Below are 63878 nucleotides of genomic sequence, written 5' to 3' on the forward strand. Positions count from 1 at the left end.
CCCACAGCACAGGAGCCAGCTGGCTCTACCAGGTTGAAATGGATCCCACTCGCTCCACACAGGGGTGACTTATTGCCAGGCACGGAGCACATCTGTCAGCAATAAAAATGCACGAGGGATCAACAGTAAATGGCCCTGCCTGCCCATTTCCCTATCGTTTTCCTACATATATAAAATAATCAAACAGGTGCCTAAGTGTTATACAGGTGATTGCCATTTAGCGTCAGGGAAGGAAAAATTCATCAACACACCCCTTCCCCACAGAGGGTTATAAAAAACACCCAGGAGGAAATGTGCTCCTCAGATGTAAAATATTTGTTAGATTTGCTATTGTAATTATTTATTTGTAAGTAATTTTAATTTATTTTGATCTAGTCAATATATATTTTTTTAAGATTTAATTTTTTTATTTATTCATGAGAGGCAACAGAGAGAGAGAGAGAGAGGCAGAGGGAGAAGCAGCTTCCCTGCAGGGAGCCCAATACAGGACTCAATCCCAGGGCCCCGAGATCACGCCCTGAATCAAAGGCAGACACTCAACCACTGGGTCACCCAGGTGCCCCTCTATTTGTAATTTTCAAAGACACAAATGGGTTTAATAAGATTAGGAACATGAGTAACAAACTTCAATCACAAAGCATCTGTGCTTTCTCTAGCTGTGTACCAAATTAGCATCAACTTAGCTGCTTAAAACAGCACATATTTATTTTCTCCCAGTTTCCATGGGTCAGAAATCCAGCCACAGCTGAGCTGGTCCTCTGCTCACGGTCTCACAGAGCTGCAAACAAGGCATCTGTGGACCTACGTTCTCATTTGGAGGCCTCACTGGGAAGAATGTGCTTTGTGCTCATTTGGGTTGTGGTTAGAATGCAACACCTTGCAGCTGCCTGACTGCCCAGGTCTCTGCGGGCTGGTGGCTGGAGGCTGTCTCGAGGTCTTAGGGGCTGCCTACTGGTCCTAGAAACCTCCTGTAGTTCCTCATCTCAGGGGCTTCTCACACACATGGCTACTTACTTCATCAGGTTCACGAGGGGAGGCTCTAGCTCCAGTCGGCTCTAACAGAGTCTTCTATAAGCTAATGTAATCTCAGGAATGACATCCCACTGTGTCTTCTCAGAAGCCCAGCACAGGCCCTGCCTACAATCGAGGAGGGGGCCCTGCACAAAGGCAGAAACATCAGGGACTGGGGATCACTTTAGGGTCTGTCTGCTGCATTAAGTTAAATGGACAACCTATTAAAACACATTTATATCCATTATCTCAGCACCTGAAATTAAAGGGTTCAAAGAAATGACTTATAAGCTAGACTTCATTAAAATTAAAAACTTCTGCTCTGAGACAATGCCCAAACAACAAGACGAGCCACAAACTGGAATACTGACCAAAGACACAGCTGACAAAGGACTGTCTGCTAAAACATGCATAGAACTCCTAAAATTCAGTGTGATTAAAAAATGCGCCAAAGACCTTAAGAGACACCTCACCAAAGAAGATATACAGATGTAAAGTAAGTATCTGGAAAACACTCCCTTGATTTTTCATCAGGGAAATGCAAATTAAAATTACAAGCTATAACCACACAGCTGTTAGAATGGCAACAATCCAGAACACGGACAACAGGAAATGCTGGCAAGGTCGTAGAGCAACAGGAGGGGGCAGCCATCACTAGGATGGGAGTGCAGGAGGGAGAGTAAGGCAGCCACTTGGGAAAACAAAACTAAACCTACTCTGAGAATATGATCCAGCAATTCCGCTCCTTGGAATTTCCCCCCAAAGAAGTGGAAAATGTATGTCCATATGAAAACATGGATGTGGGGGATCCCTGGGTGGCGCAATGGTTTAGCACCTGCCTTTGGCCCAGGGCGCGATCCTGGAGACCCGGGATTGAATCCCATGTCGGGCTCCCGGTGCATGGAGCCTGCTTCTCCCTCTGCCTGTGTCTCTGCCTCTCTCTCTCTCTCCGTGACTATCATAAATAAATAAAAATTGAAAAAAAAAAAAAGAAAACATGGATGTGGTGGTGGCTTTATCCCTAACTGCCTAATCTTGTAAGTAACCACGATGTCCCTCAGCAGGTGCAGATAAACAAACTATGGTCCATCCAGACCATGGCATATTACTCAGCACCAAAAAGACATGAGCTACCAAGCCACGTAGAGACACAGAGGAACATCAGGGGTTGTATTAATGAGTATTTCTAAGTAAAATAAACCCATCTGAAAAGGCTACATACTCTAGGACTCTAAGTATAAGGCATTCTGGAGAAGTTGAAACTATGCAGACAATCAGATCAGTGGTTGCCAAGAGTGAGGTGGGATGACTAAGTGGAGCATAGAGGATTCTCAGGGGAGATAAATACTCTGTATGATATCATGATGAAGGATATAGGTCATTATACCTTTGTCCAAATCCACAGGATGGCCAACATCAGGAATGAACCCTCATGTCATCTTCCTACTTTGAATAATTATAATGTGCAGAATCGGTCCATCAGTTATAACACACGTACCATTCTAGGAGGATGTCAACAAGGGGGAAGCCATGCGTGTGTGGGGTAGGGAGTATATGGGAAATATCTATATCTTCCCCTCAATTTTACTATGAAACTTCACATTCTCTAAAATAATTTCTTTGAAGGGACACCTGGGTGGTTCAGCAGTTGAGCATCTGCCTTTGGCTCAGGGCATGATCTGGGTCCCAGGATCAAGTTCCACATCGGGCTCCCTGCGAGGAGCCTGCTTCCTCTGTGTCTCTACTTCTCTCTGTGTGTCTCTCATGAATAAATAAAAATCTTTTAAAAAATAAAAATACTAAAGAAAACTAAAGAAATACCGTTTCTTTTAAAACACTAAAGGACTAAAAAAAATAAAAATAAAAAAAAATAAATAAATAAAAAAATAAATAAAACACTAAAGGACTGATCGAGGTATGTGTAGGATAATATTTCCTGTCCCCATTTCCCAGTGATCCTATACAATGTCAAGTTCTTAAATCAGGGATCCTCATAAGGGGCTTTAAATACAATGAAAAACAGAGAATTTTTTAATTAAGGTTCCTGATTATGTTGCTATGTTTATCTAGGAGCTTTGCATTTAAGAATTAACACTCTCGTAAACCAACTTTTTTTCTTAATTTGCTTCTAGAGAGTAAAATAAAAATCATATGTGATAAAAATAGAATCCTAGCCTTTTATATTGGGATGGAGCAGCTGCTTAAAATTCAGTCTAGCCTACAGCCAACAGTGATATTTGAATGTCAGTGGATAACCTGGGGGGCAAACAAGTAAATACTGCATTCAATGATTGCAAATTATTATTTTTAAAAATCTTCAGATTGATTGAAGCCTCTGATTTCTATACAGAGGCTTATATATTTAGGTCTAAAATTTTTGTAAATAGTCTGTAGTATAAAAAGTTAGTGAACACTCCATTCATTCATTTAAGTATTTTAAACCTTTACTGAGAATCATCTAAATATATCAGGCATTATTCTAGGTGTTGGAAATTTCATAAGTTAGGTATTGGTACTTAACAAAATAACCCCCAAACTCAGGAGGTGAAAAAGAAAACACTAACAGTTTCTGAAGATCAGGAATCCAAGAGCAGTGTCCCTGGGCATTCTGACTCAGGGTCTCCCATGGGATGGGCATCAAGATGGCAGCCAGGACGCTGGTCATCAGAAGGTTCCCCTGGGCTTTTAGGATCTCCTACTAAGGCCATTCATGTGACTATTGGCTGGAGGCCTCAATTCCTCACTATGTATGCTCCTCCCTAGAGCTATTCATAACGTGGCAGCTGACTTTTCCCTTGAGTGAGCAATCCAAGAGAGCAAGTACACAACCAAGCAGCAGTTATTTATAACTTCATCTCAGAAGGGACACACCATCCTCTCATCTGTATTAGACTGGTCCTAGAACCAACCCTGGCCCAAGTGGGAGTGACCTGCAAAAAGGTGTGAGTCACTGGGAACCTGGTACTCGCAGTAAGACACAAACGAGCCATATCAGAACAAGTGTCATTATCTTACTAGGTCGGCTTTATATCTGATGATAACCAGGAGTCCTTGGTGCCAATAGGATGAATAAAGAGCATGCACGGGCTGGGTAATACCTGCTTGTGTCGAAACACTCAGTCTGTAGCCATCATTCCATTCTCCCCAAGATTAGAGCATCGTGCCTCTCCTCTGCTCACCATATTCCACCCCTGGACCTCCTTCCCAGCCTGCGAGATAATGCCCATTCTTCAAGTATTGGTTCAAATGCCGCTGCCTCCATAAAGGTGTTCAACATCCCCTCTTAACCCAATGTTACTCTCTTCTGAATAAGGTTTCAAAGGTCTCTTACACCAACTATAACCTTCCCCCTACATAGTAATTATTAATCTAAGCGTTTCTTCCCACTAATCCAGTTTCAACATTGTGTGAGGAAGGACAGGGTCTTCTTTCCTCTATGTCCAGCATGGCAGGTGTTCCACCTTCTTCTTTTATTCAATATAAGTTAATGCAGAAAATGGTGCATTACTGTGTGAAGGGAGATATATTGACACAGCAAGCTGTCGGAAGGACTCACACACAGGGAAGGGCCCAGGCGACAGGAAGACATGAAGGCAAAGGGAAAAATACATTTTGAGGCTGAAGGTAAGACAAATAATTACAGAAATATCCTTTTGAGGACAGCTCTATCTACCACATTGACCATATTGCCTGCATGCCTTTCTCCCAAACTCTCTAGTGAAGCAAATACTCTACTAACTGGAGACTTTCTTAACATCTACATGGGTCAAAGCACATGCACTTCACAAGATTTTAAGTTTCTACTCGTTTCCATCTTCTTTTGAAAATGTAGACATCCAGGGATCCCTGGGTGGCACAGTGGTTTCGCGCCTGCCTTTGGCCCAGGGCGCGATCCTGGAGACCCAGAATCGAATCCCACATCGGGCTCCTGGTGCATGGAGCCTGCTTCTCCCTCTGCCTATGCCTCTGCCCCTCTCTCTCTCTCTCTCTCTCTCTCTCTCTCTCTCTGTGACTATCATAAATAAATAAAAATTAAAAAAAAAGAAAACGTAGACATCCAGACTGAAAAACCATTGCATCTCCATCACATGGTCTATTCCTGAATCCTGCTTGACATACCATCTTCTCATATAGAATATTGGGCCATATTATATCCTAATATATCAACAAACCCAGGATTTATTTTCCAATCCATTGAAACTCAACAGAATCATGTTAAATATTAAACATGAACTGAGATCTGAATCTGCTTCTACCACTTCATCTTAGTCTGTGTCACTTCAAAGTTACTGTCATTCCCTTCAGCATGTTGACCCTGTCATAATGTCTGTTCTTTTCCATTGGGTGGTCTGGGGTGGTTTGTGTTCATCATTAAAGTAGGTGCCTATTAATGTTTAGAGGATAATAGTATTTTAATCAGTAACTTATATTGAATAAAAGAAGTAATATCAGTTAGTAAAGAAGGAATGGCATTACATCCTGACCCCTTTTGGCCTCTATTTGATTTACAAAGTGCTAAATAATCTAAACCACATCTCCCCTAACTTCAATTCTGCCTCCCTCTCAGCACCCTGGCTCCCTTTCCATTTCTCAAATATTCAAAACTTTGACCATTGACAGTCTTCTCATATTACTTCCTTTCATTTTTCACATGGAAGACTGGTCATCACTGAGTCTTGGTTTATTTTTAAGAGACGAGAGAGAGAGAGAGAGAGAGAGAGAGAGGCAGAGACACAGGCATAGGGAGAAGCAGGCTCCTTGCAGGGAGCCCGACATGGGGCTCGATCCTGGGCCTCCAGGATCAGGCCCTGGGCTGAAGGCGGCACTAAACTGCTGAGCCAACCAGGCTGCCCTGAGTCTTGGTTTAAATATGAATTCCTTGAGGGACTTTCCATAACTACATTTCTGAATAGAAGCCCAACTAAGTTATTCTCTATCATAGCACTCAAATGTAATTGTATTATAATATAAAATTTAAATTTTTCCTTGTTCACTAACTTATTGACTCCCTCAATAAGGAGGGAGATTTGAGTTCCCAGGGCAGTGGTCTCCCCCCCGCCCCCCCCGCCCCTTATAACCAAGCATAATGTGGTGTGCTTAGAGCACGGAGGGAATTCAGGAATACTTTTGAAAAAAAATGAACAAATAGCTCATCAATCAAACACCATCTTTTGCTACTAATCCTTTATAAAATTTCACCCTGCATTCCTGAGCAAACATTTTAATTCAGTTTTACAGAGTTTTTGTGTTATCATTCACCCAAATGATCCGCCTATCTAAAGTACATTTTAGGAAATGAAGTGAAAGCCATCCCCAGGATGGGACACACCACAGAGACCTTGGGTGGACATGCAGGGCAATAACGTGCCATCATCGAGTCTAGGATGGAAGAGAGCCACCAGTCTGAAACAAAGCAATTTCCAGAAACTGAAATGGAAAGAGCACTTAGAGAATGTCTCTTTGAAAGAAATGAGAGCGTGAAGATGCCAGCTAAACATCCGTCCCAACTGTGCTGCAGAGAATGGAGAGGTTTCAAATTTTTATTAAACCACATAGAAAAGACAATAAATAACCGCAAAGTCACAGAGCTATACAGCAAGAGTGACTGGACCAGCCTAGTAGCCTCATTTTTCTGTCCTCTCATTGTCCTTTTGCCTTCCTATCTCCTTCATTCTATACTCAGCATGAAACTCTTCTTATCCTTGTCTTCCCTGCCCTGTTTGTGACGACCCTTCACCTGGACATGCACACAGCCATTATTGTGCACTAAAACACATGCATATATAAACTTTATAATCTTTAAAAAAAAAGTAAGAAATAATGGGTGCCTAAGTGGCTCAGTCGGTTAAGAGTCCCCCTTCAGCTCTGTTCATGACCTCAGGGTCGAGGGGATCAAGCCCTGTGTTGGGCTCCCTGCTCAGTAGGGAGCTTGCTTCTTCCTCTCGCTCTGTCCCTCCGACCTTGTGTGCTCTCTCTCCTTCAAATAAAGTAAAATACAAGAAGCTATCATTTTGGAAATTAACATTTTTTTCTGTTTGCCTTACTTTACAGAAATCTTTTTCCCGGGTTTTTTTATTTTTTATTTTTTTAAGATTTTATTCATGAGAAACACAGAGAGAGAGGAGAGACAGAGAGAGAGAGAGAGAGAGAGAGAGAGAGAGAGAGGCAGAGACACAGGCAGAGGGAGAAGTGGGCTCCAAGCAGGGAGCCTGACTTGGGACTCCATCCTGGGTCTCCAGGATCAGTCCCTGGGCCAAAGGTGGCGCTAAACCTCTGAGCCACTCGGACTGCCCAGTTTGTTTCTATCGTGGACATCCTGATGTCTTGCTGGTATTTTGTATGGGATGTAATAAACTCTGAATCATCCTAAAGTAGAATATTATGATTTAGGATTGAACTTGGATATCTAGAATGTATGTATGTTTTACTACCTCTGTGGAGGATGGATGAGAATACTTCACTATCCCTAAAAAAGCTTTTGAATGTGGACTTAAAGCCACCAAGATATTTGACGAATTGAGAAACTTGCTGATACTTATTTCTTTACAATACTTCTAACAAAAATAAATTATCATCTACTTCAATGATCCCCAGCAATGCTTACACAAGCCCTACAGATTTGAAGATAGGCTTAAGTCTTTAAAAATCAAGTGCTCTAAAATTACAAACCAATTTACAAGTGAGAACAATGAAACCAAGCTACCAACTTTTATAATTAGTAGTTCACTCAGAGCTACACTTTTTGATAGATCAATATTATTCATTTTACAGATGAATAAGTCTAGACATAGCATTTTGCAAGTTTGATTAAGGTCATATTTCCAATTAGGCAACAGGCCAGATATCAAACTATAAACCTTACTGTGCCTTGGTCGGCTCTTTTTCTAAGATAATTAATTTAGAGAGTCCATCTGTAGTGGGTTCAGTAGTGTTGCTCCAAATTCAGGTCTACTCAGAATATCTCAGTGTGATTTTATTTAGATATAGGATCTTGGCAAAATTAGTTAAGAATTAAAATAAGAACATACTGGATTAGGATGGGTTCTAAATCCAGTGGGAGTGTCCTCAGAAGAGGCATAAAAGTGTGCCCAGGAGCACAGGAAGGAAGGCCATGTGAAAGTGGAGACAGAGATGGGAGGCTTTGTCCACAAACCAACACACATCAAGGATTCGCTACAACCACCAGAAGCAAGGAGGGAAGGGTGGGGCAGGTTCTCCCTCAGAGCCCCCAGAAGACCTGACCCTGCCAATGCCTTGATTTCAGACTTCTTGCCCCCAAAACTGTGAACGAATCCATTTCTGATGCTCTAAGCCACCCTGTTTGGGGTATTTTGTTACAGCACCCTGGGAAGCTAGAGCACCCTCACTTATAGAAAAGGATGTTTAGTTACTAACGAAAACCATTTTCTTCATGAAGCCAAATGGGCGTTGGTTCTAGTGTCTCTTGATCTATGTAATAATGTGAATTGTTCTGTGCTGAATCTGGAATCTTTGAGATATCAGAATCATTGACAGTGTTTAGATTAGCTCCCTCTTAACATTCGCAACTGCAAACAGAATAGCTAATGTTATGTATTGCTGGTTCTCTTTCTAAATTTCTCTCCTGACCTTGATTTTTCTTAATGGTTGTATTTAAATGCTCTTCCTTTTTCAAAATAATTGAGTTGCAAACTCATAGAGGGCAAAAATCAGGTTTATGCACGTCTCGCAGATTACCTGTTGGACCGAACCACTGGAATACCACGCACCGCCTTTTTATCGAACCAAACCCCTGGAGAAAGTTCCAGTGTTCCACCTGTCTCTAACCTTCTGAACCCGACAGACCACCTCCAGGAACAGAAACTCTCCCCGAGGCTGAGAAAGAGAAGCTAACAGTACCTTCTCTGAAGATTTCCAGGATCTCAAGGCAGAACAACTGCCCCCCAGACCTCACAAGCCCGAGTCCTCCATCTGTCCTTCTTAGACTGAGTCTGTCCTTCGTCGTGTCGGTCATGGAGCCGATGTACTACATCGGGTGGATTATCCTGGCGACCCGCCCCTCTTTTCACCCGCCTTCTCCAACCATGCCCATCCCTTCCCTTTCATTTACAATCCTATCAAGATGACCTTTTCCTAAACCCACGTTAGCAAATATCTAGGACCTAATTCTTCAGGGAAAAACAGTTAAGAATAAGTTACAGCCCCAAATTTAACATCTAGAATCGGTCCTTTCATCCAGCACTTAAACACAACACCACTTCTTTCTTGGCTACTTTATGGTCCTTGGGGCCCAGAGACCCCAGCCAGCGCACGGGAGAACAGGTCCACCTGCCCCAGGGGCCACCTGCAGGAAGCCAACCGGCCACCCCCGGGCCTCGGCAGCCAGGCCAGGAAGCCGAACAGCAGCACCTCTGGCAACTGTCCCCAAGCTCCTGGGACTTGATTAATAACTGACAGTCTTCCTCATGTTGGCCCTCACTTCCACCTTTGGACCCACACGACAGAGCCGTAGCCAACGCACCAGCAGAAAGCAGCCCTCCCCAGCCACACAGGGGGCTCCTCGGGGCAGCCCCCACCACAGCTTCCCCGAGCCCACAGCCTCCAGCCAGGGCCGCTGGCATCGTGGGCTGTTTGCACCATGAAGCTTTTCTTCTCTGTCTGCCTTGGAGAATCTGCCAAATGTGCGAGGCGGTAGCGGACTCCCTGGAGGAGTAACTCTGAGTAAGTAGCTCCGGCCTGTGCTCGTCCAGGTGGCGGCACTGACTTCCACAGGGGAGCCAGAGGCAATGCTCCCGCCTGATTGGCACTTGCAGAGATTGCGATGGGACTGTTCCCTACGCAGGACCACAAATCCTGCTCTTCCTCGTTTCGGGGGCTGATTCTTTTCAGTAACGTGGGCCTATATAATAATTCGTCCCCTGTCTCAGCATATATGCTGTGCTCCTTGTCCAACTCTACAAATACTGGCATAGGGCAACTTGACTCCTAGCTTGTGCTATGTAATACATGGGATTCATTTTATTAGATTATCTCTTAATTCTTGCCTGCATTTTTATTTCTATTAATTTCATTTACTTTGCTACTTAATTTTATTTCTACTAATTTAATTCTATTAATCTATGTGGATTCCAACCTATCAGAAATGCCAATATGCTACGAATTGAAATATAATCATGTAAGGATTAGATTCTTATTTTCCATGTGTGTCATGTTCACGTGGAAAACTCACAAGTGATTTCCCAACAAAATTAGTCAATTACTCAGGAGGCTGCTGCATTGCAAAGAGAAACAGCTGGTCACTCAGCCACACAGGACATCGCTGGACGGCGTACAGCGACTCCCTACCTCAGACCAAGGCATCAGAGGACAAAGGCTGAGCGAGTGTCTCCAGCTCCTTCCATGTCCCATCTTTCACTGGTCAAAATTTTCCCTACTGGGAGTTAACGTTTCCAGCTGTTGTCATCTGAGCATTTCAGACGTTTACTGGTAAAGCCATAAGGCACCCTCTGCTGTACCATATGGCACCACTTCCTTCTTGCCCAGACGTAGTGGGAGCAAACAGAGCCTTCGTGGATCCATCAAGTCAGAACTGCTTGCTGTAGCTTCTGGGTCTCTCATCCAGTGGTGACATAGGAGTCCTTCCAGATGCCAGCACTCACCTTGGGGGCCGGGCAGGGAGATAAGAGAGCCCATGCTACTAGTGGGTGATGTCTCAGAGGTCACAGTTTGGAGGTGGCAGCCAAAGCAGAGACTCACTCCATAAACAAGTAGTCAAAGCTCAAGACACAATGAGGCCAAGAAACATTTGATCCTTACACTTTTAACATGAGGAGATACTGACAATCGAAGTGTCAGCACAGTAAAACATCCTGAAAAAATCATTCTATACAACTAGAAATAGAAAGCTGTAGTACCCCAGAATTTATGTTACTGGAATATATAGCCACCTGTCCTCCCAACAGAGTGAGCAGAATAAAATCAAAATATTTAATAATGGCAACGTCCAAACAATTTGTCTTCAGCTGGTGTCGGTACAGAGAAGTAACAGTGAAAATTGAGTCAATCTACCCACTCAGATTAAGGACTGAGGTTAGGCTGGCCAGGCCTAAGATAAAACATAGAACATAAGACATTTCCAAAGCTTGAAAGTAGTTATTTTGGGGGAAAAGTTCGCTATCACCTTTGACATATAAACATATTCCTACACACACAACAATGAAAGAGCATCCATTCAAGGAAAAGTCATGCTAAATGAGCTGCCACAGTTTTTACCTGTTTAACTGAATAATACTATTGATATTTTAATTAATATGCATGTGTTACAAGAACTTAGAGAACCTCAATTGGAAAAGGATTACCAAGTGAGTCTGCAGGTCTCTGAGTTATGAATGAATTAGGTCGTGGAGCCCATGTTCTCTTGTAAGATTCTGATCATCAAAAATGATCCTGAAGCATATTAATAGGAGGACATTAACGCTGATACCTGTGGGATATGCAAATATTTGGCGATCAGATTACTTTCCCTCTGTAGGTCTCCAATTCCCGTGGCTTGTAGCACAGCAATGAGCTCCTTTGTGTTCAACGTGGTTTCAGATACAGGAAGGCCTTGCTGTCACCTCTGTTCCCTCTGTCCCAGTCCCGTCCTCCTCCCCGACCCCCAGGGAGGCTCTTCCCACGCTTCGTGGTTTACCTTCCCCAGACTACATCGTGCACTTCGCCCTTAACCCGCCAGAGGAGACCGCTCACCAGGCCGAGCAGTCTGGCACCTCCACATGCCTGAGCTGAGCTGGACGCCTGCGCTGATTAAGGACAGTGACTGGAGCTGCCACAGGATGTAACAAATCACAAAGCGCTTGGAGGCAGGTGTGGTTTAAAGTGCTAAGCCCCATGATGCCGGGAAGGTAAGGGACCTCTCTGAGGAGTGAGGCTTCCTGGCTCAAACCGGGAGTTCCCCGCCTGCATCAGAATACAAAGGCAAGAGTCCTAACAAGACCCCAAACAGGGGGAGCCTGAGCAAGGCTGCAGCCGATTTCCCCTCTGCCTCTGCAAGGATCCTAAGGTGGCACCTGGTGTGGCAGCTCTAAGGGCCAAGGACTCAGGCTCCTCCTTTCTTACTGTTCTCCCCTGGTCTGCAGGAGGGAGGTGGCCCCAAGTCAGTTGACCAGAGGGACTCCTAGCAGGGAACACACCCCTCTGTGTGGAGGGCGCAGGCAGGGCTGTGCTAGGGGGCCCAGGGCCAGCTGTCACATGAGTTGCTAAACACAGCTTTTATTACAAATTCAATTACAGAAACCCACAGTTTATATTAAAAACGAGGGCGCCCTTCCTAATGGTGTATTTTACTGTTGTCTATGCTCTTACAGTTGGTTATTTACTCCCAATGTTCACGCCCACGTTTCTCCCAGGATATGCTCCTGCGTGTTTCTTGGACAGCGGAGAAACTTCAGTTGGTGGCATGAGATCAATCACGGTGGCTGTATTTACACCGCAGACAGTGGCAATTCAGCTTCCATGTATTGTTTTGTTGATTCTCTAGACCAGCAGCTGGCCAACAGGTTCACACCTGTCTTTCTGTCCTTAATCTAAGCCCTTGTTACGTTTTAAAATATGAAAGGAAGAGAGAAAATAGGGGACCGGGACTGCCTGGATGTGGCTGCAAACCTGAACTACAGGCCAGCAGGCCCTTTCGGAACCTGCTCCCGAGCTGGCGGAAAGTAGTCACGAGCCAAGGAGCCTGAAAAGCCGTCCCTGCTGGCTGACAGCTGGGGACCCCGGGCTCACGGAGGCCGCACCTTCCTGGTCACCTGGGCCCTGGAGCCTCAAAGCCAGCAAGGGCGAGACCCCGCGGGTCAGATCCCTCCCGGGCTTTGCGTCCGTGCAGCGAGCGCCCAGCCCCGTGGAGGCCCAGGGAGGCCCAGGGAGGCCCGTGGAGGCCCAGGGAGGCTCAGGGAGGCTCAGGGAGGCCCAGGGAGGCCCGGCCCGCGGCCACCCGCCCTGGGGTCAGCTGCGCCCGAGGCCCTGATGAGAGCGGCCTGACCCACCCCCAGGGCTCCGCGGTCCAGTCCATGTTTCCTTCCCGGGAACGTGCCGGGGGGTGGGGCCCGGGTACGCTGCACCTGCTGCACCTACTGCCCCGGGGCGAAGGCGTCACCGCCCCCCGCACACCCCTGCCCGCCCGGTGGGAGCCGGGGGCCAGGCCTCCCCCTGCTGGGTGTGGTCCTTGTTCCCAGCCCCTCGGGCAAGTCCCCCCCTCGCTCGCCCACCTGCGACCCCCCCCCCCCCCCCCCCCCCGCTCTCCCTCTTTGCTCCTGTGTCTCCCGGACCCCGAAGCCCGAGTCAGCCCCGGGGGGGGCGCCCCCCCCCCACACCGTCTCTCGGCCGAGGCCCCAAGAGCGAGGCTGCAACCCTCCAGCGCCCCCCCTCCCCCCGGGTGGCGGTGCCCGCGGTGCTGGCCGAGCTGGCCTCGTCTGCAGGGTCCCGCGGAGCAGCTGAGCTGAGCCTTGCAGGGGGCCGAGTCTACGCGCCCCGGGCCCCGCGGTCGGCCGCCTGCGTGGACGGCCCGGAGCCTCCGCGTCTGATTCGGGCTTCTCTGGAAGCGGAGCTGGCGGGTCCGGAGGACGGTCCACGAGGGCCCACCTGGGCCAGCACGAGGGCGGGAGCGGCCAGGTGTGCCGGGGAGACGCCCCACCTGCCGCTCGCTCGCCCGCCTGCCTCCACGCCCCGAGCCTTTCCCCCAGGACGAGGACCTGCCCCGCGGGGACAAGGCCACGGGCCGCAGGGACCGCGCCGGAGCCCCTGTCCCCAGCCGGGCCGCGGGGGCCGTGGCGGTGTCCGCTCGGGCAGCAGGAGCGCGGCCAGGGCTCGGCCGACCAGCTCCCGCTCGGGCGGGCACAGCCACCGCGCTCCGGCTCCAGGCCCCGCCCGGCCCCGCGCTGGGATGCTGGCGACGCCCTGGATTTTGCACAAATGACCTCTTAAGGATTGTTAGTGTCTCAGGTGGTCTTGGATAGTTCTGGGTCGGAGGCGGTGGCACAGGAGGCCCCCGACCTCCCCAGGAGCCAGAGCAACGGCCACGGCGCCCGCTGGTCCCCAGGGGCCCTCTCGGTCCAGGGTCCTGGCGCCAGGGCCGGGCCTGAGGACGCTGCAGGGATCTACGAGCGCTTCTCCGGAGGGATCAGAACCGGAACCGACCGGGCTAGAGCGGGTCTGACTCAAGCTGGAGGGGAGCCCGCCAGCGGCCTCGGTGAATGAAATTTTAAGGGAGAACAAGCAGGTGAAACATCAAAGATAATCCTGAATTAGGGTGGCCTCAGTGGAGAACTTTTAACCTAGATAAGTTTATCCATTTAGAAGCGCCCTAGAGCAAAAGGGGTCTCAGGCAAGCACTCACCATAAAGGGAAGGGCGAAAGTTACTTTTCCTCCTTTACAGTTTTTCAAGGATGAGAGCCCAGGGACACCCCACTCATTACAGAGCCTGCAGATGGGATCCTGGGAAAACTGGCCTAAGCTGGCATCAAAAGTCCAAAAAACCAAAAAAGTAAAATCAATGAATCACTAAGGTAGTAACTTGGTAAAAAAGTTTATCATGCACCTACCAAAAAGACAGTTGCAAAGCAGTGCTAGTTAGGTCATTTTTTGAGAGACCCCTACCGTCTCCTAAAATAAAGTGACTTTGCAATAACCAACTCTTTTTAGCCTGGTGTAAGTTCCTCGTTCCTGCTCCCCTTTAACCTAGAAGTCTTTCACTTTGTACAGCTCCTCAGGGCAACTTTCTATCTGCCAGATTGGATGCTGCCTCAATAATGAATCATTGAAGAAAGCCAGTAAGATCTTTAAATTTTATTCAGTTGAATTGTTTTCTTAAAAAGTGAAGCAAAAAAAGGGGGGTATTATATAAGACAGATGAGTCACTGACCTCTACTTCTGAAAGCAATAATACATTTTATGTTGATTGATTGAATTAAAAAAAGAAAAAAAAGCCAGATCAACCTGGATGGAATAGGAAAGAATGCAGCATGCTGTGGCATACAGAACAAGAATTCTAGACTCCATATAGGAAGCCCCGGGCTTGAATAGTAGTTCTATCCTGGTTTTTCTATGTTGTTTTTTTTAAAGATTTTATTTATTCATGAGAAACAGAGAGAGGCAGAAACACAGGCAGAGGGAGAAGCAGGCTCCATGCAGAGAGCCCAATGTGGGACTGGATCCCAGAACTCCAGGATCATGGGGAGCCAAAGGGAGAAACTCAGTCTCTGAGCCACCCAGGTGCCCCTCTATCCTGATTGTTAAGCGATCATCAGTTTTCCTTTCCTGACAGAAACCTACGGTGTTGATTAGGATTGCTGTGGGACTGCTCAAGTGGTGACACAGCAAATATGAAAATTCTTTGTAACGATGGTAGCTGTCTCCAACAGAGTGCTCCTGCTGTGCCGAGTCTTGTCTTAGGCACTTCCTCCATATTATCTGTTTCCTTAACTCTCACAACAATGCTATGCTTTACAGAGGAGGAACCTGAGGCTCAGAGAAGCTAAACAACCCGGTGAAGTCACAGAGCAGGTGTATGGCCGAGCAGTCTGGCCCCAGGAGCCCACAGGTCAGTCGCCCAGCCTGCCCCATGGCCTGGGCAGAGGATGCAATACCCCAGAATGTCTACTGAGGTCGCTGGGACTCTCCCTCACCCACCCCTCTGTAGGAACCCGTCAAGTCCCTCTGGCTCCTCTGCCGGCTTCCCACAGTTGGCTCCAGTCTACCTCGGGTTCCCTGAGGCATGCTCTTCAGCTTTTGCAAATGCTGAGCTGCCCCGGGGCCATTCACATGTGAACTTGAAAGACAAAGGAGCAAAGTTCTGAGAAAAAAATGACAGGAAATGAATACAAGCCCTGCAGACAGAGGCAGTAAGCAGGGGGCAGAGGGAGGTTAGCTGAGCCAAGAGAACAAATAGCAAATCAAAAGCCAACGGGCCAAACTAAAAGGCATTCTATGGAATGGGAGATGTTGGCAAATGACACATCAGATTAAGGGCTAGTATTCAAGATCAGTAAAGAATTTACCAAACTCAACACTCAAAAAAAAAAAAAAAAAACAAACAAAAAAAAAAAAGTCTAGTCAAGAAATGGGTAGAAGACATGAACAGACATTTCTCCAAAGAAGACCTACACATGGCCAACAGACACATGAAAAAATGCTCCACATCACTTAGCATCAGGTAAATACAAATCAAAACCATAGTGAGATACCACCTCACACGGGTCAGAATGGCTAAAATTAACAGGAAACAGCAAATGTTGGCAAGGATGCGGAGAGAAGGGGACCCTCTTGCACTATTGGTGGGAATGCAGGCTGATGCAGACACTCTGGACAACAATTTGGAGGTTCTGCAAGAAGTTAAAGATACAGCTACCCTATGACCCAGCAATTACACTACTGGGTATTTACCCCAAAGATACAAAGGTAGTGATGCAAAGGGGCATGGACACCCCAACGTTCATAGCAGCAATGTTCCCCATAGCCAAACCGTGGAGTCAAGATGTTCGTTGACAGATGAACAGATAAAGATGTGGTATATAAATATATATATATATACACAATGGGATATTACTCAGCCATCAGAAAGGACCATTTACATATATGTGGATGACACTAGAGGGTATTATGCTGAGTGAAATAAATCAATTAGAGAAAGACAATCATATGGCGTCACTTAACATGTAATTTAGAATGTTCTAGCCACATTAAAAAAAAAATTAAGAAAAAACAAGGTGAAATTAACCTTAACATTTTACGTAAGCCAGTATGGTCATTAAATATTATGACTACACCTACTCACAAAATAGTATCATTTACATATGTAATCAACATAAGAATTATTCATTAATAATTTTGCATTATTAATAATGCATTTTAATTTTTTTCCTTCTTCCAAGATTTTGAAATCTGGCAGGCATTTTGTACTTGGGGCATGCCTCAGTTTGGACCAGCTAATGCCACTCTAAGTGCTCAGTAGCCCCACGTGGCCGGCCTGGAGCTGTCATGCTGGCCAGTGCAGCTCCCACCTACGACTCCATCTTTTAAAGGTTCACTTCTCACACTGCTGTTCCACAGTCCCAAATATCGGTCTCCTGTCCTTTTAGTCTCCCATTCCAAGCCCACAACCCCAACAGAATAAAGATGAAAAGACTAAAAGGATTCCCTGACTGGAACACCGCTTGATCCTCTCCTTCCCCGGGAGGGGGTGGGGGGGAATAATTTGACAACTGCCCTTAACCTACAAGCAGATGACAAGGGAAGTGTGTGAGAGTGAAGAAGCAACCACTCCAAGTATGAACTTTTGGGGAACTCCAGGAATATGGAATAAGCCAGTGTTTATTTTATATGAGAGAGAAGAAAAACGGTTAAGAATAAGAACTACGGGCACATGGAAACAATGAAAAATTAATCATCAGTAGCTTCAGATCCAAGGAAGTTCAGTGGATTCCGTGCATGTACAAAAATATCCGGGCGATGGCTGAAAGGGGCATCTGTTTTCAGGAGGGGGTTTTTTCAGGCCTTTTACTGGAACCCAGGGAGACACAGTAGGGCTGGTCAGTCTCCACTCTTCAGGGTTCAGCCTGGGAGGCAATCGACCATCTCCTTATACTGTACCCACAGGAGGCAATCGCACTAGAGGAGCAAGGAGGTAGCTAGGTTTATAGTGATTTCTGCGAGGTTGGTGTCACCATTTGGCAAATCTGGCAGTTGTGTTTGGGAGACATTAATCACTTTGCTGAGGTTACTGTGAGTAACCTCTGCCAGTGAGCAGGGAAGCCAGGATTTGAATCTAGGAGGAAAATAATAAATTGGCATAATATCCAGGCTGTCCCATCTGTGTGACACAGAGACACCAAAGGTCCCCTAAAGATGCCTGGAGGCTGGCCTCAGGCAGGTGGACAGCAGGCCTGCGGATCCAGGAGATAACTAGCATATACTGAGGGTTTGCTGTGTGTCAGCGCCCCTTCCAAGAGCCCCACACACAGACTAGACAGGGCCAGACGTGGCTGGGTCCCCAGCAATTCTCCAGTATTAACCCCCCCACCCTTACCCTTTACCTCACTGTGCTCCAGCACACTATCTCCCTCCAGATGTTTCTCAAACAGAACAAAGCTCGATCCCACCCCACAGCCGATACACGAGCCATGCTCCCTGCCAGGGGCACCTTTCCCCAGAAGCCCAAAGGGCTCCCTTCCTCCCTTGCACCCCTCACCCCCCTGCTCTGGCACCACTGCCTCCCTCAGTGAGACGCTGTCTAACCAGCCATTTAGGTTCACAGGTTATGCTGCTGCCTGGCACCTGGCAGACATCAGCACCGGCATTTTGTGAAGACGAGTTCAGGGAGTGGACAACACCCTGGTGCAAGGTGCCTCTTGAAATAGGGTCCCCCAGGCCAGCCTTCAAGGAAGTCGACAGACTTCACAGACTTGCAGCTGTTAGAGGCCTAGGGGAAGGGGGTCCCACAGGAGGGCACCGCAGGGCAAAGGCTGGCAGAGGAAACAGTGCTCCGCCAGGGTGCCAAAGGCTAAGGTGCGGTGTGTGGGGGTGGGGGGCAGGGGGGCGACTGAGGGGTCAGTGGGAATGGGGGGAGCAGGGCGGCCTGCGGGTCAGAGGAGGGGGGGAGCAGGCTGCTGAGGGGTCAGTGGGAGTGGGGGGGGCAGGGGCGCTGAGGGGTCAGTGGGAGAGTGGGGGGAGCAGGGGCGGCTGAGGGGTCAGTGGGAATGGGGGAGCAGGGGCGGCTGAGGGGTCAGTGGGAATGGGGGGAGCAGGGGCGGCTGAGGGGTCAGTGGGAATGGGGGGGAGCAGGGGCGGCTGAGGGGTCAGTGGGAATGGGGGGAGCAGGGGCGGCTGAGGGGTCAGTGGGAATGGGGGGAGCAGGGGGGCTGAGGGGTCAGTGGGAGTCAGGGGAGGCGGAGTCAGGCCTTTCATGGAACTGGGGGGACAGGCGGCCTGCGCAGGGTCACTGAAAAAGGGCGGCCAGGGGCGCTGCGCTCAGTGGGAGTGGGGGCACGGGGCGCTGAGGGTCCAGTGGGACATGGGGTGGACAGGCCGGCTGAGGGTCATGGAATGGGGGAGCAGGGCGGCTGCAGGGGTCAGTGGATCGGGCTGGGGAGCAGGGGCCGACGGAGGGTCAGTGGGAATGGGGGGGCCAGGGGCGGCTAGGGTCAGTGGGATCGGGGGAGCAGGGGCGGCTGAGGGGTCAGTGGGAATGGGGGGGCAGGGGCGGCTGAGGGGTCAGTGGGAATGGGGGGGGCAGGGGCGGCTGCGGGGTCAGTGGGAGTGGGGGGGCAGGGGCGGCTGAGGGTCAGTGGGAATGGGGGCAGGGCGGCTGAGGGTCAGTGGGAATGGGGGGGCAGGGGCGGCTGAGGGGTCAGTGGGAATGGGGGGAGCAGGGGCGGCTGAGGGGTCAGTGGGAGTGGGGGGGCAGGGGCGGCTGAGGGGTCAGTGGGAATGGGGGGAGCAGGGGCGGCTGAGGGGTCAGTGGGAATGGGGGGGAGCAGGGGGCGGCTGAGGGGTCAGTGGGAATGGGGGGAGCAGGGGCGGCTGAGGGGTCAGTGGGAATGGGGGGAGCAGGGGCGGCTGAGGGGTCAGTGGGAATGGGGGGAGCAGGGGCGGCTGAGGGGTCAGTGGGAATGGGGGGAGCAGGGGCGGCTGAGGGGTCAGTGGGAATGGGGGGAGCAGGGGCGGCTGAGGGGTCAGTGGGAATGGGGGGAGCAGGGGCGGCTGAGGGGTCAGTGGGAGTGGGGGGAGCAGGGGCGGCTGAGGGGTCAGTGGGAATGGGGGGAGCAGGGGCGGCTGAGGGGTCAGTGGGAGTGGGGGGGAGCAGGGGCGGCTGAGGGGTCAGTGGGAGTGGGGGGAGCAGGGGAGGCTGCGGGGTCAGTGGGAGTGGGGGGAGCAGGGGCGGCTGAGGGGTCAGTGGGAGTGGGGGGGAGCAGGGGCGGCTGCGGGGTCAGTGGGAGTGGGGGGAGCAGGGGTGGCTGCGGGGTCAGTGGGAGTGGGGGGAGCAGGGGAGGCTGCGGGGTCAGTGGGAATGGGGGGGGCAGGGGCGGCTGCGGGGTCAGTGGGAGTGGGGGGGCAGGGGCGGCTGCGGGGTCAGTGGGAATGGGGGGGGCAGGGGCGGCTGCGGGGTCAGAGGGAGTGGGGGGAGCAGGGGCGGCTGCGGGGTCAGTGGGAGTGGGGGGAGCAGGGGCGGCTGAGGGGTCAGTGGGAGTGGGGGGAGCAGGGGCGGCTGCGGGGTCAGTGGGAATGGGGGGGGCAGGGGCGGCTGCGGGGTCAGTGGGAGTGGGGGGAGCAGGGGGGTTGAGGGGTAGAGGGAGTCGGGGGCTGCCGGCGCCCGGGGAGGCTGGGCGGGCCTCCGGACCACGGCACGGACAGGCCCCGACGTGGGTTCTGCCCGCTCCCCTTGGCGCCTGCTGGCGGACAGACAGGACGGGGTGGGGCGGCGGAGGTGGGGTGCTGCGGCGGCGCCCGAGCCTCCCGAGCCTCCCGAGCCGGCCGAGGCCCGCCCCCGCGCCGGGCACAGACTCAGGCGGGAGGGGAGGAAGCGCCGAATCTTGCCTTTATTTCTCGGCCTTTGGGCGAGCGCGGGGCGCGGGGCGCGGGGCCCGGGCGGGTCCTACTGCTCTGGGCGCGGCTGCAGGTCGTCGCGGGGGGCGCCGGGGCCCGAGCCAGCCTGCGGGGGCCGCGAGTCAGGGCGCGGGCGGCCGCTGCCCCCCCGTGCCCCCCGTGCCCCCCCGCGCCCCCCGCGCCCCCCGCGCCCCCCGCGCCCCGCTCCCCACGGACGCTCTCCGGGGGCCCCGAGGGCACCCCTCGCCGCCATCGCCAGGCTCCCTACCGCTCCTTCGCAGGCTCGGTGCTTTGGGGCGCAGTGCGCTTGGGCAGGACCCTGCCCCCCGAATTCCTCGGGCTGCGCCTTCAGCCTGGAGAGCGGCGGGCGCGGGGAGGAAGAAGAGGACCAGGTGGGGCGGCGCGGGGAGGACCGCCGGGACCTCAGACGAGCAGCGCCGCCCCAGAGGCCCCGCGGCCCCCCTCCCGGGCCGGCCCATTCCCCGCCCCCTGGCTCCTGGCTTCAGCCCGGGCTCCCCGCCGCTCTCACCCGTCGTCCACCGCCTGGACGCCCCGGGCCCCGGGCGCCGAGCTCAGCCGCCGCTCCACGTCCTCCAGCTTGGCCCGGGCCCGGCTCTCTGCGGGCGGCCGGGGCGTCAGGTCCCCGGCGGCTCCCGCGGGCTCGGCGCCCCCCACCCGGCCCCACCGGCCCCCACCGGCCCCCACCTTCGGTGAGCAACTGCTCCCTGCTGCTCTGCAGAGCACGGATCTCCCAGGCCAGTCGCTGCTTCAGCATCTGCGAGAGAGGAGACCTGTCCGTCCGTCTGTCCCCTTACCCGAATTATGTCATCCATTCATTCAACTATTACCTCGATGTGCAGTTCCAGCTTGGCCTGGTGGTGATGGGGACGCATTTCCTCTCCAGAAGCTCTCCACGTCCCAGGGTACCTCCAAAATCTCTCATTTCCCTCATCCTCCACCCGCTTCCCTTGCTCTCCTACAAATAACCCGGGCAGGCTTCAGCCTCAGGGCCTTGGCATGGGCCTCTCCTTCTAACAGGAACATCTGCACCAAGATACCTGCATGTTTTCCTCCTTTATGTCTGCATTCAGATGTCACCTGCTCAGAGACCTTCCCCTGACATTACATGATCCACTTATCTTTTTGTTTAGAGTCTGAGTATGCCTTCCCTGCCCCCCGCCATCCTGGGGACAGCAAATAGTCGACCCCTTTATCTCCTCACTTTCTCTTCCTTTATTCATTAGTTGAATGAAGGAATGATCAGACCATGGCTTCAATATTCCCATTTGCCATTGCAAGGGGAGCAAACTCGAGGTGAGTAGGAAGGAAGCAGGATGCTTAGCAACAATCTGGGCAAAGATGCCGGGCATGGCAACGGGACATGGTAAGAGGTGGCTAGATTTAAGGTAAAAGCTGAAAAGTTTAGTAGGTGGGTAAGAGGAAGAGGAGTCAAGGAATATCCCATGGAGTTGGGGTGAGCAGTGGGTGGACAGTGAGTCACTCAGTGGAGATACTGAAACCAGGAGAGGAAGGGCTGTGATTGGAGACAATGAGGATGGCTCACGTGGAATTCCCAGAGTTCCTTGTGCTGGCCCATCAAATTCTCCAGCTGTTCTTCAACATGCAACCTACAGGCGAAGACCGAGGAATGAGAGGATACATGGTAGGACTGACAGCCAGCCTGGCCCAGTCTGGGGAGTCCTCTGGGAGTCCTCTGGATCTTTGCCCTGTGCTCCCTCTCCTAGGATCCCCTTTATGGGCTTCTTCCTCCAAGCCTTGGTTCCAATAGCTCCTCTTCCAACAGACTCCCTGATGCAAGCCCCACTCCCATGTTCAACCAGCACCACACTGGGCCATAGACCAGCGTTACCCCAGCAGTTACCCCAGCTTCCTCTGTCTGCAATTCTCTGTGACCTGAGAGTTATGGATAGAAATTTGCTCTGTGCAGTCCTGCAACATGTTCTTCCTGGAAGGAGAAAGACAACTCTTAGTCGTATCTCTGAATAAGCCCTCACTTCCTTCAGCAGGATTGGGAAATGGCAGTGGTCTGTTCACAACTTTCATCATTGTCCTTTCTCCTGTGACTGGATGTGCAACTCTATGGGCCTCTATTGAGATGATCACCCGTCCATCCTGTCCCTCATCAAACTATGCCTTCCCGAGAAACCTCTGTGAGGGGTATAGTAGTTTAGCTTAATAGATTCTGAAGTCTCAGCTTGAGTCCTAGATCTGCTATTCCACTCTGACCCTGGACAAGTTACTTAGCAAGTCTGGATCTGTTTCCTCATATGAAAAATGGTGATAGTGGTGGGAGGGTAACAGTAGTCCTTAAATCCTATAATTAATGTGAGGATTAGGTAGAAAAATGGACATAAACTGCTCATCAGACAGTCTGTGTGGTGTAGTGTAGTTAAGCATACACCTACTTTATCATCAGGTTTCCCACATAGTTAAAATCATGGTACACCAGGGTGTGAGACCTCTGGTTACAAGTACGTGTTAAGGAAAGGTTCGAAGGATGGAGAGATGGATGGATAGGTGGTTGGATGGACAATAACTGATGGGTGAATGACTGGCTGAAGACACAACGGCTGGTTGGAGAAATGATGAGTGGAGGGATGATGGCTGGACAAAGAAATGAATTGCTGGAAGGATGGATAGATGTCTGGATGGATGACTGGGTGAAAAAATGATCAGCTAGACGAATGGGTGGTTGGAAAGATGGAGAGAGGATGAGTGGATGATTGGATGGATGGAAGACTGGTTGGAAAGCTGGAGACATAATGCCTGTCTGGGAAATGATTACATAGATGTGTGGATGAATAGGTGAGTGGGTGGACAGGTGAGTAAGTGGATGACTGGGGGCCTAAATGGGTAGATAAATAAACAAATGAATGGATGGTAGAAAAGATGAATAATCAACAGAAAATGATTTAGAATAATACCAGTGAGTGAAATTTATTTAATAAAGAAATGAATAATGAATGATAAAATGAGTGACTTAACCTCAACACCATCATCTGATATCAAAGATGAGCAGAGAAGTCTCTTGTCTAACTACTCTATTTTATGGAAAGAAAAAATGAAAAGTGTATGTCCAGAGTATATTTTCCCTAGCTCTTGCTCCCTCCTCCTTCAGGTTGAGGAAAAATTGAGCAGGACTTCTTACCTATTAGCTCCACTTTCCTTCCTTTGGCAGTACAACTGGAGGATCCTCAGTGCCTCTGTAGGAAGAGGAATCAAGGTAGCCTGTGTGAACTCTTGGGGATTCAAGATTGGGTGGAGGTAATGGGCCCCACATCGTATCACACATTGGAGGGCACTTGGGGGCCTTTACTGTCTTTGAGTCAGGTGGCAGCCAAGGGAGAGGTCTGAGCAGAGAGCGAAACACCCTGACTCAGGTTTCAGTGGGACTCCTCTAGCTGTTCTGGGAAATGTGGTCTCTTGTGGGTAGAATGGGGGTAGAACAATGAAGACAGAGCAGCTGATAAATACCTTGCTTTTTGTTCAAGACCTCCTCTAGATGCACTTTCTCTTCATTCACTGGAAAACAGTGACACTTTGAGCCTCCAGAGGTCACATTCTGTGCCCCCATTGCAACTTCATGTAAAGGCATATCAAAGTTACAGAACGTATGGTACAGTGCCAGGGCAGGGGAGGTATTTTTTCTTGCCACCCTCAACCATCTCCCATTGGGGACCATCTTGATGCACATTCTCTGTAAATGACAAAGGAGTGAAGCCCTTGCAGAATGCACGGGGGTTTATACCAATGGGAGAGATGCCTAGAAATAAATACACTATGTCAAGTGGAAATAAAGGCTCTGAAGAAACAAATCCCGCCGGGGAGTGGGAGTGACAGAGGGAAGGTGGTAATCCATATTTAGATGGGGTGGTCAAGGTAGATCTGTTAGAATAAAGTTTGGGCTAAGAGCTGAAACGTGACTTGCGATAGCAAAGAGACAATCGGTATCATACAGATAAGAGCATTGCAGATGGAGGGAAGAGCCAATGCAAAGCTCTGAGGCGTACAGAGAACATTGGCGGTGCTCATAAGATCTGTGGGTCCCTCTTTTGGTCCCACTTACAGGAGTCCAATTCCCTATGCAGGGTCTCCCAGAGAGCTTGGGCTTCTCCCAGTTCCTCGCTGGATTTCTTCTTTGCTGGGCAAAAGCAGAGAAGAAGACTTTGTGTGAGTGCAGCTTCTAACTTTGCTATTCTCTTGCACACTATGACACTGCACACTCCTCTTTCATCAATGTGAAGGTGCCTGGACTTTATAGATGAGGCAGTGGAGGCATTCAAAGTCCAGGTACTTCCTGGCTAGCTAGGAAGTGTAGGTCCTGGAGTTTACCTTGCTGAAGCTCATTAATCCGGTTAATCAGGTCTTCAATTTGTGGTTCCAGGCTTCCCTCTGCAGCATGAAAGAAAGATTGAGCCAGAGAAGACAGATGCCTGGCTGTCTAAGGCAGATAGAGATGGGTGAGTGTTGGCACAGTGTCTCTGATACTAGCAATCAAAACGCATTTATTGAGTGCCTGCTGTGTGCTGGGCTCTGTAAGGGGCCCTTGCAAGGGCTTCCATTTTGCACTGGTGGGATAGACATTGGGCAAAGATATTTGCTATCAATGTGGGTGGCGATAACTGCTGCAGATGGAAATAAAGTGAAGCAAGGGGTTCAAGGGTGAAAGGGTAGAAGGTGCTTGATATGGAAGGGCCCTACCTGAAAACCTGCAGTTTTGTCGGGTGGGGAGTAGGGAGACCGTGCCAGGCAGAGGGACAAGTACAAAGCCCCAGCAGTGGGATTGAGTAACGCACATGCCCAAAGTAATGGCTAAGGGGCTGGTGGGGGCGGGGCGGGGGGAAGGCTGATGTGAGTTTAATGAGTAAGGTGAAAGTACCAGGAGGCAAGGTAGGGGAAAGTGGGGTTGACAGATCACACAGGGCCTCCTGGGACATGACATGGTGGAGGCTTCTAGATGTAATTTTGAGTGAAGTGAGAGACAGTGATCTCCACCCTGTTAAAAGCCTGGCAGTCACTGCCCATCTGACTCTGGTATTGGCCTCATTTGAGAAATGGGGACAATGCTGTTTTCATCTCGTGGGTGGCAACTTTCAAGCTTTCCAGTGATGGAGAGATCATGCTCTCTTTAGGGAACCATCTCTAGCTTCTTACAGTCCCAATTTTTGGGCTCTGTTATGGAGAAGACTTCCTTCTCATCTCTCTCTGGCTTCAAGGTCAGCAGCACAGATTTGGGGCAAAAGCTTCCCAACCCTTGCTGGGTCTCACTACCAACTCTGACTGGAGTTCTGGAGTTAATAAACTCAAGCCCTTGATTTTCTGAGGCCACCAAGTCTATCTCCTGAGACTGCTAGGAGAGTGAATGCTCTCCAAGGTGCTGATTATGACTTACACTCCTGAGGGTCTTCATTTTACTCGAGAATGTCATGGTCACTCTGCATTTCCAGTCCTGTAATTTCTCTACCTAATTTTAGCCTAGGCAGTAACCCCAATGCACTCCTCCAGGTAGTCATGAGTGTGCAGGGCTGGAGGAAGAGGGTTCTCTTTTATTTGGAACAGATCAAACAGACCAATGGATCATAGTATTTTAAGTTGCTGGGCTGGGGGCCAAACCTCAAACCTAGCCAGCACTCTGCCCCCACCCAGATGTAGGCTGGCTCCTAGGCCCCCTCAACAAGCGAAGCAAGTGCAGTCATTTCAATTGATATTTGCTGTTTGTATATAAAAAGGGAGGACAATATGTATATGTTCTAATCTCTGGGAAAAAACCTAAGACTTTAAAAATAGTTGCTGCTATCCCTTGGGCCAAGGACACGGATGGCAAGTGCATGTGTAAGAGAGTAGGCTTTTCTGTCCCCTTAATACTTCTTGAATTTTGAAGCTGTTCTTTTGGTTCAAAGAATTAAACTGTATAAGGGGGAGAATGCACAATGGGATAATTTCTCAGGTTGTGAGTTAAGGGGACTCAGTTTGAACCACATCTGCCTGCCTCAAAGCCCCACACTGAGCCTCAGACACAAAGAGATGCATGACCTTTCTGCAGCTTTTTCACCATTGCCAGCAAGTCTTCAGTCATCTTCAAAGACTTGGTCTGCCCTGCAGAGATGAAAACCAGAATTATAGGATGGAGGAAAGGTCCAGGCCTATCTGGGAAGGGAGGAAGAAAAGGCACAGTGAGTTCTGGGGAGCCCCTGAGCTGGAACTGAGGACAGGCTGAGGGCTAGGTTTCCAGCCAGAGCAGGGCTGCTGTAAGACCTCGTTCCTTGCCCCTGAGGTTTATGATGTGTGCTGGATGAGTCAGAACTAAGGGTCAACTTCTCCTAAGAAGTCAGAGAACACCACAGGCATCCCCTTAGTGAAATGAAATTCAGGGTGAAAGGAGGGGATGCACTTTTGCTGCTGCTGCTGCTGCTGCTGTTTAAAATCAATATGAAGTTCTAAGTGATGCGGTAGGGCAGAAAGATTGCATATGAATTTTTAAAAAATCATGACAGGCCACAATTTGCAAATTTTTAAAGAACTGATGGGTGTAGGAAATGGTTGTTGCTAGCAACAAAAAGAGACAACCAGATGTTATGAGCCTCCTCATGGAAGAAGACAATACCGCTTATGAAGGATTCTTGCCAAAAATCAAACCAAACCAAAACAAAACAGTCCAGGAATCTTACCAGGTTTCTTTACCTAAATACCAATTCAGAAGAAATAAAAGGGGGAGAAAAAGAAACATGTTAAATGATACCATGGGGATGCAGATGCTGGGAAACTCCACAGGACAATTTGGTTTCTTCAATAGATCGCAAAGAAAAAAAAAAAAAAAAGAGGGAGGGGGAAACTAGTAAATCAAAGGGACTTGACACATCTATCATTCAACTGTAAGGAAAAGACCTTATCAGATCCTGACTCAAAGACACTTTTCACCATATATACTTCCGTATGTATTTAACATGAGCCTGCATTACTTTTTTTTTTCTCTTTTTAGCCTGCATTACTTTTAAAATTATAACAACAACTAAAAAACCCCCCACAAATTCCTCCTAGGCCACCTGCTGGATTAAAGAGCATGTGTATTACTAAATTTGACTAGATTTATGAACTTGTTTTCCACCTGTTTCAAGGATGCCCACAAAAGATTCCTTCCTCGTATCCTTAACAGCCACATATGCTTTCTAATGTCATCATTTGCCAATCTGATAGGCAAAACCATGATTACATTTCAAGCTTTTTGGTAATAAATATCAAAAAACTATTCAAATCCTCTAGATCATAAATTCCATATTTAGGAATCTATCTCAAGGAAATAAGTAATGGTGGGGAAGTTGTTCATTGTTTTTAATCTTAAAAAATGGAAGCAACCTAAAGATATTTTAGTAACTACAGCACATTTATAGGATGAAATCTTTTGCAGCCACTAAAAATCATGTTATAGGGGCACCTGGGTGGTGCAGTTTGTTAAGTGTCTGACTCTTGGTTTTGGCTTGGGTCATGATCTCAGGTCCACACTTGGCGCAGAGCCTCCTTGAGACTTTCTCTCCATCTTCCTCTCCTTCCCACACCTGCTCTCTCTCACTCTCTCTCAAGTAAATAAACACGTCTTAAAAAAAATCATGTTGTAGGTCAGGGGTTTTTAACCTAAGCTTATTAAGTTTTGTTAAAATGTTTGGTGCCATATTTACTTTCTTTACATGTCTTTTTATTTATTTATTTTTTTTAATTTTTTAAAATTTATTTATGATAGTCACAGAGAGAGAGAGAGAGGCAGAGACACAGGCAGAGGGAGAAGCAGGCTCCATGCACCGGGAGCCCGACGTGGGATTCGATCCCGGGTCTCCAGGATCGCGCCCTGGGCCAAAGGCAGGCGCCAAACCACTGCGCCACCCAGGGATCCCCTTTCTTTACATGTCTTGTTTGAAATCATCTGTAAGTTAGTATGCATTAATTTGATTTTCATTTGAATTTTTAATTCCAGAATAAACAAATGTAGAAAAACATGGACTAAAAAGTAAAAGCTTCTTCTCAGCAACAGCCCCTTCTTCAATAAGCCGCTCCCCTCCCCAGAGGTAAATACTGTCAACAGTTTGATGAACATACTCAGACCTTTTAGTAAAGCGTATTTCATGTATTCCTGTTTTTAGTTTCTTACCCAAAAAACATTCAAACACTACAGAAATATGTGAAGTTAGAAATGAAACTTCCCCTTCTCTCCTTGGCCCTAAATCTTACTGCCTTTCTCCAATAAAATCACTAATAATAGGTTCTGTACTTCTTGAGACTTTTTAATTTTTATAATACTCGTAATATTTGGAAATGAAACAATTAAAGCTACTTTATTAACAAGGGGAAGTATCTGTAATTATTTGTTTTGTTATATTTCATATGAAAATTTCCAAACACACATGAAAGTAGAGAGGACACCATGATGAACTTTGATTATGCATGGCTAAGATCTGACGACTCTTAATATTCACGCATATTTGCTTCAGCTGTTTTGCCCGTGCTATTTTCAAGCAAGCCCTATGCTTTATGTCATTTCATGCCCAACTATCTCATTAAGAGTCTCAGCTACTTGAGGACATTTTCTTAGATGTCTCCAATCCTGTAATCACACTGACAAGATTAACAATCATCATGTAATATCATCCAGTGCCCAGACAATGTGATTTCGGCTTGGATCGTGATCTCGAGTCCCCATGGCTTTTACAGCCAGCTTTTGTAACTATTTCTGCAAAAGCTCTATCTATCTGTGTTTTTCCTCTCCATTTCTAGTCCTAGTCATCATGAGTGATCAGTAAATCTTAAATAACCCAACTGACATCTTGATAATTTTGAGAAATCCATATTACAAAACAGCCTGTACAGCATGAATCCCTTTTAATATTTTATTTTGAAATAATTCCAGATGTACATAAAAGTGGTAGAAAAAGGCCACAGTGCTATTTGCCTGCGTATTGGATTTCTCATCTGTAAGCATTTCTGTACCATAAATTGCAGACATCATGGCCCATTATTCCTTAATATTCCAGTGTATATTTCTTATATACAAGGGGACCCTACCAGGTAACCACAGTATAACCATCAAAATTGGGATGTTAATATCGATCAATATTAATATATGATCCTCAGATGCCTTTCAAAATTTCACTTTCTCTATTTAAACATTATATAGCACTACATTTTCCTGAAAGAAAAAAATCTTTTAAAAAATCACAAAAATGCCTCCACCTTTGCACGCTCCTAAAAATATAAGTCCCTTGTGGTGAGTGATTAGTTAGGCCTTTAGACATTGTTCTGTGCAATATATCTGGGGCTCTAGTTGACACTGCCCCTCTTTTACTTTTTTTAAATCCCAACTTGCTTTTCTCTCATGAAAGTATGATCATTTTTGAAACTCATTCTTTGTCAATAAACCATGATCTTACTCTTTAAAAAATGTTTATCTTATTTTTTTCCAACTGCTTAAAAAAAAGTCCACCAGGCATTCCACAGTGGGCATGGGTATATCTAAATCTAGACATTTCCGATTGCTCCTTGTGTTTTGCTTCTAACAACATTCCAGTGATCCTTCATAGTCCACACATCTGCATATCCTATGATTACCAAGCATGGTGACTAAAGATATGGAATAGCATTTTAGACGCTAAAAATATTCTGCCAAACTGCTTCTAGCAAAGCCTTTACTGGTCAGTTCTGAGTGAGGCAAGAGAGTCTGCTTCCCTACAGAGTAATCAATACTAGATTTATCCCTATCTTTTTAAAGCCATTTCCAAGGGGCTAGAAATGGTAACTTATATACTTTTCAATGTTCTCCATTGCTGGTGAAGTTAATCATAACTTCAATTTTGACTAATTTGAAAGCTTGACACTAAAATGGTTTTTAGCATAGTTGCGACTATCTTAAGTGCTATAGGAAGTGCTCAATAAATGAGATCTATTTGCATCTGTCTTCTTCCTGCCTATCCTTTGATGGAAGCTGGCCCTTGATGGGTAACCCTAACCTAAGAGAGCTTGCCGTGTGACACTTATTATTCTTACCAAAAAAAAAATAAATACTGAGCACCTACTACATGCCAAGCAGGCATTGTTTTAAGTGCTGGGGAAGTAACAATAAACAAGTGAACAATCATAATTATTGTTGATGTCTGCATAGATAGATCCGGAAAGATGCAGTCCAAATATTATTATTAATACAGTAGTTTAAAGAGTGTGCAGGAAGGGGGTACAAAGATAGATCAAAGGAGGGCACAGTCCAGAGCTGCTGAAACAAGAGTGATGGGTACATGGGCCTTCACCATGCTGTACTTTGGTACATTCCAAAAATGTCTACAGTTAAAAAAAAGTTAGTGGCATAGCAGTGGATCACCGAATTGGGAAGGTTTCTTCTTCAAGCTCCGCAGTAATCTCTAATCATCTTTAGGGCAATAGGCTGTGGATGTCATTATGGACAAAGGGCCCCATAGAAAAGAAGCCGTCCGTGGCAGAGGCCATTCTCGATTCTTAAGTCTCGTGGACTTAGAGTCCACGAAAAATGTGACATGGGCTGGGTGTGAAGTGATACTGGGGGAATTACTGCTGCGTTTCCTCGGTGTGGCAGGAGCAGGGTGATTTTTGTGACAACGTCCAGCCCCCTTTTTGTTTGAAGAAATGCATACTGAAATATCTAGTTGTTTCTTCCAAACACTTAAGCCAATGTGCCTGATAAAGTGGAGTTAATCTGAATGATGAGAATATGCACGTTATTTGCCTCCCCTTTGGTGAAGTTTTTTTTTTTTTTTTTTTTTTTTAAATAAAAAGCTTAAATGCTTATTTCTTAGTACTGCTCTTTTACCTCCCATAACTGTAACGGGACACAGGCTCCCTCCCTCCTGCTCTGGCCGGGAAGAGGCCGGCTCGCCCTCACTACCTTCAGCCTCCTCAGCCTCCTCCACGACGTCGGGGGCCTCCATTCTCAAGGACTCCAACTTGCCCGCCATTCCCCAACGGGGGCCTGAGCTGGCGTGCGCCTTGGATGACTACTGCTAAAAACAAAACAAAAAACCCAACCAACCAACCAAACCCGGCTGTGCGAGCCCCCCCCCCCCCCCCCAGGCTGCGCGGTGCGCATGCGTGCACTGCGCGCCCGCCGGTCGGTTGACCAGCACAGGAGCAAGGCTTCAGCTCCAGCCGAGCGGCCCCGCGGCCCTGAGCCGGTGGCCCTGAGCCGGTGGCAGCGCGCATGCGTACGCCCCCCAGGCCCACCAGCTCCAGTGCAGGGAAAACACAAATGGGTCGAGGAGGGAGCGCTGGGCACGCGCATACAAACTCTGGGGAGGCCTTTTTCTAGGGTGCTGTGTGGTGCAGGTTGTGGAAGTCTGGGACAAATGCACATGTGCTTTGCGGTGGTACCCAAGAGTTCGAGTCCCCTTTCGTTCACAAATCCTAGCATAACCGCCTATGCGAGGTTTTCTGCACTTCACGGTGGAGTTCAAAGAGCCTTCAAAGCCGAGTGCACCTTCCACACAGAAAGTCTGATCTCAGCCACGTGTGAAGTCAGGTGCTCTGTCCTCGAGGGAGGCTCTGGAGGCCACGCGCTCACTGGTGTCAGTAGCAGGTTACACTGATGGGGGCCACTTCTGACAGGGTTAAGATGGAGTATGTGAAGGGCAAAGGAATGTCCTTGTAGGAACTGAATTTAGGTCTTTTATGTACTGTTTCTTGCTGAAACTCTCCAAGCTGGTTCCAGTCACAGGCCCGCCATGCATTCCCAGTTCCAGAGCCCCTGTGGACCACTCAGCGGGACCCTGGCCAGCCCTGGACACTCAGGGCTGAGAGCCCATCAAGGACGCAGACTCCTGATGCAGGACAGGGGGTGTGGTACCAGGACTGGAGGAGATAGCCCCTGACAGAGGCGAACATCATCCAAGTGGAGGAGGTGAGGCAGAGGGAGAGGAAGGCAGAGGAAGGCCTAAGGATTGCCCCAGAGGTGGTAGAGCATGACAGAGCTGTGGAAACAGACTGTCCTCTGTGCCTCCTGCCCCATTTCCAGGGTGGAGACAGAAGGTAAAAGCCTAAGGTAGTGGTTCTCAGCATTGCCCAACCTGAGAACTCTGCTTCTCAAGATCCAGTGAATAAGCCATTATGGGAAGGCTGGTCTGTGGAAGCAGCTGGGGCTGGTGGGGGTGTGGAGTACTTGGGTGGGTACCGAATGAAGAGTCGATCCTCCTCTTTCTTCACCCAGCGCAGGAGTTTGGTCACTACCAAGATGGCACCTGCCTTTGTCACCAGGGGGCTGAGGCAGGTATAGAGTTCAAATTTGGAAGTCACCTGCAAGTTTAGAAGAGTCAGTCAGTTGGGCCAGAGCTGGCCATGCCCAGTCCTGTCCACCCCACCCAAGCCCCATGCCTGTCTCTGGTTTGGAAAACACATCTGGCAAGGGTTCCCACCTTGTGCTACCTGGTCACTGGTCTAATAGGTAAACTAATATTTTGTCATGGTGGGCTAGGGGTTTTCAGCTAGGCCAAGGAATTTGCTGGATCTAGTGACTTCAATTGGATAATGCTGGCTGTGTGTGTGTGTGTGTGTGTGTGTGTGTGTACTCCCTGGATCTCAGTTTGCTCATCTGTGGACCAGGTGTAACAACAATGGTTAACATTTACTGAGCAGTTGTTGTATATAAGGTTTTAAGCTCCCCATACCTGTTACCATTCTTTGTAGTCTGGGCATAATCTGAGGATTAATTCAATTTAATATACGAACCAGAGAGACCTTAACTTGACCAGGTCACTATACCTCTCTGTATCACTTGTCATTGCTCTCCCCCTTGCTCACTCTCCTCCAGCACTCTAACCTCTCCTTGCTATTCCTCAAAGATAGCCAGGTTCTGTCTCACCTCACAGCATCTGCTCAGTTCTTTCCCTCTGCCAGGTGTACTCTCGCTCTAGACACCCACATGGCCTGCCACCTCCCCCTTAGATACCATCTCTTCAGGGAATCATCCCCTGACAACTCAATTTAAAATCCTAGGCCTACCATATTTTGGTTTTGAAATGCCATTCTTCACTACAAGGGCTCCTTGGACAAATGGCTGATTCCAGGACTAGCATAGAGAAAGCACTTGATGAGCCTGGAATATCTGTGCCAGAAAATTGGAATGCTCAAATAGTGATGGAGATGTATCAGAAAGACACAGGGGCCAGTTGGCTAACTTGAGATACTTTTGTCATGTACCAAAGTAAATGACAGAAAAGGCTTTTATATGAACAAATGAGTTAAAGAAAAATCCATGAGGCTATACTGATATAAAATTAAAAATTCAACAAATAAATAGAGGGAGGAAAAGTTCTTCTGTATAGTAGTAGAATCTCAACCAATATGCCTAGAATGGATGATGGAGTTCAAAAGTCACTACCTGGCAAACACCAGAGTAGTAACTATTGCAGACAAGAATCATGGATATTAAAATGAGTGCATGAAGATATGATGTAAAAGAGAAACCTGACAAAAATCACAAGATATTTACTAATTATAAAGGGGGAAAACACTAACTTTATAGTAGAGAAATTTGGAAGATCCCACCTTAACCAAGTGATCTAGATTATATCAACAATGGGCCAAACTGACAACGTGGATCTCCTGATCAGATGCAGAGAAGAGCACATCATTCACTCCTTGGATATTCTTGCCAAAAAATGCATGACCTTAATTCAGTCAAGATAAAATATTAGAAAAACCTAAGTTAAGGGACATCGTACAAACTAGTTAGCTGGTACTTTTCAAAAGTGCCAAGCACATGTCAGAAAAAAAAGAGACTGAGAGAGGATTCTAGAATAAACAAGACTAAGGAGATAACAATAGATAAACCAACCTATGATCCTAGGCTGGCTTCTGGACCAGTGAAAGGACATTAGTGGGGCAACTGGTGAGATCTGAATTAAGTCGGTGGATTAGTTGTATTGATGTGAATTTCCTTTTTTTTTTTTTTTTTTTAAGATTTTATTTATTTATTCATAGACACGGAGAGAGAGAGAGGTAGAGACACGGGCAGAGGGAGAGGGAGAAGCAGGCTCCATGCAGGGAGCCTGACGCGGGACTCGATCCCGGGCCTCCAGGATCACACCCCAGGCTGCAGGCGGTGCCAAACTGCTGCGCCACCGGGGCTGCCCAAATTTCCTGATTTTAATAAGCTCCCATGGTTAGTGTCTGGAGAAACTAGGTGAAAGATCTACTTATAGTAATTATTTGTATCATTTTGCAGCATCTTTGCAAGTCTAAAATTGCTTGAAAATTAAAGTTATGAAAATTTAAAAATAATAAAATCCTGCGGTTAGAACAATGCCTGATACCCAATAAGCATACAATAAGTGATTTAATACATGTGTGCTAAATGGCAGAGCCTGGGGAAGGTTCTGTTTCCAATGGGGTCACCTTGGCCAAACTCTCTGAATAGCTGACCCTCAACATGGGAAGTGAGGAGAGGAGCCCTGAGGACCTCAGGGGAGGACACTCAGGTAGAAGGCACAGCCTGGGACCAAGCCTGTAGTGTTCACGAGTGCTGGGGCTCCCAGAGGGAAAACTAAACAGTAGGGCTCATGCACAGGCAGGGCTTATGGGAAAGCAGTGGGCACACTGATGGTGGTTTATGGGACCTCTTCAAAGTCGAAGATACTATACTGGTTGCTAATGGGGTAACAATGAAAGGAAGAGTGGTACAGGAGGCTTGTAGAGTGTGCAATTCTCATGTGTTTCAAAGACACATGTGTAATGGTAGGAACAGCGCCGCCAGCCAAGGCCTAGCCCAAGCGAAGGCATACTGTGACTCATGGTGCCTGTCATGGTCAGAGGGGACAGAGTGGAGGAAAAGGAGGCTTGAAGTCAGGAATAAAGTCTTTCAGACCCCTCTTGGACTCACCCAGGCCAGCAGTGTCTCCCTCTCGGCCACATGGTAAATGAGGCGCAAGGGTCTGGAGGAGCTGTGGAGGCGTGCGTGCAGACGGTGGTACAGGTCCGACAGGCGCTGCCGCTCTTCCTCCCTGCTGTACGGGGCCTCCAGCTCGGGGCTGCAGTGGTGGAGGGAGGGGAGGCCAAGGTCAGTGAGAGGCTTTCTTGGCTGGCCTGTCTCCCCTTAGTCTAGGGAGTTCAATTAAAGGAGGGAGCTGAGCCTCCCCCATTAGACTTGAGGTTTCTCAGTGGTTGGAGGCCCAGCTTCCCCAGCAAACGAGGGGGTTCCTGGAGTACTGGGGCCCTCTTCTTCACCAGAATAAATGATTCCTTGAGGTTGGTGGTTGAGCCTCCCCCATCAGACAGACACCCATTATATTTCATCCTTCTAGAGAATGCCTGGCTCTCTCCTGCCTCAAGTCTATGAGATGCTGAATCTTTCCTGCCTAGCCAACTGCCCACAGGGTCAGGGCCTACCTGGTAAACTGGGGCAGCTGGCGGTGATGGTCGGGGATATCCAGCGGCTTATAGAGGAAGTGTCGGAGGCCAGGTGCCCCCACAGCCTGCACACTGTAGGCAGGAGCATTGGTTGATGGGAAATTTGAGAAGCTGGCCGCCTCCCCAAGGGCACGCATGGCACCAAGGGTGTGCATGCCCTCTTCAACCAGGCGCCGGCAGGTGGCCATGTCATGGAAGGCCTCAGGGTCAGTGCCGAGCAGCAGCAGGCAGACCGGCATGGCATCCAGGCGAGCCACGTAGGCGTAGAAGAAACCGTCAGGGTTGAAGCGGGGCAGGCACACAGGTGCCCATGCCTCCCCTGCTGCAAAGGCCGGGGCACCCACCCAGTCGAGCAGCAGCTGCAGGTCAGCAGGGTCCAGCCGGCACTCGGCTAACACAGTCCGCTCCTGGGCTGCCGTCACCAGTCGACCTCCAATCGCCAGCACTGACAGTGCCAGGCCAGGTGCTGTGCACCGTCGGAGCAGTGCACCCAGTGCATCCCTCAGAGGGCGAGCCAGAGGCACACAACGCACGGCGCCCAGGAGCAGGGCACCAGGGTCCCGTTCCACACTGTCCAGAAGCCGGTCTAGTGTGCGCTCAGAACCGGCCAGCAGGCGGCGGAGGTCGTAGTTCTGCTTGCGTGCGAAGATGCGGGCCACACTCGCACGTGTCAACGTGCTCACGATCTGTGCGTGCACAGCTAGCAGCTCCCCCCGCAGCTGGGCTGCTGACTGAGGAGTCCTTGACACGGCCACCAGCAGCAGTGGGCCCTGCTGCAGGAACACCAGCTTGTGGTCCTCTGGGGGAGGTAAGGGAGGCGAAGGGGTAGAGATGGGTGAGCAGTGACTGGAGGGGTCAGGCGGGGCTCTTCTCCTCTTACCCTGAACACACACACTCCTGGCCCAAGCTCACATGGTCACTCTATGGTACACTTGGACTAGGATAAGGACAACTTGGCAGAATTTGGATGTTTGTAGAGACATGATGTGATGGTCAAGGAATCAGCTTAGACACACAGCATGGATCAGGGGAAGACAGAGAAAGGACTGACACAGAACCCAGAGGCACGCAACTCAGCCACAGAGCCCTCAAAGTCACGCTTGTAGATAAACAAGGAAGTACCCAGCCAGTGAGTCAGATCCAGGTGAGTTAATCACTCAGAACCAAGCAGGCCAAACAGACAGACAACAGACAGTTGCCTGGCCAGCCATCCACATACAGGGACTCACCCCTGGCTGCCTGGATAGTCTCCCAGGCAGCCAGCCGGCCAGCCAGTCATTTTCCCAGTCACCATCCCCTGCTCTATCTCCTCCTCCTTTGCTCACCAGCATAGATGGCGCGGATGGCATCTCCTGCACTCTGCACGAAGGACACGAGGGCTGTCATCACACCCATGGTCGTCGACAGAGCCTCCACACTACCGTATCTTGAGTAGATGGGCTTGCCTGCCTCGCTCAGCACAAACACGTGCTTTCGCTTGCTGCGCCAGTCCTCATCACTGGGGTCCCCACCCTGGCCCCCAGAGCCACTCTCAGGGGCCCCCATGGGACTATTTTCGGAGGCTGCAGGATCCCAAAGCCCACAGGTGCACGATGGGGCCTCTGACTGGGGCAGTGGTGACAGCAGGCCAGGTGGCTGATCCTTCGTCTCGGATTCTGAAAGGGAACTCCTGGTGGGTCATCTGGCTGTGGACTCCCATTCACCCCATGTGCCCAAGGACTACCAAATCTCTACTAGCCCCCCCAAAGACCCCTGATGCTGACACACACCTCCAGGTGTGTCCTCCACCCTTCAATGACCTCCACATGGTCCCCCTAAAGCCCCAACAATCCAATCTCTCACTGTCATTACTGAACCCTCTATGTCCCTAGAGAGTATTTAGTCTCCTTTCAGTAACTGCCACTTCCAAGTCTTCAAAGCACCATATTGCTTCTGAATGAACATTATTAATATCTTCATCTTCAGTGATCCCCTATAAACATCTCTGACCCCTCATGTATTCTCCTAGTATCTACTCACCACATTGGCCACCATGACATCCACTAATATCTCTACATTCTCTCATTCAAATCCTTTCCCCTGCCCCACCCCTCCTTAATCCCTTATTTATTCTCACGGATGTTCACTGATCCCTAATGACCTCATTGACTCTTCTGGTCACTCATGTATATTTTTGGTGATAACCACTAATTCTCCCAATGACAGCCATGAATATCTACTAGCACCCTAACACCCTGTTTACTCCCACTGCTGTTCACTAACATTCCAATGACCCTGCATTAACATCACTAACACCTGGTCTTAAATGACCTCCAGTGGCGACTTCCCTGACACACAATCTGTTTTACCACGTGTGCATTCCATCCCCACTATGACTACCATTAACCTCTACTAACAGCCAAGACTTTGATGACCTTCCCCGACCCTCTTGTATTTCATTCTTCCTTCCCCCAATGACTACTGGTAATCTCCACTAACATCCAGGACTTCAGCGACCTCCTCTGACTTCCCTGATCTCCTTTTATTCTCATTGATAATCCACTCCCCTCCTTACAATACCCACCATAATATACACTAACACACAGGACTATAATAATGATCTCCACCACCCTTCCTCATGGCCATCATTAACAATCAGCAATGAAACCCACGACTTCCCTTGACACCCTTCCCATTTCCAGTCAATGTCCACCGATCTCCCAGTGACAACCATTCTATCAACAATTTTCCCATAAAATCCCAATGACCTCACATTTCCTCATTCTCTGATTGACATTCACTGATTCCCATGTTCCCAATGATCCCTATGCCTCCCAGTACCTACCACTACTTGCCAATAATTACCAAATTCACTAAGACCACGACCGCCAGCACCCCCCCCCCTTATCCTCAGTGATGCCCGCTCATCCTTCCTGACGCCGCTGCTAACATCCACTCATTCTGATGTGGTCCATGAGCACTGATTCCCCATGACTCCCACTGAGTCTCCACCAAATACCTTTACACAACCACCTAGGTCTTCAAAGACCCTCCTACTGGTCCTCCGACTCTCCAAATAATCTCACCGATGTCCACTGCCTCCTCACCAATGATCACCATTAACACCTGCTAATTTCTGGTTCCTTAAAGATTGCCACCAACAACCCTCCACTGAGTCCTCATAAACACTGAGTGTGCATTGGTTGCCCCTGATCCCCCTTCCCACCTCAATGACTTAAACAACACCCTACCCCCAAAAGACACTGACTTCTGAATAGTTCCCCTTCGGCTGTATTAACTTTCTTCGGGTCATTCGTTCATTGACCTAAACATCCTAAATCCCCATTGCCCCTCATTGACCCCCGCTGATCCCTTTCTGATTCTTCAAAGACCTGAACTCACACCAAGTCCCCAGTGAACATCCACTGACACCCACCGATTTCCTGTTCATTGCCTGATGATTTAAATCACACTGTGTCCACAATGGCCTCCTACTGATCCCGCTATGGTTTAGACTACTTTTCTGAGTCCAGAAGGCTCCTCGCTGGCCCCCCTCTCCTCCCCCAACAGTGACACCCTCTCGGTATTCCTTCCGAGACCCTCGTGAGGGGAGGGCACACCTGTTTTCTCCAGGTCCCCGTCTCCAGGACCCGGCGGGTCCTCGTGAACCCCTCCACCGTCTCCAGCCTCCTCACTGGGGAACCGCGTGTCCTCCAGGTCCTCCGCGTCCCCAGGGGCCGGGGCAGCAGTGTCTCCTCCAGCCTCCATCTGCACATCCCTGTGGGGTAAGGGAATTGAGGGTGACAGCAAAAGGAACGTCTTAAAAGCCTCTGCTGAGCCCGGCCCTTGGACACAGCCCTAGTGCTCGGTTCCCCTCGGGTTTCAACAGGATGAGACAAGCAAAAACATGGCCAAATACTTGCGCCCTCCAACATTTCCCGAAAAGGGAGGTTCTAATGAGCTCCAGCATTTAAAGAGAGAGAAACACCTGTTTTAACCCCGTATCCCAACTGGCTGGGTACCATCCCTTCCCGAGCAGCCGAGCATCCCACTTCCGGGTGCGGCTGCCGTCCGGCCACACTTCCCGGTGCGCGCCGACGCCGCACACTTCCGGTTGCGGAGCTGGGTTCGCTCTGCGCCGCGCCGGAGCCCGGGCTCCCGCCGCCCACTGGCGTCCGCTCACCGTTGAGGCGACGCGTGCCACTCCCGGGTTTACGTCGTCTGGTCGGGGACCCGGCGAGCCGCCCGTGCGCCCCTTCCGCCGCACCGGCTCGCACGGCTCTCAGGCGAGCCGGGCCGCCTCTCCTACAGCCGGCTGGCGGCGTGACGGGGGCGCGGCTCACGCTCAGCCAATCCGGAGCCGGAGGGCGGCACCGCCTCCCTTTGTGGGCCAATCAGAAGAAGCCTGCTCTGCCCCACCGGTTCCGCCCCCTCTCCGGCCGCGCCGGGTCTCCACCAATCCAGTGCGCTGCGCTGCGATTGCCCCCGCCCAATCTTGACTGACAAATCCCCGCGCCCAATCGGAGGCTCGGGCCGATTTCTCTCCTCACTCGGGGACTTCCGCAGCCGCGGTCGGGGTGGACACCGGTGCGCGGCCAATAGGCGTGCTCCCCCGGAACTGAGGCGGAGACGGCGAGCGGACGAGGTGGAGTGGGCGGTGCAGAGAGGAAATGCTTGACGGACAGGCCCCGCTTCCAATAGGAGGGCTGTGCGCAGACTGGCCAGCCTATGGGGCTCGGCTGCTCAGAAGCGAGAGGCGGGCTTCTCAGAAGTAGGAAGTGTTCGTGCCTCTCGGGGGTCGTCCAGGCTACGGGCTCGACGGCCTCTGGAAAAGGTAGCGCGAGCCGTGGCCGTGCTCGTGGAGAGGGCGGGGCGAGCTTACGAGGCAGCGTGCGGGCTGCTCGCGGGTTGCCCAGATCTGCCAAAGGCCCGGCGGACCTGTCTTAGGAAACAGCTCTGCGGGCGGAGCGATGCGGTTCCGGGGTCCCGGCTCCGAAAAGCCCAGGAGCCCTGGTGGGTCGAGGAAAATGCGCCCCAGCCTCGGCGTGCACCCTTGGCCCGGCGAGGGACCCGCGCCCCACGGAGTGCCCACGCCAGCCCAGAGAGCCCGAGGCGACGTCCCCGGGTAAACGAGCCGACTCCGCCCACATCCGTATTCCCAGCAAGATACCGGCAGGAAAACACAGCTCTGCAGGCAGGACTAAGCTTCTGGAGTCGTGAATCCTGGGACGAAGCGAGACCCCGGACTCACGCAAATACTTTTCCATCCTCATTACAGAGGCTCGAAGGAACTGAAGGGTATTTGGGTTTGTTTATAGGGCTGCTAAGGAGACTAAGTGTGCTCACATCCCAAAGTGGGCGTCTCCGGTGGGGACTTGTGCATTTGGGTTGAGTTGATCAATCTCATGACCTTTGCCATCTCGTTCTTTGCACAAACACTTCCGTACCGGGCTCCACCCACAAGCCCAGGAAAGCCTGTCCTTTCTAAGGACTTTTTTTTTTTTTTCATGAGGCCACTAGAACATTGTTCCCAGGTGTGCACAACCATGCCTGCTTCTCTACTTGCCCCCAGGATGCACAGCGCCTCAGAAACTGACAATGCGTAAACCACACGAGGAGCCTGCCTGTGCCCATCTGGATACGTTGTGATGAGCCTCCTGCCCACGGGTTCTTGACTCTCTAGACTTCCTGAAAGCTAGGAAATTGAACTTGAATATACAGGTGGACATTGGAGTGGGAAGAACACAGCTGTGAGAAGAAACAAGGCAACTTGTCGTGTACTTGTGCTGTCACTTGTATGCACTGTGCAGGAACATTTGTGACCTCGATTTCACTACTACCTGTCCCTCTTCTGTTCCTTGCTAATTCTCTCTTTTCTCTGCCCCTCTCACTTTGTTCCAAGCTCTCTTCTCCGAATTGGTATCACTGCTCCCCGCTCCTACTTACTGTTCCCTGCTGTGTTTCCTTGGTCCTCGCTCCCTCACCTAGTTCTTTGCCTCTTCTTTCTCTACCTTGTCACTCTCCTTGCTTTGGATCCCTTGATCTTATTATCGCCCCCAAACTGGGTTGGGAACAGGACTAGGGAGAAGAGGAATGATGATCTTAGCTACATGTACCACATTCTTCCATGAGGAAAGGGTTGGGTGCTTTCCTAAATACACAGTTTTGAATGGAACACCCCTACCCTGCATCCATCAAGTGCAAAAACTGAACAAGTTTAGCCTACCCTATGTAACTAACCAATGTAAATGGAACAAAAAAATTCATAGCCTTCTCTATTTCACCTGACAGACATCTAGCCCCATTTCCAAGTTTACTATCCTCCATAAGCCAACCAATTTCTTCAAATTTCTAAATACCCAAATCTACTAATTTAACCAAGCCCTTAAACACTCCTTAAGTCATCGACCTCCATAAAACATCCAATGTCTCCAATCCCAAAACATCCCCAAATGCTATCTTCACCCCAAGCCCCATCTTTACCACACTCACCAGTGTTCCTAAAACTCTCACTCTTCAAATGGAAGAGTTTGGAAAATGTCCAAAGCACCTAATCATTCCACACACCCCATGATCCATTAATCTACCCACATCCCTAAAGCTGCCAATTTCCACAAATCAGCAACCTTCCAAAAACGCTAGTCTTCAATACCAAATACACTAAAACCTCAACTTCCCCAAGGTCAACAACATTTCATGCCCGTCAACCTCCTCAAGCCCAACAATGTCTGACGTCCATGCCCATCAATTGCCCCAACAATGTCCCATGCCCATCAAACCCACCATATCCTTATGCTATTCAGCCTCTCCAAACCTGCAAACTTCCTAAACACACCATGCTGCCTGAATATACCCATTTATTCAAACACATCAAACTCTTCAAACCTCTATCCTCTCACAAGGCATCAATATCTCCAAACCCTCCAAGCTCTTCAAGTCCTGCCTTTTCCATGAGGTTCAAATCCCGTTCTCAACTCCCCAAAGCCACCAGTCACATAACTTTCAAGTGTATCAAGCCCTAAACCAATCCACTGAATTTCTCAAGCCTCAAATGGCTAATTTCTTTAAGTCTCCAAATACCCATCCTTGTCTCCCTAGTCCCATATCCTCCATAAAGCCCAAATCTCTAAGTCCATTGAAATCCCACCATCACTTTCACTCTTCTCTCTTCCTCAGATCAGCACATCCAAACTTCCCTAAAATATGAACTGTCCAATTGCTCAAAGCCACTGATTTCTCCAAACAAGCAACTCTCCCCAGCACAGAAAACTGCCCGTATAGCAGCCCCCACAATCCTGCCAGATTATGGATGTCAACAGCCTTTCTAAACCATGCCATCTTCCCAACACCATTAGGTGCCGTCAGTTTTGAGGTGCTCTATTTGGACTATCTCTTGCTCTGGGTGCTGGTGGGAGGGAGTGTAAACTTAATAAAATTCCTCAATTCACTCAATTCCTTGTTGATATCTTTGGTTTCTCTTTTATCTAAGAACCACATCCCTGTGTCCGTTCCTTCTTGCTTGGAGGTACGCCATCTCTTCCCACTGGGAGCAACTAGACACTGGGAGTAAAGAGAGTATGAGATACAGACAGTCTAAGACCACAACAGGCATGGCATGAACATTGCTTGGTGTTCTTTCTTTCTTTTTTGATTGAAGTATGGTTGGCATACAGTGTTACAGTAATTTTGGTTTCAAATGCAAAAACCTCTGTGGGTCCAGGGAGAAGACTCTGGATTTGTGGTGGGCCTGGTCCTAGGTTGAGTGCTCTGTCTCCACAGAGCATACACAGGCCTGGAGAATTGGATCTGACAAGTGACTGGAGCCTGAGGGCCAGGGCCAGGCCAAGTGTCGCTATCAGAACTGTGGTGATATTTTTCCCCAACATGCCTGTGACATTCCTCAATCTGTTTGACCCTGGTTGTAGGGTGAAGAGGTTGATCTGTGATAAAGAATGCAGAGACTGCTAGTGCAGGGCACACAGCTCAGAAGAAAGCAAATCCCCTTGCATAGACAATTTCAAAACTCAGAGTCCTCTCCCATAAAAGGTTATGGCTCAACCCAGGGTAAGGCCACTGTGTGGCCATCCTGGGGTTGGGTGGGGTGAATAGACACAATCACTGACCTGTGTGCAGTCTCATGACTAGTCCTGGATGTGTACTGTGTGGGAAGAACCTGGGGCAGACCTCTACTGAGTGTCTGCCCAGCCCTGAGAGGAGGGCCTGCTTGGGTCCATAGACTGTTCTCCAGAGACTGTTCTCCTACTCTGGAGGAGAGTTTGTTCATTCGTTCTTTCTTTCTCCGTCTCTTCTCTTCTCTTTTGTCCCCCTTTCTCTTCTTCTTTCTTTCTTTTGGCTTAAATGGGGGGTAGAACCTCATTTATAAAGCCTTGTTATTTGTCACTGCAATTTTATTCCTTTCGAAAAAAGATTTATTTATTATAGAGAGGGGGGTAGGGGACAGGGGGGAGGGAGAGAGAATCTCAAGCAGACTCTACCACCGGTGTGAAGCAGGATCAATCTCAGGACCCTGAGATCATGACCTGAGCCCAAATCAAGAGTCGGATGCTTAACCAACTGAGCCACCTAGGTGCCCCATCACTGTAATTTTATTCCTAATAAATATGGTAAAATTGATACTAATGTTTAGTATTCAGAATAATGGCTCACTAAAAATACCTACATCTCAATCTCAAACCCCTTAACCTGTGAATCTATGGCCTATATGGTAAATGGAGCTTTGCAGATGTGCTTAGATTAAGGTACTTGAGTTGAGGAGATTTATCCTGGCTTATCCAGTGGCTCAGTGTTATGATATGAGTCCTTAAAAACAGAGAACATTTCCCAAATTGAATCATAAATAGTTATGAAAATGGAACGCGTCAGAGAGATTCTACATGGTTGGTTTGAATATGAACACAGGAGGCCAATGCTGTCAGCTTCTGAAATTTCACAAAGCAAGGCACAGATACTCCCGTAGAGCCTCCAGAAGGGAAAATAGAATTGCTAATATGTTGATTATAGTCTGGTTGAAGTTCTGACATACAGAAATGCAAGAAATCAAATTTGAATTAAGATATTAAATACGTGGCTAAGCCTGTGGTGTTAATGTTATATACATAACAAGAGTGAGCTAATACCTGATAATGTTAAGAAATGCACAAAACAGTCATAACAGCAACATACACTGAGGGATTAACATGTACCAGACACAGCTCTCTGTGTTTCATGTGCTTTTCAAGTTATTGGAGAATACATTGAGAATACAATGATCTTGGAAGAAAAATTATTCTCATATCACATTAAAGAGGGACAGAGGGGATGAATGTCCTGTCCTGAGGAAAGAGAGCCAGGAAGAACATAGCCTAGATTTAGTCCTGGGGTCGTTTGAAGCCTGGTTCCATTCTTGTCTCCACTGTTTTTCCCAGGGTGATTGAACAGAAACTTGCTACAAGTATCTAGTATCTATATTTTGTCCATATTATATTGCTACACTGCTGGTGTCAATAGATCAATAAATACTGATGTCAGAAAATGGGTGAAAAAATGCAGCTTCAGGAGTTTAACAACAGGAAGATAATGCTATCGACACTTTCCCATCCTCATTCCCTGCACACCCCTGCTCTTCAGCTGCTGTGGCAGGTGCCGGGGGGGGGGGCGGCGGGGTGTTCCAGGCACCCAAAAGGTCCTAGTGAAACAGCAGGGTTCTTTTTCCCTCCTTCACCAAAGATTTTCCTTTCTTTCTTTTCTACGCACGTTCTCCTTACAGATGATCAAAAGGCCTGAGGGACAAATGATATCTTCAAATTAGCTAGGTCAGTGATTCCGTATTATAAGACCAGTGAGGTTGCCTTTCCAACAGAGATTTCCTCACATGGGGTATGTTGACCTCTGCCAGGTTTCTTTGTCTTATTATCTCACAGAATGGACTCCTGCATCTTGGACCCCATGCATGCACCAGGTCACCCAGAATGCCCCTCACTCCAGGCATCCCGCCCACTGAGTCACCCCCTGGTAGCTGTATTCACAGATCTGGCAGCTCTTGGCTATTTCTGCACCTGCTTCAGGGCTTCTGAGCCTCGGGACTGACCACCTATGACCTCCAAGCAGTGTGTGCTTGTCAGTGGACATCTGTACACACTGTGCTGACCCTTTTGCTATAGCATCTGTTCCTGTGTGGTGATTTGGATAGTAATAAATTATTTTTGATCGAGTATAATATGATTTCTTGCAGAGAGGTCAACAAAGATGAGAAAGAAGATTGTGAGAGAAGAAAGAGAGAGTTACATCTTCTAGTTTGAGTAGCTCTAGGTTGAGTAGGCTCTCCAGTTTCTGCAGCCAGGTCCTGGTGCTAGTTTTAATTCCTATCTTCTGTTTCTTTCCTCTATTTTTTTGCTCCCTTACCTGGAACAATGCTCCTTCTTTCTGCTCTTGCCTGGCTCTGTGCTCTTGCACTCATCACATCTCTCTATTTTGAATGGAGTAGGACTCAGGGAAGGAGGGTTGGGGGTTAGGTTTGCTGAGGTTTCCCCCCTCCCCAGATTATTATGGCACTTACATGACTTCGGTCAGCATCATAATGTAATGGTGCTGGGCACCTTTGTCCTCTCTGATGGCTTGCTGTACCCCTCCCCACACGTGGAAGAGAGCAGCACTTGCATCTTCTGGCATTAGGCCTGAATGTATCTTCCAGTTCCTTCATGTCATGCTATCTCATGGCATGGTCTAAGACTATGACACTCCCAGAGAGCACTTAATCATATAGTCCATGAACCACCTGGAGCATTTCAAATATTATCTGTATGGGTGTTCTTCATGACTTTCTCTTGGTCTGAGTGCTGCAATAAACGGGAGGTGGTTTGTTGAAATGTGTAAATGCGTACACAACTCTTTATCTGGATTATGTATCAACAAACTCAAGGAAGTTCAAATATTAATGAGCTACAAAGAATGTAAAAATCTCATCATGTTGACAGATAGTATCTATACCTTCATTCAATTCCTCTTCCCACCTCATTCTTTTTATTTATATAATTGCAATTACAAATATAGATGTGTTTTAAAAATATAGATGTTCTTGTAAACTAGCATTAGACAATTCATAGTGTATACACACACAATGGAATATTACTTGGCCATCAAAAAGAATGATATCTTGCCATTTGCAATGATGTGGATAGAACTAGAGTGTATTATGCTAAGCAAAATGGGTCAGTCAAAGAAGAAAAATACTATATGATTTCACTCATGTATGGAATTTAAGAAACAAAACAGATGAACTTAGGAGAAGGGAAGGAAAAATAAAATAAGGTAAAACAGAGAGAGAGAGGCAGGCAAACCATAAGAAACTCTTAACTCTAGGGAAGAATCTGAGGATTGCTGGAGGGGAGGGGTTGGGGGATGGGGTAACTTGGTGATGGGCACTAAGGAGGGCATGTGATGTAATCAGCACTAGGTGTTATATGCAACTGATGAATCACTGAACTCTACCTCTAAAAGTAATAATATACTATATGTTAGCTAAGTTGAAATTAAAAAAAAAACAAAAAATAAATAGAAATGAGTCAGAATTTCATTTGGAAGGCAGTGTTCATTACTGTTGCAATTTTATTCCTAATAAATCATAATGAAAGAAATATGTAGAAATAAGAAGAACAATAACCCCTACTTCTTACTCCTGAAACCTGTCAGTGTTATCTTACATGGCAGAAGGGACTCTGCAATGTGATTAAGTTTGGGGATCTTTAGAAGAAGGAATTTTTCTGGACTACGCAGGTTGATCCAATCCTAAAATATGAGTTTTTTTAAAAAAGAACCTTTCATGGCTGTACTCAAAATTAGGTTTAATGGAAGAAGGAGGTTTAATGGAAAAAGGAGGGGTGCCTAGGTGGCACAGTCAGTTCGGCCTCTGACTCTTGGTTTTGGCTCAGGGCCTGATTTCAGGGTAGTGAGGTCAAGCCCCACGTTGGGCTCTGTGCTCAGCTCAGAGTCTGTTTGAGATTCTTTCTGCCCCTCCTGCTTGTTATCTCTTTCTCTCTCTCTAAAATAAATAAATAACTCCTAAAAGAATCAATGGGAGAAGGACATGAGAGAGATGCTCTGTTGCTTGCTTCGAAGATGAAGTGGTCCAAAAGCCAAGAAATGACAGTGTCCTATAGAATCCCCCCAAACAAGGAAACCGATTCTTCCCCGGGATCTCCAGAGGGAAAGCAACCCTGTTGACACATTGGTTTTAGCTTGGTAAGACCTGTTTTGGACTTCTGACTTACAGAACTGTAAGATAATATTTTTATGTTGTTTTAAACCGCAAAGGTTGTGGTGCCGTCTAACAGCAGTAAGAGGAGCTAAGACATAATCATTTTGAAGATTTATAAAAACAAAACCAGCAATAAATATTGAGTTGTTAATGTGTGCCACGTACTTCTCTATGTGCTTTACTGTTGATTTTGACACTGTATTTTGAGGAGCAGAAAAATATCCTGCTCTGAGATGTCACACCTAAATGAAACACATCTTGGATTTGATCCTAGGATAGTTTGAGGCTGGCTTGGTTCATTTAAACATTGTTTTTCACAGGATGATTAAAGGAAAACTTTTGGGGAATCTCAACTATGTGTTTCCATGTTCTATCAATATTATACTGATGCTCTGGTGGTGCTGATGTCAGCAGGGACACACAAAGTAGATCCGGACACAGAAGCTGAAGATGACTGGCATGCACACCAAATGCTCATAGAAGATTCAGTTATCTTCAATTTGCATCTGGTTTTCCTATAAAACAGGCTAAGAATTTAAGTAAAATTAAACAGGAAAAAGTTTAGAAAGAAACATAATCCCTGGTCCTGAGTAAATGAATGATGGTTGCCTCTGTCCTGAGGCGTGATTCCAGCTCCCTACCTGCCCGACCTGCCTCAAGTTTTTTGCCTGAAGGAAGACACAGAATATCTGTGTTTGCTGTATATTAATCCATGATATGGCAAGGGTTTACTGTCATCACTAAAACCATCAAATTTCCTTTCCTTTGCTTTGCAAGTGGCTGACATGGGATTTGATATTTTCTTATTTCTTACCAGACTTCCCAAGGCATGGTGTGGGAGCCCATGCTGATAATGGTGCCCATAGGAAACATGAATAGTGATCCAGGTGATCCTTTTAGAGGTAGCTAATAAAAGAAGATGATTTCAGTCTGATGAGTGAAATCACTTTCACCCATTTCCTATTTCCTACTTTCACCCATTTCCTATTTCCTACTCTGGTAGATGGCCAGAGGCTTGATCTCCAGATTAAAAGGTGGGGGGTGTGACTCACAGGCTATTCTGAGATTGACAACCTACTCTTAAACTCTGGCTTCCTGCAGGACCTTCCAAACTGGCAAAAGCAGGTAGGAACTCCATGCGTTCTCTGCCATTAGTCCCTGGGGAGACATTCTGTTTCCCCCAGGGCGGCAGAGATCAAAGATGGTAGATATTTTACAGAATCCATCCTATCTCAGATTTTAGTGGGTAGATTAAGTTTTGCTGTGAGACAGTTGCAATTGTGCTTTTTGCTTTCAGGCCCTCACCATGAAACATATCCTCCTGCTTCCCTCTACTGTGGTGTTGTCCCTGTTTGTCATCTTTGCTGTATCTGATTATAACTGCTTCCAGCATAAACCCCAAACTGTTTACTTCAACTTAAACATTGGTGTGCTTGGTGAACATGAGAAGGGCCACCACCATGAGTCTCATGGGGATTCTCACCAGAGGTTACTGAAGGTTGAAAAAAATCTCCTCCTCCAAAAGGTTGCTGGCCAGGGAAACTCACTGATTTCCATAAATTCTATCATTTGGAGGCTTGAATATAGGTGAATGAAGAGAAACTTGAATCCCTAAACATGAGGAGGGGTAGAGTTTTTATTGAATATTTTCTTCTTTGTTGGTAAAGACTAGAGAGTCATCTACATTACTCACAAGCCAGCGTTTCATCATCACCTAGGTGAATCATTCAGTTCCTCCCCAAACTCATCTCCCCACAGACACACAACCCCCTAGACCTTACTGCAGCTGAGGAGGTGAGGAAGGTGAGTAGGTCCTGGTGATGCAGCAAGACCATGGCCCACTGTCTCATAAGAGCTTCTCTGTCCTTTAACACTCTTCCACTTTCTTCTTACAGATGGTCAAAGGTACTGTGCCCTTTGAAATTTTTGAATATAGACTAAGCCATCATGTGATAACATCTCTATGAATATATTTCCCAATGAAGAGTTTCTCATATAGGTAACCTAACCCAAGCCCCATGTCCACTTATCCCCCTCCCCTGCATGGACTCTTTGACATGAGCCACATTTGTGAGGATGGCAACACGGTCACTTCCACTCCTGACTCTCTCCTCACAGAGTGTTCCAAAAGATACTCTGTCCTCTGACCTGGCTGTCCTGTTTATACCTGCCTTTGGGTGTCATGAAATTCTAAATCTGAAATCTATGGGTCAAAATGTATGTATTCTTGTCTATGGACATCTGGACATACTGTGCTGATCCTTTTGTTACAGGATCTGCTCCTTTCAGATCCTCTGATTTTTAAAAAGGTTTTATTTATTTATTCATGAGAGAGAGAGAGAGAGAGACAGAGGCAGAGGCAGAGACAGAAACACAGACACAGACACAGACACAGACACAGGCAGAAAGAGAAGCAGGCTCCATGCAAGGAGCCTGATGTGGGACTCAGTCCCAGGTCTGCAGGATCATGCCCTGGGCCAAAGGCAGTGCTAAACCGCTGAGCCACCTGGGCTGCCCAGATCCTCTGATTAATAAAAAAAAAAATCAACTAAATGTGACAAAGGGTGATATGATGTCCTGGGAGAATGTCAGCAAATACCCAGAAACAATGCCTTCATGGATACTAAGAGGCAGATGTAACGCACTGTGAGTAATCCTCTCAGCCCTTCCTGCAGCCCAGGAATTGTTATTTCTTGTTATCATCTGCTTCTTGTCTTTGCTACTTGCTCCCACAACTTGAAACTTCCCCTTTTCTGTGCCTTTTGGTCTACTTTCTGCTCTCCAGCCCCTGCCACACTTGTGGTAATGAGATGGAGCTGAGTCCTGGGAGGGAAAGTGATGAGTGTTGCTGTGACCTCTCTCCAGATACAGTCTGAGAATGAAAGATCTGTCAATGTTCACTCTGTCCACATGTGCTGATGATACCAATCCTGCCTCAGCTCCGTGGAGCTGTCACACGTCTGCAGCACCAGTGCCTACACCCTGTATCTCCTCTTGCCTGCAGACGGAAAGGTAAAGTGAGGCCATCTAACCTATGCCTCTATCTCTCCCACGGCATGCCATCTCTTGCATTTCCAAATATCTACCCGAAGACCATGAGACTCATGAAGAACATGACTCTCATTAAGTCAATGAACCACTCCAAGTGTTTTAATTATTGCCTCTTCAGGATGTTTGTCAAGGATTGTTTTTCAATCTAAGTACTTCAGTGAGGGCTGTGAAACCTCTGTCAAGATGTGTAGGCATGAACATTTATGATGTGCACATATTTTCTTATGTAGTTTCGGCCCTAGAGGAAGCAAGTCTCCAGTATCTGTATTTCATCCATACTGATGTCATGCCGGTGGTGATGGTGATGTCAGCAAGGTCAGCTGATGACACACTTTCATGGATACACACAGGTCAGTGATTGTGTGTGGGGGCCACCAATGAGGCTAGGATCCCCCTCAAAGGTTTCCTCATGCGGAATCATCAACTCATGCCAATCATGTTGTCCTGCACAAATTCCATGGGTTAGTGCTCATTCATATATCAGGTAACACAGAATACCTCATGTCAGGCATTCTGGCCTCTGAGCTGTCCCCAGAACACTGGAGAAGAACAGGAAGTCCTTGTGGGTCCTGTACCTGCCTCTGGGACAGACTCCTGTGAACCATGGTGTGCCCTTCCATGGGGCTACCTAGACGCACTGTTTAGGCTCTAATGTTCCATGCAGTCCCTCAAAGTTATCTGAATAACAGAGAACTTTAATATTTGCCACATGGGTTCCTGGAAGGTGCTCCTTTTTGGGCAAAACCAAAGCTTCCTAGAGGTAGGATTAAACTTTACCATGATCAGTTCCCTAAACTGTGCCTGCAGCTCTGGGGACTAAGGCTGACTTCTCTCCCTGTCCCCTGTTGCTTCCCTGCGCTCCTTGGTCCCTGCGTCCCCTCCTGGGTCCTGCACTCTTTCCTCTTCCCAGAATCCCCTACTGTTGTGAGCTCCTTCACCTTGTTCCCTGGCCTCTTACTCTGCTATTCCATTACCCCTCTGCTGGGCGCCTCCATCCTCCGCTCCTTCTCTGCTTGCTTTCTGCCTCCCTCAGCCTGTCCCCATCTCTGCTCTGTGGCTTCACCATAGCCCATTTCTTTCTCTCACAAGCCCCCATTCACTTCTCTCCAACTGGGGTAGCCTACAGTAACGGAGCAGAGGGGAACTGACGCTGCTGGACACTGACCCCTGGAGACCGACTGCAAAACTAATGGGAGTGGCTGCTTTCCTGAGTCCTGTCCTGTCTATGGGCACAGTGGCCTGAAAATACTGAGTTCATTCTCTTTTCCTTGACCAGCTCCTGCTCCCCCTGCCACCCTGTCACTGTGACTAGAACTATATAAACAAGAGCTTCCTGCAATTCACTCATCCCATCCAACTGATGAGCTGTCTTAATCCCTATGCTCAACATCCCCCCAGGACCACCCATGCTCCCAAACACCATAAGGCTACCAGGCGCCCCAGTCATCCAAAACACTCTATTCTCTTTTTCCCTCAACACCCTCCAAACCCTAATACTCACCAAGTACATGATTTCAGATCTGTGCTTGGGCACTTATTTTGTTCTGCTTCTTGATCTGCATCCTAGTGAGACGGATGTGTAGACTTTGTTACAACTCACAAAGCTGTACACACACCATGTTCACACATTTTGTCATTCAGTTTATGCATAATATAATGTAATAAATAAAAAATTGACAAATTTCCTCTCTGCTTCTTCATTCCATTTCATCTTAGCACTTTGTGTCCTCCTTCCTCCCCAAGTCACACTCTTGACCCCATTTTTTTCAAGCTCAGTTACAGTTTGTGTCCTTGTCCTATTGAAAGGATAAACCTGGAGATAGAGAAGGTGCCATATCCAGAGTGCTCTAGGGTAAGAAAACTTATGAAACTTCTTGTGAATCTCCCTCAAATACTGGAAGCCATGAATCATCTCGGGCAGGGAGACAGGGGAGACACTTAGCCTATTTGGAGGGTTGAGTGTTAAGTCTGATCCCTGATCCGTATAAGATCTTGGTTAAACACAGGAGACAGGCTTTAGATGTGAGTTTAATTTAAGGAGTAGAGCCATGCTTCATGGATGCCATTGGCAGCTTGACTGTTTTACTCTGATAAGCCTAAGCCTGCTTCTCAGTCTAAGGCAGGAACAGGGCTATGGTTCATGAGGTAGTGGACAGGCCTGTGGAAGGGGCATGATGCACAGGGAAAGGTGCCTATGTTGCTTGTGACTTCCTCTTGTCTAGTTTTGATTTTCCCCTGAATCTCAAAGGCTCAATATCCTTCTTCCTGGTCTTCTGATCTCAGGGAGCCTTTGGAGGAAGTATACTGCTTGAGGCAGGAAGCACATATCTTGGGTGCTCAGGAGTTATCATGGCAGACTAGGTGAACTAGTCAAGGCCCAGACAATCAAACCTACCTTCTCCAAAATACCCTGGGGACTTTTTAAAAAAATTTTTTAATTTATTTATGATAGGCACACAGTGAGAGAGAGAGAGGCAGAGACACAGGCAGAGGGAGAAGCAGGCTCTATGCACCGGGAGCCCGACGTGGGACTTGATCCCGGGTCTCCAGGATCGCGCCCTGGGCCAAAGGCAGGCGCTAAACCGCTGCGCCACCCAGGGGTCCCCCCCTGGGGACTTTAAGAGGCCCAACGTACACCTAATCAAATGGATTTATTTCGATATGCTTGATCTCCTGCTGTGTGCAGAGAAGGACCATTCCCTATGACCTTGGGGAATGGTTATGGGCTGGGGTCACAATCCAAGTGTAGGTTCCTGGAGGGCAATAGGGCCATTGGTGTCTGACCTGCCTATGTCCTTGAGCCACATGCCTGCTTATCTTTGGGACTTCCTAGAACAGGGAAAAAGCTGAAGATCTGACTACAGATTGATATGGATCTAGCATTTATGAAGGCATTATGACTGCTTTCTGACCTGTAATTGCCCACTCATTAAGTCTTTACTCCAAAGGACATTTCCTTGCTTGACTTGTGCTCTCCTATGACCTCCTCACAAAGGGTTTTCAATGGTCAAGGGGACATAAGATTTTTAGGAAACCAACAAGCTATAGTGCAGGCCAGCTGAACTGATTAAGGCCTTGAAGACTTGGATAAAAGGAAGCCTACTGCTCTGTCCATCCCATGAAGAGGCATGGACTGGCCTTGCTAATGACCTGGGCATGGCCAATCCTGTAGTTTGGAATAAGAGCCATAATCATTGATCACTGACCTGTGTGTGACCTTCCAGTGAAGGCCTGACAGGTATTGGACATTCTTAGGATGGGAGTGAGGCCATTAATGTTGCATATGATTGGCCCGGTCTAGGACCCGGGAACTATGCTGCATCTCTAACTGTTCTGTTGTGGTCATATTTACTTTTCTGAGAATCAGGAAAGGCTCTTTACTTTTTAAGATTCAGGCAACTAAATTGAGCACACCAGATAATCCAAAATAATTTCCCCATCTCAGTGTCCTTAAATTTAACCACACCAGCAAAATCCCCTTTACTATGTAAGGTAACATATTCACAAATTCTCAGGACTAGGACATGCACGTTTTTGGGAGGGCCATTATTCCGCCTACCTTCTATGAATTGAATTATGCCCCCACAATTCATATGGTGAAGCCCTAATCCCCAGTGTGATGCTATTTGGATACAGGGCTATTGGGAAGTAAGTAGGTTTAGAGGGTCATGAGAAAGGGTTCTCATGATGGGATTAATGGCCTGTTGAGAAGAGACTAGAGAGCTTGCTTTCTCTCTCCACCATGTGAGGATAAGCAAGAAGGTAGTGGTCTGCAAACCAGGAAGTGGGTTCTCACCAGATACCAAGTCTGTTGCCACCTTGATTTTGAACTTCCCATCCTGCAGAACCGTGAGAAAAAAATTTCTGCTGTTTGAGTGTCCTTGTCTATGCTATTTTATCATAGAAGTTTGAGTTGACCAAAACACTCCTATACTCCTCAAACCCATGCCACACTCCTACCCTTTGTTACAAGTGATCAAGGCAACTGAAGAGGTAGCTGAGTTCATTTATATGACTTCTAAAAGTGGGCACCTTGGGAGAAATTCCTCATCTAGGGTTAATTGATCAGCCTCCAGACTCTTACCCCTAACCCTTGGCATGTGTTCCTCAAAATTGGAGACCCCCATCTTCTCAGGACAAAAGGTCACATTATGCTTCATGAGGCAGCCAGGACACTGTGCTCCTGTAGCTGGTGAACCATGCCCCATTCTCCATCTGCCCCAGGCCCCTGGGCCTCTGGAATAGACTATTTGTGGACCACAGTGTGTTCTTTTCTGTGGACATCTGCATGCACTGAGGTCACCTCCAGGCAATGACTTCTGTTCCCATGAGTCTTTCCAAATCATAAGAAATTAGAAGACAAGCAGCAGGAATTACTCAGATTTCTAGTTGGGAGAAGTAACAAGGCAAACCATAGATCTACAAGAGAGAATGCAACTATGCTATTTTAGACTGTATCTTGAACACTTTGATTATTATTTGACATGGTTCTTTTTGAAATCTTCCATTTTAGTAAGTGCTCCCCTGTCTGGTTTTGGAACATGCCACTCTGGCCTACTGCTATGGGCTGTAGCTCAGCTATTAATTCAGCTTACCAAGCCTTTACAGTAAGATTTGGTTTCTCTTACTTATGTGCTACTCAGAGGCCAATTGTGAAACATGCTCAGTATTCTATACTACAGTTCATATCTCAGATCTTTTGCTGTCAGTCTGGTCATTTTTTTTTTTTAAGAATTTTATTTTATTTTATTTATGATAGTCACAGAGAGAGAGAGAGAGAGAGAGAGACAGGCAGAGACACAGGCAGAGGGAGAAGCAGGCTCCATGCACCGGGAGCCCGACGTGGGATTCGATCCTGGGTCTCCAGGATCGCGCCCTGGGCCAAAGGAAGGCGCCAAACCGCTGCGCCACCCAGGGATCCCTGGTCATTTTCATACATGCATCTCTTAGGAGTTTGCCAGGATATCGTATACAAATTTAGTGAATCCCCTTCTCTGGCTACATCATTTCCATAAACAATGTCTATATTCTCTAGCTGGGATATGTGCCATTTTATTATTGAGGGGAAGTAATAAGGATGTAGGGATGGAATTCCAAGCTGTAGGAAACAAGATGACAACAGTCACGAGTACACTGTGGAGGAAACAGACTTTATAGAATTAGTCTAGGCAAGTCACTAGACAAACAAAAATCTAGCAACCACCACCACTCACAAGGCAAGAACAGAATCCAAAGTTGATACAATGCACTATCTAAATTGCTGATTTTTCAATAATGCATGGAAAGAAATAGGAAATTGTGCCTTCTTCACAGGAAAAAAAAATTGTCAGTAGACATACTCTGAGGGGGCTGAGATGTTGGACTTAGCAATAAAGGACTTCAAAACAGGTATCATAAATATGTATTTAAAATGAAAAGAAAGTATATATAAAGAATTAAAGCAAACACAATTATATGGCTCATAAAATAGATAATATGAATAAAAAGTTGAGATTATACATATGAACCAATAAGGATATCAGGATATGGGTAATTCACTAGAGAGATTCCACACCAGATTTCAGCTAACAGAAGGAAGAGTCTGCAGAACAAAGAGTTGCAATAGATACTGTCCAGTTGATGGACAGAAAGATAAAAGAATGAAGAAAAATGAATAAATCTTAAGATACCCTTGGGAAACCATTAAACATACTGCATTAAATATGTAATGCTCATTCTAGAATGAGAAGAGGCATAAAAATATAATGGCTGAAAGTTCCTCAAATTTAAGGGAAAGTATTAATGTGTACATTTAAAAAGATCAACAGATTCATAATGGCTTAAGCACAAAGGTATCTGCCCCTGGAATCTGTAGACTGGATGCACCTAGTCTAGGTCACTCATAAAGAATTTCCCCTTTGACCGTCTTGGCTGAGACATTCCATCAAGTTTCTGCAAGGCCCTCAAGCTTCTTGGAGGATGTATAGTCAACTGCACTCATTTTCATCTTTTGTGGCATAACCATGAGGGAAATAGAGGCTAATGATGGGTTCACAAGTCAACTGGAATAATTCTTCTAAGGTTCCTCTGTATTGGTCACCAACTCCATCCACCTGCCCTTGGACTCCTTTATTTTATTTTGCTTATTCTCTTTAGGCACTTTTACAATGATGTTTTTATTTATTTTTATTTTTTATTATTCTTTTTTACAGTGTTGTTTTTAAAGCCTGGCTTTTTAAAAATGGACTTTTAGGGGCACCTAGCTGGCTTGTTGGTAGAGCATGCTACTCTTTATCTTGGGGTTGTAAGTTCGAGCCCCCTGTTGGGTGTAGAGATTACTTAATAATAAAATCTTTTAATAAAATAAATGAACTTTTAGTTTGGAATAATTTTAAACTTATGGAAAAGCTGGAAATTCAGTATGGATATTTCCTGTATGGCTTTCATCCAGTTTCTTCAGGGGTAATATCTTACATAAGCACAGTGCACTTGTCAAAGCAATGAAATTAACACTGGTGCAATACTATGAGCTAAACTATAAACTTTATCCTTTTTTAAGTAATCCTGATACCCAACCCATATTCCTTTTCACTTCTCTGATCAGATCCAGGAGTCTTCTTGTGCCTTTAGCCTTCTACAATATGTGACAACTTTCAATCTCTCCTAGTTTTTCATGATTTGGATAATTTTGAAGAGGACCAATCAGGTATTTTGTAAAATGTCTCTCATCGTTGGTTTGTATGTTTTCTCTTGGTTAGGTTTGGATTACAGATTTTTGAGCAGAATATACCACAGAAATGGATTACCCTTCTCACTCCATCGCATCAGGTGATACATGATATCAATATGAATTATCCCTGTTTATATTCCCCTGGTTAAGAAGGTGTCTGCCAGATTTCCACTATACAGTCACTATTTTTACCTTTTCATACTTTATTTGGAAGTGAGTGAGTCACTAAATGTAGCCTGCACTCAAAGAAGAGGGATGTGAAGTTCGCAGAGTTATCTGCTTATCTTATTTGGGATTATTTTGTAAGAAAGACTTGCCTTTTCATTTATTTCTTTATTCAACCTTACACTTATAACCATGTGGTCATAGATATTCACTTTATTCTTTTGGGGGTATGAGACTGTACTACCAATATATATTTTGGGCAAATTACTCTAGTTTCAGCCATTGTAAGCTCCTTTAGATGGACTCTTGTGTCCTTTTGGTATAACTGTAACTTTTATTTACTTATTTAAAAACTGTACAACCTTCTAGACCATGGTTACCAGGGCTGGGGAAAATGGGAAAGATTGGTCAAAAGGTATAAACTTTCGGGCAGCCCCAGTGGCTCAGCGGTTTAGTGTTGCCTTCAGTCCAGGGCGTGATCCTGGAGACCTGGGATCGAGTCCCACGTCAGGCTCCCTGCATGGAGCCTGCTTCTCCCTCTGCCTGTGTCTTTGCCTCTGTGTGTGTGTGTGTGCCTCATGAATAAATACATAAAATCTTTAAAAAAATTTTTTTTAAAGGTACAAACTTTCAATGAGATGGACAAATTCCAGGGATCAAATGTACAACATGGTGACTGTGGTTAATAATACTGTATTGTATACTTAAACTATGCTAAGAGAGTAGATATTAGGTGTTCTTACCACACACACAGTCATTATGTGAGGCGATAGATGCGTTAATTGAGCTTGACTCTGCTAATCATTTCATAATGTATACATATGTCAAATTGTTACATTATATACCTTAAATGTATATAACTTTTATCAGTTGTATCTTAATGGAACTGGAAAAGATAGGTCTTTGATTTATGGAGCTCCAGGGTTCCTGTGTATTTTCCCTTCTTCGGCTCTGGAATCAGCTGTTTCTCCAGGGTCGTGCATTCTTATCATATCCTACCATATTTTTTCCTAACTGAAAGCCTCCCAAGGGGTTTCCATGAAGTCAATAACTAGGAGAAAGTCATACTATATCCTAGCCAGGGACGTGATGAGCCTGCTAGTAAAACAGGGGCAATATCTTAATAGAATAGTGGTATCTAGCTGTCATGTACTGACAAGAGCCAGGGGGTAGCCATGGGACCAGAATCTGTGATTGGTGGCCAAACAGTATGGAAGATTAAAACTGGATACAGGACTTCACACTACAGCAGGAATTGCAGTAGGTGGGTGAACACATTTCTAAGATGGCTCCTAGGGATGATTTCATGATTCATGTGGCATCATGAAAGCGCTAGATGGAGAAGCGTCAGAATTGCTATGGCAGACAGCAGGAGTAGGCACATTCGAGTGGATAAATTGTGGAAGACCAGGTAGTTTTCTAGCACCTGGTAGTGTTTTGAGCCATGCCTATTCCTTTTCTGACCTACTGTCTTGTGTTGACTTCCAAGTTAGATGAAACAGAGATGAACAACCTCCGCCAGTCCTTCAGGCAAATCCCAAGACAGGTTTGAACACACACACACACACACACACACACACACACACACACACACTAATTTGCCATTAAGGTCTACTCTGATCCTTCTTGGTTCAGGGAGGAGGGTACCTCTCTGGGAATGTGGGCTGCTATTGTTCTAAAGCTCCTGCGTAGCTGGGGTTGGGTGAAATAAAGGCAAACAAGATCACCATGGAACTCTTCTACTGTTTTGAAGTCATGGTTTTTTTTTCTTGATTCAGCATTAGCTTGGTTGCTGTCAGCGGTTGATTGTTTTTTGGCGTTCTGATAAAATTGGTTCTGACATTTTCTGCTTGTTTTTTTGATGTGTCTCTGAGGGGATGAGAGCTTGGAGCTGCCTACTCTGCCATTCTGATGACATTACTCCTCTAGATATTGGTTTTTAAAGACCATTCTCTGATTTAGAAAATATGGGCTTTGCAAATGGGTATAGAAGCCAACCTGAAATTGCTCCCAATAGGCAAAGCTGGAACAATTTGAGCAAATACATAAATAATATTAGGACTGGATTATAACCCCCCAAACAAAATAAATAGCTAGGAGCCCATAATAATAGTGAATAATTGAATCAATAAATAGATGGGGCAAAGGGATAAATCTCCTCACAGAGCAATTTGAATTAATTCCAATTACTTTCCCTCCCAGGAATGTGGGCTGGATTTAGTGACTTACTTACAATGAAAGGATATGGATGTGGAACATGAAAAGTGGGTTTACAGTGATGAGACCTAGTAGTAGCCACTTTAACCAAGTGATCAAGGGTAACATCACTGGAGATGATATGTACACATAATGCACCCCTGATATGATCTGATGAGAAGGGCACTTCTTCGTGGTAGCTTTCTCCATAAAAACCATAATCTCAATTTAATAATGAGAATATAGGAGACTAACAAAAATCGAGAGACACTGCATAAGATAGGTGATGAGGACTCCATCATGTTTTCTAAGTTAATGGAAAACCAAGGACTGAGAAACTGTCATAGGTCAGAGATTGAAGATGTGGTGATTGAGGGCTGTGGTGATCTAGATTAGATTCTGGCACAGAAAAACATTTGATTTAGTGGAGAAATTAATGAAATCTGGGTATAGAGACTGTCACTGAGTTAACAGTATTGTGCCCATGTTGACTTTTTAGTTCTGACCAATGTCCCCTGGTGATGTAAGGTGGTCTCATAAGGGCAAGGGTTAGGTGAGGAGTATGGAAAAAATTCTAGGTACCGTCTTTGAAACTTTTCTGCAGATCTAAATTTATTCTAAACTTTAAAAATGGAGTAGGATAAAAAATAGAGAAGACACTGTTGTGGAAGGAATCTGGACAAGATTGAAGTTGATGAACTATGTTAAGGGGAGAAATTCAATCACCAAAAACATTCATTGTTCAGACCTCATTTATTCTGTAAATTCTCTACAATTTCAACCTGGGTCTGCATCTTGCAGTGTTTTCATTTTACAGAGTTTATGGTATTTGATTTTATTTTGGAAAACATGTTTTATTCTAAAGTAGTAAGATTGATTAATAATAGCCTTCACATTTTGTGCTTTTGTATCTTGCAGTCCTAAAAGATAGTCTTTTTTTGTGTTAGTTTTAAAAGTTAAAGGTGTTGTGCTAGGGGAATGAGACTCTTCTCTCTTTTCTCATCTAATGATTTCTTGGTTCAGCAAATCATGTAGGGAAGTTTCAAGGTGTGTTTGCTGGAGTGTGACCCTAGGCTTCTCTGGATCTATTCCATTCTGTAGGCTTTGTTTTGCTTTGGATGGAGTGAGGCATCTGCTTTTAGAGAACCTTAGACACAATGTGTCTTTCCATTCATTCGAGTTAATTTTATGTCTTTTGAGAATGTTTATATTTCATATTATACTTTGGAACTTATTTATTGATGGTTTTTAATATTTTTGAAAATTACATGCACATTTTATTGCTAAACCACTTTGAAGGTAAATTGCAGACATCAAGATATTTCACCTCTGAATACCTGCATCTCCTAAGAACTAGGATATTTTTATACATAGCCAAGAAATTTACATCAATTCATCAAGCTTACCTAATATACACTCAACTTTCAGACATTTTTTTTTATCATTCAACTAACAAGGTTCCACGTTCTTGGGCCTCCAGATTCTACATCATAGACCGCTCTGTCTAAACTTCATTTATCCTGCAGACTCTACCGTAGACAAAATAGATTCCACATCTCAGATATTTCAATCTCCAATTCTAGACATTATTTCTAGAGACCCCATGGCTAACTCCAGAAAAAATCCATTTCTGATTCCAAAATCTTTTAATGATTCAGCCCTCAGCCCCACTCACAGACCTAGAGAAATTTGCTACTGAGCCCACAGACACTAATCACTGACCCAACGCATGCCTATCAATGTCTCCATACACCACCATTAATCTCAAAAGCCTCATCACCTATTTCACAAACCCAGTTCCACAACCCACAATTCCAGTGAGATTTATGGGTAAGTCCTCAGGTAGATCAAGAAAGAAGAGAGGCCCTCAAAGGCCCCATCTTTGTTCACATAAAGATTGTTGTCCTTCTCAAAAATGACCAGTAGATGGCAGAAAAATCCATGTTTTTGATATCTGCTCCAAAGATCATGGAACTTGGAGAGAGTTTTTGAGACCAGCTCATCTGTGATTATTGTGATATCAGAAAATTCCCCATCAAAACCTTTTCTTCTCAGCCCACTTCAGGCCATCTCTAATATCTCATCCCACTTCTATGTCACTAATCCAAATCTGTACCTATCTGAAGGGTCTTGTGCTTCTCTCACCCTTTTCTTCACTAAAACCCATTGGGAGGAAATAAATACATTGAAAACTATTTATGAAAGTCTTGCATGTGATATTTTATGTTTCCTACTAGAATTTTCTGCATTGCCATAGAGATTATTTGGTAATCCAAAGTGATTGATCTGTAATAGCCAGAGTGGTGTATATAACATTTTTGGATAAGGAAAGAGTCCATCTGCCTCTTAAATTAGGTTGGTGGAGGCAGCCTTATACTTTTGGAAGTAATAATAAGAGCTGATATTTGTTTAGCATATACTATGTGCTAGGCACTGTACTAACCACTTTTCATGGGCAAATTGAGTCTTCATATTAACTCTACTAAGTGATGGCTATGAAACATTTTGTTACTAGGAAGTACATTGATGCCCAGAAAATTCAAGTAATGTGTTCAGGTTCCTACAATCAGAAAAATGCTCAGGATTATATCTTTCCATATATTCATACTACATGTAGTGAACAATACGGCGTTAGCATTGTTGGAGCTTTGTGGATTCAAATGAAGTTACTGCTCTCTTGCTGCAACATGTGTTGGAATCTTCTCATTATTGGATCTGGCAAACAGTTTTAGCTGTTCTGCCTTGGGTAAGTATGACCATTAATCAATTCTTCAGGAGAGTGGCATTGTGACAATACCTAGGCTGATGTTAGCAGAATATTTTCAGCTAGGACTGTCCCACTGGCTCCTGGTTGCATGACTCTCTTTAGGGGAGTGGAGTGTTTAGATTACACATCCCAGCTGCTGCCTGGGACCAGTTCAAGACCATCTTCTTCGCCCCTGCAGGCAAAACATCACTCAATTTTTCAATGTGATTGCGTTTCTCTGGCAGTATAGCTGGACACTCAGGACGGTGAGCAACAGCTCTGGACCAGCACCCCTGGGGCTGTTGTCAGAGACATGGTGTACAGTGTCATAGTCCTGTGCCTAGAAAACAGTCTCCCTACTCATCATCCCATTTCCTACAACTCGCTTTGGTAGTTAGGATTCTGGGTTGAATGTAAGAGAAACCAATGCTAAGGCGCTCATTTAAAAGGGAGGTAAGGAAGTGTTGCTCCTCTTTCTCTCTCAGGAACTTCTCCCTCACCCACATGGCTCTTTTAGTCATCGCCATCCTTCCCTGGTCACAAGAGTGGAAAGCTTGAGCCAAGCCAGTCCAGAGTACACCAGCCCAGGCCATACAGATTGGTCAGTGAAGGGCACATGACTCAGTGAGAATTCTTGGAAATTTTGATGCTGGAGAAGATTAAAAAGCTGGTTATTTTTGGTGAGGCTGCTGAGCTGGCAGATGGGAGCCTGTCTGAGGAAGGATGCCAGAAGAGACAAGCAGAGCTGTGAGGTAGAGAGACAGAC

At 47.0% G+C, this 63878-nt stretch overlaps 3 protein-coding genes across 5 annotated transcripts; 1 reads left to right on the plus strand and 2 right to left on the minus strand.

The window, feature by feature from the left end:
• Positions 1-11880: 11880 nt before the first annotated feature.
• Positions 11881-14000, plus strand: LOC121500957 (translation initiation factor IF-2-like). The gene is made up of 3 exons (XM_041773045.1): positions 11881-11891; positions 13321-13709; positions 13744-14000. The coding sequence occupies exons 1-3, from the start codon at positions 11881-11883 to the stop codon at positions 13998-14000; spliced, it is 657 nt and encodes a 218-aa protein (XP_041628979.1).
• Positions 14001-21086: 7086 nt separating this feature from the next.
• SYCE1L (synaptonemal complex central element protein 1 like) lies at positions 21087-31572 on the minus strand. Its single transcript, XM_041773046.1, has 8 exons — positions 31503-31572; positions 26639-26701; positions 24938-24997; positions 24672-24746; positions 24080-24127; positions 23754-23808; positions 22149-22212; positions 21087-21359 (listed from the first exon to the last, which is right to left on the minus strand). Exons 1-8 carry the CDS (start codon positions 31570-31572, stop codon positions 21087-21089), a joined length of 708 nt encoding a protein of 235 aa, XP_041628980.1.
• On the minus strand, positions 30765-40308 carry MON1B (MON1 homolog B, secretory trafficking associated). 3 transcript variants are annotated; one of them, XM_041772396.1, is made up of 6 exons: positions 40176-40308; positions 39613-39770; positions 37339-37668; positions 35993-36812; positions 35487-35634; positions 30765-32902 (listed from the first exon to the last, which is right to left on the minus strand). In XM_041772396.1, exons 2-6 carry the CDS (start codon positions 39758-39760, stop codon positions 32693-32695), a joined length of 1656 nt encoding a protein of 551 aa, XP_041628330.1. In that variant the 5' UTR covers positions 39761-39770; positions 40176-40308; the 3' UTR covers positions 30765-32692. The 3 variants fall into 3 exon arrangements, with proteins under 3 accessions (XP_041628330.1, XP_041628331.1, XP_041628329.1); XM_041772397.1 differs by lacking the exon at positions 40176-40308 and adding an exon at positions 39981-40161; XM_041772395.1 differs by lacking the exon at positions 40176-40308 and having other exon boundaries at positions 39613-39973.
• Positions 40309-63878: the final 23570 nt, after the last annotated feature.

The sequence above is a fragment of the Vulpes lagopus genome, chromosome 10 (assembly GCF_018345385.1).
Source record: "Vulpes lagopus strain Blue_001 chromosome 10, ASM1834538v1, whole genome shotgun sequence".
Taxonomy (NCBI): domain Eukaryota; kingdom Metazoa; phylum Chordata; class Mammalia; order Carnivora; family Canidae; genus Vulpes; species Vulpes lagopus.

What these genes read in the sequence shown, in the direction of transcription:
- LOC121500957 (XM_041773045.1), top strand. An exon ending in TCGCCCGCCTGCCTCCACGC is followed by an intron (nt 13,710 to 13,743) that starts CCCGAGCCTTTC and finishes AGGACCTGCCCC; the next exon opens with GCGGGGACAAGGCCACGGGC.
- SYCE1L (XM_041773046.1), bottom strand. Translation starts at nt 31,572, where the DNA reads ATGGCGGGCAAGTTGGAGTCCTTGAGAATGGAGGCCCCCGACGTCGTG. An exon ending in GCATAGGGAATTGGACTCCT is followed by an intron (nt 24,128 to 24,671) that starts GTAAGTGGGACC and finishes ACTGTTTTCCAG; the next exon opens with TGAATGAAGAGAAAGTGCAT. An exon ending in AGGAACTCTGGGAATTCCAC is followed by an intron (nt 21,360 to 22,148) that starts GTGAGCCATCCT and finishes CCTCTCTCGCAG; the next exon opens with ATGCTGAAGCAGCGACTGGC.
- MON1B (XM_041772396.1), bottom strand. Translation starts at nt 39,760, where the DNA reads ATGGAGGCTGGAGGAGACACTGCTGCCCCGGCCCCTGGGGACGCGGAG. An exon ending in CAGCTGCCCCAGTTTACCAG is followed by an intron (nt 35,635 to 35,992) that starts GTAGGCCCTGAC and finishes CCACCACTGCAG; the next exon opens with CCCCGAGCTGGAGGCCCCGT. An exon ending in GGGAGACACTGCTGGCCTGG is followed by an intron (nt 32,903 to 35,486) that starts GTGAGTCCAAGA and finishes CTAAACTTGCAG; the next exon opens with GTGACTTCCAAATTTGAACT.